The sequence below is a fragment of the Labrus bergylta genome, chromosome 11 (assembly GCF_963930695.1).
Source record: "Labrus bergylta chromosome 11, fLabBer1.1, whole genome shotgun sequence".
Taxonomy (NCBI): domain Eukaryota; kingdom Metazoa; phylum Chordata; class Actinopteri; order Labriformes; family Labridae; genus Labrus; species Labrus bergylta.
Genome location: NC_089205.1, coordinates 25,540,973 through 25,612,820, shown reverse-complemented (window position 1 = coordinate 25,612,820; position 71,848 = coordinate 25,540,973). Strand labels below are relative to the sequence as shown.

The following is a 71,848-nucleotide window of genomic DNA, read 5'->3' as shown; positions in this document are numbered from 1 at the left end:
TCCCATGCCCAGCAGTTAAAACATTTCTTGGATGTTGTACTACCTTCCACTCGATGACATCATGTTGATCTGCCAACGTTGCAGCAAGATTTAAACTAAAGAGAAAGTGGACAAAGCATTCGGCAATAAATAGAGATTTACTTGAGTCATATCTCAAGTGAAATAATCTGCAAGAGATGCTGGTTTCGAAGTGTACCCAAGAGTCTGAGGCCACATTCACAATTTTTCCGAAAAGAACAAATAATTAAATTACTGCTGCAGAAATGTCAATGCCAGATGCATCAAGGTGTTGGCAGGACATACCTTTGGTTTTGTAGGACGGGGATGTTTTACCCATTTCCCATGTCCCATTTCAATTCATGTGGCCTTGCTGATATTAAATTGAAAATACACATTGAAATGGCAGGACACACACAGGTTGCAAATATTTCAAAAACATCAACAAATGGAAAAAACATTCAACAGCATAAATCTCTGTATCCAGAAGTCCAGTCCATTGGGTGGCCCTTGCTCAGGGGGTGGCCCACCATGGCATGTTATGAATGTTGATTGTATACAACACTGTGAGTATATATTGTAACACCTCTCCTCTGTTCGCCAAAGGGGGAAACATAGCTCCCTGCACCCCTCACCTCCCGGGACACAGAAGGTGAGCTGGAGAGCGGCCCAGATAAACCTGACGTCTGTTCCAGCTGTGGTTGTGTCAGGATCTCCCGGCCGGCAGCGGGGGACAGGCCCGTCTTTGTCCAACAGAAGCTGCGTGTGGTTCCGTATCTTAAGAGAGTCATAATCACATCGGTGATCGGGGTGTTAACAGGGCTCCCACAGCTGTCAGAGAGCAATGCACCCTGGGAATGCATGACGAAGGAACCGCTGGCTTTCGTTGTGGGGTTTGCAGTATGTGTTAATGTCTGTGCACACACACACACACACACACACAGCATGGGTATGTCATCTCGAGGGGTAATATGGGTGGATGCCTCATTTGTTGTCCAAACACACAAACAGCTATGGCAGCAAGTCAGCAGCTTAATGCTGTTTAATTAGAGGATCTTGAAGCCTCTGTGTGTGTGTCAAAACTTTGAGCGTTGTGGTGATAGATCTCTAAACAAATGCATAATCATAGTGAAGGACTGGATTCAAAAATAAGCACAACAACATGAAACAATTTAATTTCAGAAGCAAAGAAACCCACAAAACATCATCTGCCTCTAATCATACCGAAAAAAAACATTCTCTCCTTTTCTGCATAGACATTCTGCGATCTTTTGATGCGTGGAGGGAGAAGCAGAAATAGCCGCATGGTTAGGCAAGGGGATCTATAGGGCATCGCAGGGAACTCTGTTTCATGACCCACGCTCAAGTACCTCCTGTCCAGGGGCTGATTCATGAGCAGGGGGTCACTGCTTCAGAGTATATATCAGGTTCTCAGTTTGTTGCTTTTAGCAGCTGTTATTGCATTCAAAGTGACTGAGCTGCCTCTGCTGAATCACAGGCCAGAGAGGAGGGGAGGTGGGGAGGGGGGGTCTTTAGAAACACCAGCGTGCAGCCAGAAAAGGTAATGGTGCGATGGAATTGCACAGGCTTGGGTTTTGGTAACACCAGTGTATGCCACGCTGACTCCCCGGCTGGCAGGCACGTGCTAGGTGGTCTGTCCTTGTTTACCTCTTCAGCAGCACACGCAGCCTCCTTTAAACAAAGTGGGGGCCTTTCACAAGCGTCTCCTCAGCCCATAGACGTCATCGGACGGGCAAGTGTTGATGTGGCCATTTCCCAGGAGCAACCTGGGCTGTGTGCTCCAGAGAGCGAGATGCTGCCAGCTGCAGGACTCAAACCACAGCACCCTCTGTCCCAGTTGTTTGACCAGATAACTGCGAGCCAAAAACAGAACGGCATCAAATTCTTGGCTCTCCGGCAGCCCTGATTAACATTTGGATCCTGAAGTCGAAACCATCCAGCCAACGATTCAACATTCTTGCACTCTAAAGTGCTGCCAGCCCTGTCGGAGATCAATGTCTGCTCACCACCACCTGTTGCCTGCTTCCTACAGGTGATCCTCACTGAACGAGTGCTCGAGAGAACAGTTAACATAAGAACTACTCGGGAAAGCATGCCAAGCTCGATGATCATGAAGAAATTCAATAAACTGTATGCCAGCAACATAAACGAATACCCCTAGGTCCCAATAGAAGCAAATTCATAGTATCAATGCAGAGACTGTAAACTGAAAATGAAAAAAAAAAAAAATCATAATTGTTAAATGGTCTGAACCATTCTCAGCTACCTGGTTACAAACGTTTCACTGTTGTTGGATGTTAAACTAGGGATGCCTTGGGGACAATTTTCTAAGACGATTAAACACACAGACAATACAGATAACATTAATAATAATAATAATAATAATAATAATAATAATAATCTTTATGTTAAGAAGGGTTCAAACTTTAGGTACTATCACCATGGGGCATTGGGTCAGGATGCAGGAATCCAACAAGACTTGAGTTTATTTCTTCAAATTAGGTAATTCATAAGAGTATCAGAAGACACACATGGGATTGAACATCCATGCATTGCTGAACTGCCACTCTATGTGAGGATGAAAAACATGAGTGCAAGGGAATGCAGTTTTAAACAAGGAGTAGGCAGGTGAATTAAATCTAATTAATTAGTGACAGAGTGCAAACAATGACCAATCAAGGGGGAGAGGAGAGAATGAGAAACCAGGAAGTGTACTAAAGGAGGTGCAGTAAAAAAAGAGAGGAAGTGAAAGGAAACAAATAGTGATCTTTACTACACTTTATTTATAGAGCACTTTTCAAAAACAAGTGCTTTACACGGACAGCAAATATAATAACAGGCAGGTCATAGAATAATAAACAAGGCAAGATTAAGGAATAAAAATAAAGATATAAAATCCCTTTTAAAAGAAATTTAAATACATCAAATTCTTTGAAAGGAAGTGAAAATAGTAACAATTTAAAATCAACAAAAAATCAGGAAAGGCTCGCCGGAGAAGTGCAGGCAAAGAGGCAAAAGTGCAGAAGTGCATTAAGTACACAGATCCCAATCCGAAAATTGCACGAGCACAGGAGACGATGGGGGTCTGGAATAGACTGTCTTTGTTTGATGCCTCGTCAATGTTCAAGAAAATGTAACCCTTGAGAAAAGATTGCAGAGCCAATGATTTAACACACACACATGGGTAACAAAATTGAATAAAATGATGCAAATCAATAATTAACCTATACGTTTAAAAAAAAGTTGCTTGAATGTACTGGTATGTGTCCAGAGACAAATGGTCTAATCAGTAGAACCACATGACGTGGACTGTATCTCCAGCAAACAGGACTCTGCTAGCTGGTCACGCTGGAATCTTAACCACAGAACATCTCCTTATGGTGCACAACTGTCACTGATACCAGGCCACATCCATATCAGACACAAGCACTTGGAGGACTCATTAGTAGCTGCCATGAAGGCCACTTGGCTGCTCACTTTATCATTAATCAGAGCACTGTGTCCCTTAATGGCAGCTGATACAGTTTAACAAGCAGTGCTATCTGGGTGCTTTGATCGAGCATCAGCCTGTTCTCGATCACCCTGTTGGCCCCGGGTGGCCCTGGGTGGCCCTTTGTTGGCAGGCCCTGCTGGTCCATGGGGACAGGGCTTAGAGTAGGTGGCTATCTCAGATGTCCTCCCCTCCTCCACACCGTCCTTAAAGGTCCCCCCCCCCACCACCCTCATTTCTGCAGCACATGAAAGCTAACAGAGGGCACGCTGGTCTGATCCCGGCTGCTGACATGAATTTTTGATCAATGGCTGGTGCCTCTGAAGGGCCTTTCCAACACGGCTCCTATCGCCAGCCTCCCTGCCCCTGATGCCCCCCCCTCACCCCCACTCCTCCCCTTTCCTCTCACTCTAAAGCTTAGGCAACTCCAAATGTCAATGATGTTAGTTTAGCCATTGTACACGGCTGGCCGCATCTGAATGGGTGACTTGTCCCCAGGCCAGCCCCCTACAAGGGCCTCCTTTCTCACTCCGACTTGTTCTCAGCATTTTCCCCCTCCATGAAGAGAGGGCTCTCTCTCTCTGCCTCCCTTAGCTCTTTGGCTCGGCTGAAAATCCTGGAGCCTGGAGTTAAACTGGAAGAGAGGGAGCGGGCCATCGAGACAGAAAGACCAGAAAGAGAGAGAGCGAGAGAGGGTGTGAAGGAAGGATGGAGGTCGGGAGGTCAGGAGGGAGGTGGACCGTGACAGAGCAGTAAGCGGTTTTTATAACCAGAATTGTTACAGTGTGCTCTGCCAATAATTACCAGCATAGAGGAGCGGTGGTAAATCTGGCTTTCACAGACCGGCTAAGCTTGTTAGTGTGCTTAATCGGACAGGGAAAGAGTGTGTTGTAGCGCTGAAAGCTTTGGAGACTGAGAAAATGTGCACCCACTTTCCTAATGAGGAGTGACGAGAGGAGCTGTGTCGGGGGAGGAGGAGGCTGAGGGAGGGAAAAGAAAGTCTAACATGTATGGTGAATTTACCGGACAGGATGGGGTGAAATTCCTCATCTCTGAGAGAGACCACTGCTCCGAGCTGAAGGGCAGACAGGGTTATTGAGAAGGAAAAGCATAGAAGGTTGGATCGCTGACTCAGAAAAGCAAACCAAGATTTTTACCTGCTGAAGTTGTGTTACATTTGATGGCTTGATCACTTTTGAACTTCCAATTTGTCCCAAACTATTGATTTGAGGTGGTTGTCAAAATTCTATTTGCATAAATTAACCAAATAATGATACCATACTTACTGGATAGTTTATTCAAAGGTCTTTTGGTAAGAAAACGTGTGTGCAAGACTATTCTGTATTCTGTTTTTTTTCAATGGATACAATTTCAATTAATATTAATCTTTGAAAGCAATGAATCACTTTTATTCCTGTGGGTCCTGAGGGGGCTAAGCTTTTAATTTATATAAAAATTGGCAAGCATAACAGGTTGGGAACCCTTCAGTTTTGTAATCCAAGTTTCATTTTAGCTTCAAGTCTCAACTCATGAGCTCAAGTCCCCTCTGCATCCCCAAAAAAAAGAGTCTCCTTCTCCATCAAACCCTTTCGTCACTGCTTTCCTCAAGTCCGCTGAAGCACTCATTAAACACCGTCCCCTCGTTTCCCATGTGGAGCAGATTTATTTTAGCACGTTAAAAGAAAAACACAATGAATGCGATATTTTCTCAAACAGCTGCTGGCTGGGTGTGTGCCAGGTTTAGGAGAGGACACACTTTCAAACACACACACACACACAAAAACAACTTCACCCCACCTTTTCTCAACAAGGGTTTTATAGACACTGAACATCTGGAGCAGGAAAGGCAGTGATGTAAAGAGGAGGAACTGTAAAGAGGAGAAGTAACAAGTCACTTATTTTCACTGACTTTCTTTTCATGGGAATGAGGTCATTGCATGGATTGAATCATGATGAGCTAATCATCATATTTTGTATTATTTTTTGAAAGGAATCTTCTTTTATGCATTCTTGTATCGTACACTGTCATCATTTGCTTCCAAAGAAAAGTTCTCTGATTCATTTTGATATCACACAAATATTCAGTCACATGTGACAGCAAAGTATAAAGTATAGGAAGTTTTCTAAAGCCGATACAGGCTTCCTAAAACACAATAAATGTAACAGGAAATGGAAGCCCAAACATTTCACATGAAAGCTGCAGACACATTCGTTTTCTCACTCTGAGAGAAGTGCAAGTTCTCAAAGTTTCAAGTTTTGTGTGCTGCCATCTACTGATGCCTCTCTGAACTCACACTCTGGGGTCAGGTACGTCCACATCTGGAAGGCACATGGCGTTTGAGACAGATGTATGAGGGGTCAGGGATCACCCGGGCCCTTTAATGCAGATTAAAGAAGAAAAGTGAAGAACAACAGAGATGAACAAACCTCTGAAGTGGCTCCAAGGCCGGACAGCGCCGAGTGAGATCTGACCGGCATCACTCAGGTATGCATGCGATGGCAGGCTGGCTGATTGCACACACAAAAAAAACAGACGAGAAGAGGCTTCAGAAAATGTGCTGGAATGAAAAAGTTCTTCTATTAAACTTCATGAATATTTGATTTTATTGATTGCAGAGGGATTCAGTCTAACTTGTAAAAGCGCAGAGTCTATTGCTACACTTTGTTCTTTTCTCTCTTTTGCAGACAGTTGTTGTAACTTCTGTAAATCTCTTTAAATGTAGATGTGTTACGTGGCGTGCTGCTTGTGTCGAGTCTTTGTTCCCCCAGCTCCTCCTCTCCTCGCTCTGCTCAGACATGTTCCTCTCTCCCTCCCCTAAATTCCCGTCTTTCAGTGAGAGGTCAGAGGCCAGGGACTGTGACCTACCCTTGGGGTGGGTGAAGGTCTCCCCCTCCTTCCCTTCCCTCCCTTCCCTGAGAGATGGGCTGTTTCTTCCCATCTCTTTATTTTGTATACACCTGAGTCCCCTTTTCTCACTTGGATCATCTGACAGAGTGCAGAAAGAGCTGCTGTATCCAGTTTCCAGCTCCATTTTGGATTGTTGGTATCAATACGTGCTTCACAGCAGGTTGTATGGAGTCATTGTGCATGCAAAAAAAAAGAGGGAAACCTGTGAGATTCAGCTGAAAGTTTTGTTTAAGCATTTGAAAAATAAGGTTTACAAATCTGAAAATAAAGCAACAAGTTCACAAATTTATTTGGATATAATGGCAGCCTGTGTAGAACTGAAAAACGTCCATTTATGTGGTTTTATTTTCCTAATTATGTCCCCCCAGGCGTAATCATTTTGGGCGTCCCTCGTTCTACAAATGTGAAAAGAGGTTTTGCTGTTATTACCTGGTCTAAGGGAATTATTTCAGATGAAGTGATGTCTCAACAGTAACGACAGACAGTGTGTGACTGTTTCTTTCCTGACTCATACGTCCATGTGCGTAGATGTTGACCGACCTCCCCTCCTCCTCTGCCCCCCTGCCTCTCCCTGGCATCGCTCCTGCATGTGTGTGTGTTGGCTTAGAGGAATTTTCTGGAGCCTGTAGGAGAAACGAGTCTAATGCTCGCCGGGTCCACAGCAAAGTGTTGCATGGCCTTGTCTCTGCTTGTGCTTCTCGAAACACGTTAAAACAACTTGCCTCCTCTTCGCTCTTCATTCCAAATGTTTGACAAGCCAGACAAGCAAAGTGTTCGTGATGACGCTGGCCTCGTCTCAAGCTTGTGTCTCCTCAAGGTGCCTCCTCAAGTTGCCTCCAGTTATCTGGACATTTGAATAAATAAACTCCTGCTCCGTTCCCAGGAACTAAAATGTGCCTGAAGCCTGTTTTTGTATGCAAATTTCTTGTGATAACCCAATATTTTAATCTGTATCTAACATATACATAAATATTTTTTTAGTTTCCTTTGCTGTATAAAGATTGATTTTGTTGAAATTGTAACAGTTTATTGTTCTTTGTCTCTTCTATAAATGTCATTGTTACTACTCATGACATGCTTTTGTCATTTTTGTCATCTTCTCTTCCATGTTGTATAACTGAAGACAAAAACACACTGTTACTTCAAAGGCTTTCTAATTAATTTGATTAAAATAAATAAAACAGATCCAGGGCTAATGTAAAGTTTTCAGGTTTCGAGTCCCTATAAACTGATGTTTTCATACTTGGGTTTTGCGAGGTTTTAGGAGGGGGGATATGAGATTCTGCCCTTCAGCTGGTGGCATTCCTTCACTTCTAAAATGCAATTATCTTTTCCCGTTTGTCTGTTTTTGTTTTCCCCATCCTTCCCTCTTACACTCATTTCCTGTTTTGAGCTACACAAGGCTTTTAGCCCCCCCTTTGCCCCCCGTCCCATAAGTATGAGAGCATATCTGTTATTTACAGCCCCCGGGGGCTACCTGTCATTCTCATCGCTCCATTGTGATTGCCATGGTGACACCCAAATTCCACAGAGCACAGGTCCCGACCCCCACCCACTCCAACATAAAGCTGTGACCCCTGCCCTCCACACCTGGGGATGCAGGTCACAAAACGTATTGCTGTTGATCAGAGGCTGGAGGAGGAGATGGAGGCAGACAAACTGTGGAGCAGATAATGTTTCATAACAGTGTTTGTTTAGTTTCATGCTGACGTTGTGTTTCTCTGTGTTGTTATGGAAGATTCATAACACATAATAAGATATTAGATTATAATTAACAACATGATGTCCTATTGAGAACGTCCAAACCACATTATTTCTATCAGTCATTCATTTAACTATCTTTTTTTTTATTACCATGTTGGCCCTTCTAACCTTTTTAATAAAACATTAATAAAGTCACAGATTGTTTGTCACTTTTCAGCAACAACACAATTATACTTTGTGCAAAATTAAAGATGGAATAAATTAGGCTTGTCATGATACCAGATATCCAAACTTTAAAAAAATCTTGTAAAGATGGCTATCGATTTCTGTTTTGATGCCATGGCAACAAAATAAAAGTCCTAAGCACTTATTATGAGGTCGTTTCTTGTAATAAATTACTTTACAAATGCATGCAAACTCCTGCCCACTGTCTAAACTGCACATCAATGTAGGCAGTACATTGGTAGGCAACCAACATCTAGAATTGTGACTGCCTTAGAAGAGACCATTTAATTTCTTCATCCCTTAAAACTGAAAATCTAAATATAGAGACGGTCCTAACTGTCCTATCTGTAGCTCTGCAAACAGAAACATGATTAAAGTAATCAAAGGAACAATTTAAGAGATTGGCCTACTTTCTTTCTTTTTGTAATTTTTTTTTTTTTTAAAAAGCAGGCAATCTGTTTAAACTGTCTTTGAGCTAAGATTAGCAAACTGGCTGCGGATTTGAAGTTTTTGATCATCTCATTTAACCATCATTAAAGAGGTGATCAGGAGTATAACACTGTAGAAGTATTCCTTTATACCTTTAGATACTTCTCTATGTTTTTAACTGTTTGAAAACGGATTGAAGCCTTCCGCAGCACATTGCAGAACTTTGATGAAATGCTTACTCTGCGTTTCTTTAATATCTGAGGAGCTGTTTGATCCATGTTTCTGTTTCTCTCTGTGGTTTTGAGTTCATCACAGCGCCGCAGCCTGAATGTGTTCACACATGTCCCAACACTACCAAAGAAACTATAATAACCCTCTTTGCTCAAATTATGTGCATGTGAATGTGTGTCTCCAGTTCCCTATTGTAGACACGTTGCCATGGATACAGAGGTATCTTTAAGGAAAACGACACATCAGAAGGGGAGAGGTGTCTGATCTGAACTCCTGACCTTGTGTGGGAGGCGAGCGTACAGAGTTACACGCTGACGCTGAGTTTAATCTGTAAGAAAAAAATCACGGATATCATGTAATATCTCACATTTAGCACTGGAAAATCACACAGCAGGGGGGTTTCATTTTCTGACTCACGCTGCTACTGTTACTAGAAATGATGATATGTCTGACTGTTAATACAGAGAAAAAAAAAAAAAAAGCGCTGATCCCATTCACAGGCGCCGTGGAAGTCTGATGTATGAACGGAGCAGAGACCTGCACTCGTGCAACTGTTAACATTTAAAGTCGGGTGTATTAACTCTTCAGCCCCTCAGGCTGTATTAGACCATAATTACATGGTTTCATGTTTTTCCTTACTCATATTTAGCCATGTAATGGTTTACTCCTGCAAATATTTTTGGTCCAGCTGGCGCTATAGTGTAACCGTAGAAGCCGAGCGCTGTAGTGCAGAGCTGCTGGCTTGTCTACTCAGGAGTAGTGTAAGAGTTTTAGAGAAATCCAGGCAGACATAATAGAGAAATAGTAAGAGCACATCAGGGACAGAGAGAAGAAAACATGTCACATTCACTACGACAGCCAAAGAGAAAGATCCAACTGATCCGGGGTGTTGACTTTTACAACAGCCTGAGACACTTTCACTGCTGTCTCTGATATTTAGTGTGACGCAAAGTGTACTCTCTGATCAAACAGCACAACACATGTTTTGATTTATCAACTTTTCTTTTGTTTAAATCTTCCAGTTTCTTTTTTTCCTATGCACATTTTGATAACCTCAAAAAAACATTTCTACAGCTGTCATTACAGGAATACATTTCATAGTTTGTAACAGGTAAATATTTGAGCAAAGAGGTTAGTTTTTGCAAAAGAAAAGAGAAAATAACAGAAATAGACAGTTTACACAATGCAGACTTGGTGATACTAAAGGCAGGTTAACCCTCTCTAGATGATTCAGATTTATTATAATGTCATTTTCTCTGTGTCTCATCAGGGACTGCATCATTTGAAAGGAATATTTGGAAGACCCCTAACATCACAGCAGCATGTGAAAGCCTGTCCCATGTTGAAGGCTCTCTCAAATGTGGCCTCCGAATTTTTCCTGGGTCATGAAGGGTGCATCCAGCAAATCCCAAGATTAATTGGGACCCAATTCAAATGAGATGGAAAAACCTTTCAAGCGGGCGACGATCGCACTTTCAAATGTGAGTAACTGGTTTGAACTCAGCGCTTAGTAAAGTTGAAGGGGAGGAACACTTGGTGACACAGCAGGAAATCATCTGGTGACCAGACTGTCATATTTCTATTCTGCCTGTCCATGCACTTTTATGAAGGCTTGGTCCTTTAGTAGCCTCAGTCCCTCGAAGGATGCTGCCCCTGAAATGGGACACAGCTACAGTTCCATTTGGTAAACACCAAACTTGGTGGTGGTAAAACTGGTATTTTTTTAGGTTGCATAATTTTCCACAACTTAACTACAACTTAAAAAGTCTTAGACAAACTCCTTCCAACCTCAGTCTTGGTCACTCTTTCCTTTTCTCCTTGTGGCTTCCTCGTGGACTCCTTTTCACTCCCTTCACCTTTGCTATAATGTTGCTAATGAGACTGCAGGGCTACAAACGCTAACGGGATAAATTTTCCTCCAGGAATTTATGACAGAAAGCTTTGCCATAAAGCATTAGGGCAGTTTTTGCTGGATATCTGCGCACTCAAGCAGAGTTACACAGTTTAGGAACTGGTGGTCAGAGTGCAATAAAAAAAAGATATCTGCATTATTCTGTTTTTTACTTTTGCCCTATTTAATATCGAAGCATCATCAAAAATCGTTTTGAAGTTGACATTTAAAGGACGAATAGCTGCAGTGCTTCTGTTCAAAACAAGGAAGATGCACCGACAAAATAAGAATCTTGTAGTGTAGTTTAGTCGTATGTGATGAAAGTTTTCATATCCATGTAAAATAACAAGTTTCATATGTTATACAAATGTACCAACACAAAACAAAAATCATAATAACTGTGGAGTTGGCTGTTTTTCTTGTATAAAAAGGTAGGAGTAATAATGGTAGTGAAATGGCTGAGGTAGAGAAAATTCCATGCTGAGTTTGTCATCATCATAAAAAGTAACCGAAGCTCTCTTCCTTGTTATTTAACGGTGTGTGTTAACCCATCTGTTGCGTTTATAAACTTTACAGTCCTGACCAGCAGCGCTTCACGAGCTCTTTCCCCTCTGGAACAACTGGTCAGTCTCGTGGTCCAGATCTAATGAGGCAGACATTATTGTTGGCTGCGGACTCAAACATCGGTCTGACCGTCCGTGCCAAGATGCCACTCTGAATCCTCACGCTGCTGCTTTCCATCTGACTGCCAGTCTGGCCGCTCCGCACCGTGTGACGCCCACCTGTCCGTCACTGTTTGTTTGCCCGTCTTATGAGCTGTCCGCTATCGGGCCAAACCACACAACCATCTGCCCTGTGCCTGGCTCCTGGTCCTCTGAGACATGGATCATCAAAATGTTATTCCAGTGTAAACCTCAGCAGAACTCGAGGAACCCCGGCGCTCTGGCACACTCCCGTATTGTCTCGGAGACGACAGGAGAAAAAAGTTTTGAAGTCGGCTCTGTACTGTAACAGAGGTTTCCTCAGTGGGAGTCCTGAAGGCTTCAGAGGGAGCAGGATGTCAGGTCAGAGGGCCCAGATTCATCTGTTGTAGAAACACTGAGGACATGTGGTCGCACACCACAAGAACTCCTATAGCAACAGGCCGGAACGCTCATAATTGGTCGACAGTTTATCCTGTTTAGATTTGTTTGATTTGATTCACACTTTTTAAATGAAAATATTTTTGGAGCGCTAACTTCTTTGTTTTTGATTTGTCTAATTTCATTTTGCATTTGTTTGTATTTTTCTTGCTCTTAATTGGCGTTGCAGTTTTGACTAATTATTTAGTTTAGATAGTTTGAACAACTTCTTTTGATTCATAAATCAAAACTTTTTTCACATTATTTATCGATGTCGTCTGGAATTTGATACGATTGGAATTTAACACTGACTCTGCATTGCATATCAAGAGCATGTATATTCATCTACTAGATGTGGCACATGCTGATGCTTTCAAGTTGACTGTTTCCTCACACTCACATGAATGTGCGGTTTAGAGTGTTTGGTAAGCCCTTGCTAATCCTTGTAATATCTTACTAATTAAAATCACAACAACATTTAAGGTCCAAACTTTAGTGTAATGTGAAAAGTAAAAAAATACAAGAACACGTTTTCCAGCAAATGAAGATTGTAGTGAGGACTGTGGCATCACTTTTAATGCTGTCTGCCTGTTTAATATCGCTCTGCTTAACAAAATGATTCATCTGAGTAACTCTGGAGCCGAGTGTAAAGACAGATTCACTTCACTGAAGAACATCTCTAACCCTTTTTAACCTCAAAACCTCTCCATCACCCTCTTTTCACACACTCCTTTTTCTTTTCTTTTTTAAGAAGTGTCTGTGCTCTTCTCCTCTCTCTTCTCTTGTCTTTCTTTGAAAACAGCTTTCAATTTCCTGGGTAGCCGTCTTCAAAGGGAGCGGGCGGGGGGGCAAGAGGCCGAGTAGGATGCCAGAGGCACAGTGACAGCTGGGAGGCAGGAGTCTCTGAGAGCGAGATCAGAGGGTTCGAGTTTCTGCCCGCCACAGACACGCTGTCATTCTCTGAGCTCCTGCCCCTGCTGCTTTCACACACACACACACTCACTCACACTCGCAAACACATGGGCAGACAGAAGTACAGCTAAAGGCTAACACAAGTATGCACATAGATAAACAAAAATAAACAAAAACACAAATACTGCACACAAAGCATCATACAGATGGGTATGTAGGGTACTCTAAATACTTCAGTATACTCACACAACCTTATGAACGGGTACTCCCAGTGGCCCGCTATGTTTCCTGTGGTGTGTTGCTCATCAGTCGTGTGTCTGTAGGACAGCAGTCTTTAAATCCCAGCTCTAAATGAAATGACAAATGATGGAAACCCAAACGGTGCTGCTGTTCTGCACAACTCCGCTGCTCTTTCCTGATGCATCAAGTGGACATTGGTCGTTCAAGCCTCCATCAAATGCCATCATCTAGCGGGAATGGGAGCGTGACTCTAGTCACATTTTGGTTATTAGCTTGTTAATCTTCTCCACTCCGGTATCATCACAATGACGTGTGCAAACAGGGTTAGCAAATGATGGGGAGTTAAACTCTGTCTCTGCTGGTTTCTCCTTGTTATTTGAGCCCATGTGGTTGATATGGTTAACTTAAGTTAAACAAAGCGGAAGCCGTAGATAGAGAAGTTACACCTTTGTGTACCGTTCATTACTAAGTATATTCAGTTAGGCAAACCAAAAATGCTAACTAAGTTAAGCTATTGTGGCCTACAACAATCTGAGCGCAGCTGCAGACTTTACTTCAATAATTACGTCATTGAGGAAGAGAACTCGAGGAACTCCACTACTCGTACCCCATCTCTAATCCATAAGCTCACAGTTACTGTTCCCACCTGTCGTACACACAAACTGTTAAACGACCATGTCCTTTACTAGGTTACCATATTTTTTGCAGAAGTATTGTTCTCATAGTATACAGTCAGTTATTCAAAATAGGTCAAAATACTTGAGTGAAAAAGTTTCCCAGAAGCACCTGCCCTGACTTGGCGCCCTCCATCCCAGCACCAGGGGTCTTGTGAGGCTGCAGCGCGTGTTGCAACATCGAGTTTTTATTCCCAGGTGATGATGTAAGTGTTGAGGGAAGAGCGAAAAATAATCTTATTCAATTTACATAATGTGTTGACTTTGGAACCGATACGCTTCTGCTGGAAGGAACGCAGGACCTTTTCATTGGCAGCTCTCTCGCTCAACACATTTTAGTGATTAATGCGCTCAAACCCGACTTGAAACATCTGTCCTACTTTTCTCATCTCAGCCGTCTTCTGGTGCTGCAGTTGGCTCACAGTCTCAGTATGGGTTTCTGCACGTCTGCTGTGCTGCGGCTTGGTATTGCCTTCAAAGCCAGGCCAGGTAATGGCACTTTGGCTTTTGTGATGCTGCCACGAGCTCAAAAACTATGAAGAGCTTTTGAAGATTTTGCCGCAGCATTACAACAGTATCTCTTCTGTTTTTATCATACCATCCCAATGGCTTTGGGAGCTCACTGACAGTGGAGCAAATTATGCTCTGATAGCATTGGGTAAAGTGATGCGGTTGTTTTGAAGCCGCCTGACGTGTGGCCTGGCAACCCCGTTCAACCCCCAGGAGTAAAGTGACATCAGCGACCACAAGGCTCCCGTTTGCTTTGCAAAGTGTGCAGGGGGGCTGGGATAAACAGAGGATCTGTTTAGGAAGGCTCAGTGACGCTTTACTAAGTCTCACCTCAAAAACCAGAGTGTTGACTGCTCTCGTATTCCCAGTGCATCTCACACTCTCAAGGAAAAATATGCAGGAGTGGCGCAAGAAAGCCTGAGATGGAGAATGAAAGGGAGAGTGGAAGAAAATGAGACAGTGGGGACTCCAGCTAAAAGGGGGAGAGGGGGGGGGCAGAGTGAAGGAGAAAGAGACGGGGGGTTGGGGGGGAGGTTGCTCTTTGTTAATCCCTCCACATCTGGCTTCTATTAGTATGTGGGGGCCGCTAAAATAATGTTTTTCACCCTACAAGCCTTTCTGTGCTATAAATTACCCACCAGCCACTGTGCCTTCCTCTGACTGAAACTCTTTCAGAGAGCCAGTGTTCGTTTCTCATGCAGTCCACTCAACTCCCCCCCCCCCCCACCCTCCCGCTCTGGTGCCTTTCAGCATTTCAATTTTCAAAACTCCCTCTCTAGTGCAGCTGCAGTTAAATCAGGCATTGCTTCCTGTCAGCCCTCTTCACATCCTGTCTGTACTAACTATGACAGATCTAACATTTAAATATCTCCCTCTGCATGCCTTATGAGTCAATGCATTGTGGCTCATACATAGGCAAGCCCAAGTCAATGAGACTGGCAACAAAACTAATGATTCCACCTAAAGATTGTGCGAGGATAAAACATGTGAGTAATGTACAGAGATCACAGATGGGGCTAATCCTGGCTCAACTTCTGCAGCAGCGGCTTCCAACGTCATCTGGGAGTGAACCTACAAATCAAATGCACATACCAGGCCGGATCTCTTGTAGCTTGTAGTGTACTATAGTGTATGTTAATTCCACTATTTGCCTTCTGAGAGCTGAGCATGAGCATGTTTGTCCTGCCATTATAGCTTTCCATAACTTTGTATAACTCTGTCTAGAGCTGTATGAACTACAGTGTCTTAGCATCAACCACGGCTTCAAATTATACTTTTTTTTTTTGTTGTTTGAATTTCTTTCTTGACCTATCGCAGAGGCCAGATCCGTGGCCCCCTTTCAGTCCCTCGGCGGTGAGACGGTCAGCCACATTTGATCTGTCAGAGGCTCGCCACAACCAGGGGTTAGGCAGAGTTCAATGTGCAGAGGTGCATAAAAGTAAAGTGCATGTATGGAGCTGGAGACATGAGGTCTAATGGCCGGTGAGAGGGCCGGGCCAGGGTCTCAAGGAGGAGGGAGGGAGGGAGGGAGGCTGGTAGAAGGGTTGAAGGGGCGGCAGGTCAGTGCCTCTTCACCAGTAATACCAATTAGATAAATAAGAAGTGACAGCCTGAGGGATGAAAGGGAGAGGATTGACTAATGTGCAAATTCAAGTGGTAACGATGAACTGGGCGAACCTGATTTTATAGCCATTAGGCACCTGTTTCTGGAGGGCATCTGGTCCTGCTGGGAGGGCCAAGACTAACCCAGGTGATCCTGATACCCGGGCACATCTGCTCGGGAAACCAGAGCCATACGGGCTGTATCTCCCTTTGATGGAAGCCTCATCATGAGAGAGATCAAACGAAGTACAGTAAACCAGAAATCTTGCACATCGGCGGGTCACTATAGTATTCACTCTGTTTACTTTTCATGCTGTAGGCCTTCATCAGGTTAGATTAAGATTTTGAGTCTGGGAGATTTATCATTACTTCTCAGTTTGCAGGGATCAAATGGACATCGGACCTGAAGGGCTCTCACGCCTCTCCTCTGCTTGATGAAAATCACCACCTTGAGCTCTGAAACTGGCACCTAACAGGTGCTCTGTGGGCATCACCAGGAGAAAAAACTCTCAGAAGGAGAGAAGCTGAGGTATCATATATCCACTGAGCATGATTAATGTACTGCAATGTGGTAGCGTTTGGCAGCGTCGACTCCACTTTTGATTGTTTGAAGTCGTCCTGAGAAACAACAGGATCATGTGATCCTATAGAGAGGAACGTACTGAAACATTTCAGCAGGGCGAAATTCAAGCTGGTCACGGCCTATCATCTGGACGGAGCGCATGTCATCTCTGTGCGGGTACCCATTGTGTCAACGGGCCCTCTGCCACATACTTCCATGTGCCCCCCTGTCTCTTCCGTCTGTCTCTCCATTACTCCATCCCATAATTACCTTCTGCACTTCACTCAGTGAACCCAATCCCTCCTTTGCCTGTCTGCCAATTCCTCAGATGTTCAGAGAGAGCCATGTCATTAGCCCGCTGAGAAGGGCTGGCCAGAGGATTCACTGTCTGGACTGTTCTTACAGAGCCGTCTGGTTCGGTCCCACAGCCTGAGTGTCTGTTTTCACAAATCAAATTTAACACTGGCCTCCAAAACAACTTTCTGACTTTCTGATTTATTATGCATGGGTTACATTTCTGTGGTCTGATTATCTCACATTGGAAAACTGCCGTTGCTAAGGCTGTCTGCTTCCACGATGCCTGCTCATCCTCAGGCTCTTTGGTTTATCTCGGCTTAGCGCGAGAATGTCGAGATAAGAGATGAGTAACCAGATAGACAGTGCGACTGCTGAGGTTGCAAATGAGAGCTGTCTCTGCAGGGAGGGAGCCTTGAATTCCAGCATGGGAACATCCCAATCTATCCTGTAAAAAGGTGATGAAAGAACAGAGACAAACATCCTTTCAAAGAAAAAGTTCTATGTATGTCAACAAAGCTCAGGATACTAAAAGCAGCGTCATTTTTCTGTCATGATCCATGGGATTATTTGTATGGAGGTGGGGTGTTTCGGGGGGTATGAACAGGGGAGACTATTCCTCCATGCAGGGGTCTAAAATATCAAAGCCAGAGGGCCGTGGGGAGGATGGAGAGGGTGGATGCAGCAGGAGGGTTTCAGGGTTGGTGGGGGTTGGCTTTTGTTCCAACCCCTCCACCAGGATCCCCTGAAAAGATCACCGAGCAGGCTGATTTGTCACGGCTCCGAGCTCTCCCCTCTGATTGGTTACGGCGGCCCAGCAGATGTTGGAGCTGCAGCAGGGGGTTCGAATGATTCCAGATCCTCGCTCTCACACCGCGGGACGGTCTCACAGCACCAGCAGCTCCCCACACACACAACCTGCTGAAGTTGGGGCCCACGGACTCACAACAAACACCACTCGCTCGGGTGACTCTCAATGACTGACACACTCTCACCGATGTTCACTTCAGCTCCTTTACATCGAGGATGAACAGAAATGCTTCCCTCTGAACTATGTTTGCTTCTGAAATTCATTCTTATTGTTAAATGACCGTGTGTGAATCCACTTTGAGGTGCTATTGACAAACTTAACATCTAGTCATGGGGTCACAGCTTTACTCAAGTGCTTACAGAGCTACTGCTTCTTTTTTTTTTTTTTTTTTTTACTTTTATTCACCAAAACGTGCATAAATATACTCACAATAAAAAAAAGAGATATGAACAAGAGGGGAACTGTGGTACGATACAGTTTTGCAAGCAGATTTAGACAAAAACAAACAAAACAAAAGGAAAAGGGTCAGTAAATAAAATGAATGAATTAGAAAGAGGGACAAAATAAGCAAATGAGCAAACAGGACAAAGAAAAACATGGGGACAGTATAGTAACAAAATGATGTAAAATAAAACTGGTGGGATAGATTGTACACATGGTGACGATTTTTGGTGTTTTTGTTTTGTTTTCCACTTTGTATGGGTGCTAACATGATGATTGCCAAATACAGACTGTTTGTAAATTATATTAAAATTGTTGTGCTAATTTCCTCTATCCTCCTCGTTTCCCTGCCTGGTTCTGCTGTGGCATCAACTCAGTAGCAGAGCTACTGTTTCTGATATTAACCGACTTGTTTCTCCAAACTTAACTAGAATTGATTAATTAGAAATAAGATGTGACACGTGTTGTTCATGTCAGAAACTCTTGTGATCTAATGTAAAGAGTTAAACTTCTTTACCCCCAAATAAAGTTTCATTATCACAACCATCTTTTCAGTCTGGTTCAGGTCTGCTTGAATATTTTCCACTACCAGAGCTAACTGCCCGAGATAAAAGGAAAAGGATGCCTCAAGCTTAATATTCCATCAACCCCCTTTAAGTGAACTAATTAGCGTGATCAGTGGGATTACTCGTCTGCGTGTCATTTGAGTGATTCTGTTTCCCGTCCTGATAGCTCTGCAGCTCTTTATCCCTATCTTTAGCTCCTCTGCTTCAGCAGATAAGAGCACAGCGTGTCCACATTGGTCTTGTGATGCAGAGTCCAACCTACTGAAGCTTCAGCATGGAAAAAGGCAATGGGCTCGGCAATTTGGTCAGGAATTGTAATTGCTCTCTGCTCTGCATCAACGGGCTGATGCTAGCCGGAGGGTCTGGGTCCAATACAAATCCTTTCTGGCAGAGTTGAAGCGGCAGATATGCTATCTGGAAAAATCTGCCGGGTCTGGAGCTGAAAACAGTTCCCATACTGTCCCTCCTCGGCTTGGCCGGGGCTGCAGAGTAAACGGCCATTTGGATCGTATTCTGCCTTTCCCTTGTCTCTTCCCGACATGTGTTTTTATACACAACAACAACAAACACAAAAAAGATCAGAATAAAGATTTAAAACAATGGCAACGCTGACAATAAAGCAACAAAAATTTAATTCAATTTGTGATATATTGACCTGGAACAAATCTAAAACAAACTTGAATCATCAGTCCTAGGTTAAATCAGGCCATGTCTTACAAATCTCTACAAAACTCTTTTCATTTCTTTTTCCGGATGTCTAATAAAAAGATCAGATTTAGTTTCTGGTTTCATCAACTAGGATACACGTTTACAGTTCTGGCAGGGGCTCATAAGTAAGAGTGAGCATGTCAGGGTGCGCGTGGTTCACACACAACAGAAATCAGAACATTTGGAAAGCAAAGAGACAATGTTTAAAAGAAGAAGAAAAAAAGAGATTCATGGGTCAATTTAAATCATTGCATTTCCTTATACAGACATAAAACAGATGTAAGGCGATCCTGATGGCAAAGGTTTTACTGACAATAAGGCCAGGCAAGCTGAAAACCTTTGAGCCTGAGTCTGGACAACTGCCATCCAAAATGAAGAGCAGCAGTACAGTTTGGCAGGATATTCTCATGACTACACAAGGTGTGTTCATCAGAACCAAACAGCAACATCCCAGAGGCCCCCCCCCCCCCCCAGATCCGGGGCCTTATATGAGTTTAAGGTTGATTTAAGATATGAAGTTTGTTTTGTGTTATTTCTCTGCATGGCATATTTGCTGCTTTACTTACTTGGATCAAAACGTCTCTGTGTTTCTTCCACATTATGCTGCATGGTTTTAATTTCCCTGCTGTTATACAAGCCCTGCAGAGACCAGCGGTTAATGCTGAGTGACTTCAAGCAGAAGGTGCACACAGGAAGGACTTTCTGATTGATTGAAATAATGAACAGTTCAGATTGTCAATGTTAAAGCCAACGGGTCAAAGGGCAATGCTTCTCCCTCAACAGACAGGAGTTGTCTTATCCTCTCGGAATCAGCTCACCGCGGCTCCGATGCGTGTGCAAGCTTCCTCTCTTTGAAGCTCGGTGCTCCCGTAGGTAAAGCATGGCGTGACTCAAGTCGAACAGGGTGAGGAGACCTATGGGGGGGGGGGATGTTCTGGTTGTGGTTATCGGAGCGCTATGCTGGCATCCAGGCAGCACAGCATGTTAGAGAGATAACAGGCCTTCAAGAGGGGGAGCGGCAGAGAAAAAAAAGAGTCAGACCATCCACCTTTTAATACAATGTGACCGGGCCTCCACCCCGGGTCGCGGACAATTGAAGTCTGAGCCAGTAATGCACATCTGTGCCTTATTTTATTGCTGTTCCATTTTGCTTTGGTATGTGCAGCGGGCAACAAACAAAGCACAGTTCCACCTTGTTCCCATATCCCTGACTGCCCCCCCCCCTCCCCCCTCCCCTCCCTCCACTGCCTTCCTCTCTCCCCCCATGTGGAGACCCATTTGGACACACATAGGCATGCATTACAGAGAATGCAAAGGTACAGATCTTATATTGAAGCAGCATTCCAGCGAAGCCCCCACAGGGTAGATGACAGGGTTTTACTTAAAAGAAAAAAGGCATGCAGGGGGAGACTTCAAGTCTGAAGAGGATATTAGAAAAATACATTGGAAAAAGTCGCCCCTGGCAATTTTTTTTTTCACTTTCAGAAACAATTTTGTACCTTTCCTTCAGAGGGAAAAGTGTGTTCAGTGTAGAGGGGGCAGGAGGAAGGGAGGGATGCTGTTTTTTTTTTTTGCGTAGGTCTGAAGTGCAAAGGACGTAATGAAAACCAACTGGCAGGCCGTCACTATCTATCTATCCTGCTGCAGGAGTGCATTGACATGGAGAGGAAAAACAGGCCCTTTCCTAATCCAGCCAGGCCTGCACTTCTCTTTTTCTTTCCCCCCTTTTCCTCTCTCTCATTGTATTTCATTTTCAAGACAGAAAACAGCTCTCCAACTCAGATAATGTTTTCACAAAACAAGAGAACGACTCACAAACTGGAAGATGAAACGCACTGATGTCCAACTTTCCTCAGGTTATGATTGTCTTTGTCTGAGACTAAACTTTTTACTGAATATTCACTGAAAATTTTCAACTTTTATCTAATCTGATCTCTATCTAAGTATGAGCTCTAATCCCCCATACAAAATGTAGATGTCTTGAATCCTCCTTTTTGATTTTGCTTTTTTTTTTTAAATGCATTTGAAGCAGGTTGGCTATGTGGCCCTGAATGCAGAGAATCAGTAAAACATAAACCAGCCCCGCAGTTTTGCTGCGTCCCACCTGGCTGCATAGTGAAAGCGTTCTTTGGTTGGAATTCAAAGGTTTTCCTGCAGCGGGGGGTTCAGTCTGCAGGTTGATAACACGCTGAAGGGAGCTCTTTCACACTCAAACTGCTTCCTAATCCACACTGCGCCAGCCAAACCAACAAACCCAATATTAGTTTTCCTGCAGCTGGCGGGTCAGAGTCATAAATGTGGGCATGTTTGATTGATTGTGAGGATGCCTCTTTATCTGTGGACTTTAAAAAAAAAAAAAACTGTGACTCAGAGTTTATATTTGGAAAAGCCATAAAGTTTATTTTGGAGAAGGATAATAATAAGTCCTAATTATTTCAATTAGTGATTAAAAAGTAGTTCAATGTATTATTTTGTCTTCAATAAAGCAAAAAGCTGGTTAAAGCAGCCATGGGGGACTGGAGTGATATCAGCAAATGATTTCAACTTCTGCTAGCTAGCAGCTGGCTGTCAGGTGTACAGTAGCTAACTTCAGCCCGAGCACACACAGCACATGACAGTAGTAGCTTCTTTTTAGCTCATGATGCTAACTTAAACTTTAAATATGGCTCATAACAAACTGTCCTCTGTATCATCCACTTTAGCGCCATCATTATCAAACATCTGTGCCAACACATTGTCTCTACCACCAATAGCAATTAGCATTCATGCTAGAAGTACTGTTCCAACATAGTTCAAAAATCTTTGCTATTTGAACCAGCTGACTAGAAAAAACATCTTGTATTTCACATAAATAATATCACACTTGTATCAACGCCATAAGACTACAAACCGTTAATGCATGCTAATGTTGTCCCATAAATGTAATTAGACACAAGCAAAAATACAAAGTAATAATTTAAATCATACAATTAACAGCAGAGGCCGTCTTTAACCGCATCAATAGAACATCATATTTAGTTTTTCATTAGTATGAATATGACAGTAAGAACATTTATTTATAAGGTTATTGAACTGAGATGTTGGATTGTGAATTTGCAAAGTCTGCAAAAGCCAAAATTGATTTTAAAACATCTGAGCCACTGTAAAGCTTCAACGCTCCACAAACTTCAATCAACATGATATTTAAACTCTTCGTTTTTTATGATTAATAATAATTATGAAAACATCAGAAAAGGTACTTGATGCAGTGAGAGGAAGCACAGAGGAGCCTGTGGTTGTTATGAAACGTTTATGGCTGCTGCTCTGCAGTTAAACGTTTGTTAACACCCCATCTACCCTTACCCTAATCATCAGTCATTAGTAAAGTGCAACAGGCTCCTCTCATTAAGCTGCCCAGGCTGACAGGTAGAGAGAGCCTTTCATTCTCTGCCCGTTTATTATTGCCTTCTTTAATGAGCACTTAGGCCCATCACCTCCACTCGGTGATTTATAGCGTTTTCAGCAGAGATCAGAAGCGCGGGCCTGTTGCGCGCCTCTGAAGCCGGCAGTCTTTCCTGACACCCCAGGCCCGGCCTGGGCAGCGGGGAGACACAGCTGGGCCCAACATGGCAAGAGGTGTGAACTCCCCGGGCTTAATGAGCTGATGGGAGAGGTGGATTACAGACGGGGTCAGAGGTGACGGGACCTAGGGATGCAGAGCCTGGTCTTAATATCCATGAGGCAGATTAAACCAGAAGAGATTTAGTCCACAGTCTCTGAGAAGTGCTCAAAACTAAAAACGTGGGACATGTTTAAAAGTGACCTGTGTGTATAAATCTCTGCAAACATCTGCAAACATCTACAATGACCTCTGCAGGATTCTAATGTGCATCATATTGTTGTTGGGACTGTAAATGGATTCCTCGCCCCAAAAAGAAAACTCATTCATTTCCTCCCTGACCTTCATTTCCATAATGCATAAACATTTTCCAAAATAATTTCTCTAAACAAACAAGCAGCATAATCGATGTCCTCTGCAGTGAAAGGATTGCACTGTTGGGTTCGGGAAGGCCAGTGTTTATCTCATTATCTCCTAAGTTCCCCTGACTTGACAGCCCTCTGATTACGAACAGACTGTACAGTAGCAGAAGAGCCTCTCATTAGAGTAAATATATGTGTGCAGCCGCAGCGTAATCAGCGAGCAGAGCATGGGGCAGTTATTAAAAGTTCATATTATGCGGAGCAGGCTGCTAGGAGAAAGTCGAACACAAGTTTGTTTGTTTGTTTTAAGATGATCTTGGTGTGATTTATTCTTATTAAGTGGGAAGTATATTTGAGTTTAAGATGTGCTATTCTCAGTGAGGTCATGAAACAGAGTCTCTGTGTGTGCATGACAGCCACATAAAAACTGATGTAATGTGTCTTCTTAAACTAATACTGATACAAGAAGGCACATTATGGAATCTACACCTACATACCCAAACATCTATCATTTAAAAACTGTCTTCATTCATGACTGCTGTTAGCTACACTCCTCTCCTTTTAACATCAGAACAGTCAATGTCTAATCCTCATCACACACAGTCATCACATTCACAGCTGCACATTTACTAAAGATCAAACTTTAACACACTATATTCAGACATAACATGCAAGCATCGAAGCTCCACCTTAAAGACTTTCACTGTTCTTTTTTTTTGCAGATTAGGTGCATTGTAGTGAAAAGTATTTGAAGTTGTGATGTGATGCATAAAGAAAAGGAAGCTGCTCTGATTTAGCTCCAGCAATGACCAGAAGAATTACAAAAACAGATGGAAAATATTGCGTCTCAAAGTGAGTGAATGAGCTGGAGGCTGACCCATCAAACTGTGAATGTCACATGAAGCTTGTTCTGACAGAGATGGGGATGAAGGGGAAATGATTCCTGAGAGGTTCGGGTCACGACGCTCTTCTGCTGCGTTGAGCCTGACAGGAGATCTTTACCCATGAGCACCCTGGGCTGAGATCGTTCATTATTCACGGAGTCAGGAGGCTGGTACTCACTGTACTAGTGTCTGCATCAGAAATACCTCAATTGGTTCCATGATGATTCCCTCAATATTCACAGAGGTGAACCTGAGCTGCCTGACTGTTCCCTCTTGTGCCATTAATATCAACACAGGAGATTTCACCTGCTCTGTCTGGATTTCAGCCAATTTGTACTGGATGATCAATTTCATTCATCTTTATGGCGATACAGCAATGTTTACAAATGTCAAAAGTCTGAGAAAACTTTTCTTTGAGTTATTTTTCCCTCTCTCTCTCTCTGCAGGACTTAAATATCATCAAGAATGACAGCTGTTTGAACATTGGAAGATTTGTTTGGATCCGAAACGCAAGCTTCACCTCTGAACTAACCAGAACAATTACAAGAGATGAAATTTGACAAGTTGACCTCACAAATACCTCGTAGCAAAAAATAAACCAGAGATAAGCAAAAAAAAAAAAATTGTTCACCATTTGAACCACAAAAGAGTGGTTCAGCCTCAGTAATTCTGTCTTTGCAAACATTGGCGAGGTCTGCAGCAATTGAAGCCATATTCCATGCTTCAATTAGGTTAAGCCCCAAATGTTTCATGTGTGGACTTACTCACCACATCTAATTTAGCCAATTCACTGCACTCCATTTCATTTTGAGTATACACCTCTGCAGTGACCTCGGTTCATCGGGCCATGGAGGCAGAACGAGAGGAGGAAGTCCAGCGAGCTCATGCTGCGCTGGGACATTAACTCTTAGAGCACACAGGCCATGAAATATATGCCTCTTTAGAGAGGGCTTTATATTTGCCTTTAACAGGGCTGTAAACTGCCTCTCAGTGCCCCTGATCAGGAGACCACAGGCACAGTGACACCCGCTTCATCAGCTGTAACACACCATGGCTCACCTTCCATTGTCCATCACACTGCTGAACAAACGGGATACAGGAAGTAGATATGAAAACTCAAAAAGTCCCCACAATTCTGCGGTTGTGGAGGACTTTTGTCCATGCAAGCCTAATTTGAAACAGGGGGCCGTTTCAGACAGCTCTATCGGGCTCCCACTTGTCTTTCCAGCTGTCCCCTGAGAGCTGCGATTTATGGAGCAGAGAGGGGAGCGCTGCCTGCAGGATGGAGCAGATTGTTCACGGATCTAACTTGTCTCTCTGGCATGAGGGGGAAGACAGGCAGAGCCGGGTGAGATAGCATGAAAAAAAACAGATCGTTATGAAGACATCAGTGTCTTCAGCTCACATCTGCCCAAGATTTCCCAGCAGCCTCTCCTGTTCCGGGAGTAAAAGTCTCTCTGTGCACACAAATGTACACACGCTGTCTTATGTTTACTCTTGCTACATTTTCCTGTGGCTCCATGGTGATTATCTGCCGATACTCTGCAGTGATTGTGTGCATGGACCCTGGTCGGGGCTGTAAGGCTCCACATTAAAAATCGGAAGAGAGATTTATGTTATCTTCCTAGGTGTGTTTGATCAATTCAAAGCACAGACATAAGTGATAGTTCTCTTGCAATGAGGGCATGGTCCCGGAAAAAAGGATGAGGGCAGCAGACACTCTCTATCACACCCTGACATCCCGGCTTCGGTTTCAAATTCTGTTTTGTCAAAATCTAATCTCTGCATCTCGCTCAAATCCCCGAAAACAAACAAAGCATGACAGCATGATGAAATATCCCCCAGAGGATTTTACTGTAGCACTTTGGCCCTCTGCTGATTCCAAAGTGCTCTGTTTGTGGATTATTTTGGCACCTGTGGGAATGCCAATAATCTCCAAAGGCCACAGAGAGATAAGTTTAAATATCCAAAAATGTTGTGCATGCGCTCTTCTCAAGGTTGACAAATGTGCTCTGCAAAAAGCTGCGTTCAGGAATGTCTGCTGACAGCTTCACGACCTTGTCTAAAACATACTGATGGATGGTGTCCTTCTTGTCAGTGCCAGCTGCTAGATGTTTGTGCATTTGCATTTTGACATCTATATCTAAAGGTCTGTGTGCGTGTCCATGTGTGTGTGCGCGCGCGTTTGTGTGTGTCTGTGTGTGTTAAGATGGGAGCATTACCAGATACCATGTCCTTGTCCCTGACCTCAAATATTTAATGCATTCCAAAAACCTGAACACATCCAAAGCTTTAAAGTGGACATATTTTTTCTCTCAGCTGTAAAAAAAGCATTTTATTACTTACACCCTGATGGAGGTACACATAGTTTGAACTTTAAAGTTTATATTTTGACCACTAACATGCCTTTCTAAATAAAGAACTTAAATACACCTTATTGTTTTAATATTTTTTTTATAGTTATCAGGATTTATCAATCATGCAGTTGTTTTTATATACACAAAAGAACCTTAAAGGAAAAGTTAAGACTTGTTTCATGTAGTTCTAAAAGCTTCTAATTAAGACCAATAAAAATGGGTGTATGCTTTATACTTGCAGACTTTGTCTTTGTTTTTCAACAAACTGTTTTTATTTGCCGAAAGGCATAGAACCCTAAAGCGGACATTCAGCCATGCATTTCGCTTAACTCCATTTTCCTGTGATTATGAATATTTTCTGGCAGTTTTCTTAAGATCCCGACTTATTTCTCTCTTTATCTCGAGGTATCAACACTGGTTGTCCCATGATTACAACTTAATTTCCAGAGGACTCAAGGAAACCACTAAAATGAACCCGTGATCAGGAGAATCCAGAATTGTGACGGAGAGAAATGAGTTGAGGTCTGCAGAATTAAAATGTTATTAACTTGTTATCACAGGTAATGCTGCTTGATTATGGCAAAAATCATAAAAAAAACTAATTCTTAACTTAATGCAGAGCAATTATTTTATCTCTTTGTTTGTAGCAAAGAAATGTCTTACAATGAACAGATCCACAGGTAAGTGTAAGTTATAGTGCATTGAGCATTAATGTAGATTAATTACATATGAAAGTGATGAGCGCTGGCTTCTTATATTTTTAAATACACTGTTTAATGATTTTGAAGACTAAAATTGATCCTAAATAACTTAAATAAAAGCTGCAAGTTAACCATTCAATCTTAGTCACATTCATGAATTTAAACAAACAAATGCATCATGGTTCATCTCATTGTATCAACCGTCATATTCAACTCTTACACACTGAATGGTGTCCCATGCAGATCATATAGTGACCTGAGTCTGCGCACAATAAAAGGAACCCCACATGCACTGCTTGCACCACAACACAATGAAGAGAGCTCATAGAAAAGTCGGTACAGAAGTTAGTTGGTAGAGAAAAAGAAACATGCTGAATGTGGGACTCTGTTCGTGTGTGTGGAGGTTATATGACCAGACGGGCTGCGAGTGAAAGAGAGTGTGGTGACCTGTAACAGCTCCATGACTCCAGTCTGGGGCTTTAAAATCCACACGCCGGGGTCCTGGATTGAACCCACAGCAGCCTCACTTCAGTATAGACGAGGGCCGCCCCCAATGGGAAACTGATTGTTTATTTAACTACTGTTTTATGGAATACCTAGTGACAGGAAGTCCTTAAAACAGCAGCAGTTACTATTTATATAGTCCCCTTTTTGGAGTAAACACACCCGCTCGCCCCTCCTCCCTCCAGCGGACACCCTGCCGTTGAGGAATGCACCTCATTCACAAGCTGGTGGCCATCTTGGAAGCTTGCCTCTCACTTCCTGTTTCCATGGATACACTCCAGTGCTACGGGAGATGATAAGCACTAGCAGTCCCCGGGTCCTAATCCTCTTCATCTAGCTCATTTTCTACATCACTTCATGCCATTCAGAACGAGCTGCAAGAGCCAGTTAGGTGCAACAAGCGACACATTTTTACGCACATAATCCCCGGAATCACAGACGCTTAAACAAAAGGAAAAAAAAAAGCTGATACGTTTCTTTTATTTTGATTTTCTTTTAGGTCCAGCAGCTAGGAAATCAATCAGTCCAAAGCTGCATTGACTTGAAAACAGACCATGACTCTCTGTGGCTAGGGTTAAGGCTGTGCATGAGTCTGGTATACACATGTTTGTGCGCAGCGATGGGGCAGCTGTATTCTGATCTGCTCCTCCAGCGCTACCTCATAAATCACAAGGTCACCCATGAGCCTGTGGGACCAGAGGAAACATCAGTGTTAAACAGGAATGATAGTTCACTTCAGTCTCTTCCTGCTCCACTAACTCCCCTGATACCCACTACAACCTCCTCCCGAATGCTTCAACATGACAGCTTCACGTCAGGGCCGATCTGCTTGCCGGGGATGAGAGCGGAACAACACGTCCGGACGATTTAGGGATCCATTTTAAAACGGAACTATATGGGGAAGTGATGTAGAGCAGGGACGGAGAGAGCAGGAGAAAAAAAAGCTGTCAAGGCCACGCATCAAGAAGACCCTTCAGAAAAAGGACTGTTGATAGATTTCCTCATATTCTTTTAGAAATATCTGGATTACAGATACTTTCTTTTTTTAGCAAATATTAAAAATACTAATGATGGCTTTTGAACAATAAAATGGAATTTGAAGTTTAGGCATCATTGTACTATTTTACTTTGTGCTTTATTTGGGCTCCTTTCCCTGTTTAACCTGACAGATCCCTTCATTGGTGTCTGAATCTCAAGAATCTTCAAATCAGAGCGGCAAGTCCTTTGATTATTACTCTTTATGTAACCCTAACATTATCCTTTGGTGCACATTGTCACATTTTATACCTTCATTCAGTGAATGAGAATTTGAAATCTTAAGGGTTGAAAAGATGGCATCATAAGTTTGTGTTTTTCTTGCCAGTTATAGAAATCAGAATCAGAATCAGATTTATTGGCCAGGTATGCTTACACACACTAGGAATTTACCTTCGGTGAACTGTGCTCTCTTATGTACAGGTACAACATTAAATAAAAATAAAAAAGCACGAACGCAGTCCCCCACTACCAGAAATTTTGCAGTCGAGATTCCCACATTTAGGGAATTCGCATAGGTCAGCCCTGCTGGAGTGCAATGGCCGGGCCTCGCCATGGGTGAACCACCTTTTTGATCATGGTATCTCCCCTGCCAGGTAAGTATTGAATGGAAAGGTTCTGCAAAATCTTACTGCTCAATGGTTTGCTTCCTGATCTTCCAATGGGGGAGCAGGGTTTATGTGAATTAAAATGTGTTTTTCAGCTGTGACAAACCGAGGCACACCAGTGACAGAGACAGTTGTGATGCGCTGTGCACTTCTCACAGAGGCGATGCTATGAGACAGCAGAAGCTTGAAAGATGGTCAGAGGATGCACAGGGTCACCGCAGAGTCAGGAGGGACACTCGGGATCGTTGTACATGCATGGTGAAGTCCGTGGAGACGTGTGAATAAGTGAGACGTTACAGACTGATGAAATTCCCAGAGAGCCCTCGACGGATAATGTGATCCCATCCCACCACGGTGATGCAGAAACCAGATGGAGAGAGGTGCCTTCAAATTTCTCATTCTCTCTCTCTCTTTTACACATCCATGAACACACACACACAAACGTGATACTTGAACCTACAGAAAGACACACACCCACATACACACTCATTGCACACACCTGTCCAACTATAAGATATACAGCCCTCCAAGGGGAAATCCATTTAGTCTATGTTGTAAAATATTGTGATTTTTCTCACCCTCGTATATATATCTTCGCCTGGACAAAGTTTTCCTTGTCTAATAAAAACTTGTCCTTTTTTTCAAGGTCCTTAGAAAAAGAATGTCCCACTTCATGCTCGAGCACACTGGAAAAATAAAGTTCCTAATCAGGGCACTTAAACCTCAAACTTTTACGTATTCCTTCTACTTACATGGGAAGTCGTTCAAATGCAGTTCCAGTCTGAGGCCTAACAAATAAGCTGTGGTATTCTGTGAATCCACAAACCCTCACTTTGTTCAAACAGAGGGATGGCACTCCTGTTATCTGAAAGTGTCTTTTAATAGCACTGGGAGTCAGGCGTCCCCTGGGCCCCTGCTGACAGAGTCAACACAACCCGGGGCTGCTTTGCAGGTCATAAACACTTTGTTGACAGTGGTCAGAGGCTTATTATCCTCAGAGCAAAGGACGTGAAGCCTGAGGTATACCAACTCCAAACAATCCCAGCCTGTTGATATGGAGTACAAAGCCCTTGTTAGCAGGTCTCCAGCACAATCAGGGCGTCACATATGGAAAGTCTGTGTATTAGAGATTGTGTATGTGTAAAGTGTAACGTCTTGATTTTGTTTTCAGCTTCCTCCAATAAATCACCTTTTATTGGCTAACTGTGTTGTTGTGATGTTTTAATATTTGATCAGGGCAGTTTATGACAAAGGACACAAGCTTCATATCAGTCCAATGTGGGCCAGAGGTCACTGCTGCTTTGTGTTGTTGCTGCTTCTGCTTCTCAGTGAAGCTGCTGCAGCTCAACACAGTGCAGCGCTGGCAGCTCCGCACAGATAAGTGAGTATGTACCCCAGGGGGCCAGAGACAGCCCAGCCCCTCAGTGGATGAGAAGTGTCTGTGCTGTCAGCTTTGGTTCCCAGCGTGGCCTCTCCTCCTCGGCCGCTCCTCCAAGCCCCCCACCCCCCACCCCCCGCTCCCTGGCCCTTTGTGTGTGGACCCTGCTCCCTGTGGACTCGCCGCTCTCCGGCCTTTCACATGCGACTGTGTCCAATCACCCCGCTCTCACCCCCCTCTGAACCCGCAGCCTCTGTCTCCATCTCCAACCAGCTCCTGACCCTGACAACACAAACGGCCATCACTTAAGATGAGGGAAAGTGGATCTCTTGTATTAAAAGGGAAAACGTGTCTGTCGTATGAGACAAAGTGTATGAGAAGTTTGTAAATCATTGGTGTTATCGTGGGCCGACATGCCATTGAGTTGGGTTGCAAGTCTGTGAAAAATTCCATTTGTCTTGTCAATATCCTCCTCCACTATCAGGCCTGCTGTTATTCATGTAAAGTGCATCATTAATAAAAGCTTCCTTCACCGCAATAATCCAATAAGTCTGCAGTTCAGGATGACTAAACCAACCAGTTTGGGTTGCATAGTCACTTTTGTAGAACTACAAGCGATCATAAGTGATTAAGTTTATTAGTTAAACCCTTAAGACTGTTATGATGTATAATATTAGGCCGAGGTGTGAAGGAGTGACTTGACAACGTGAAGAGGAAACAATGAAGAAAGGAAATCAGATGAAAGAAAGAAAAAAAACAGACAGCAACTCCTGAGAGGGAAAAACAGAGTTGAGCCATCCGTCCTTCATCAGTGCCGTCTTCACCGCCTCCTCCGTGTTGTTTTCGCCTCTCCTCCTGTGTCAGAGGTCTGCTGGTTTGTTGGTTTTGGCCCTGAGCGCCTTAAGGCCGGGTCTGGGTCGACCCGGCCTCGGGAGGATTGGATCACACCTTCCACAGCAGTCAGCTGTCAGATGCTGAGCTGCACCTGCTGTCTGAAGCTAGGGTGGGCCCACCGCCGCCGCCGCCGCCTCCTCCACCCGGGCCAACGCTGGAGCACATAATTACTGCCTGAAAGATGATTAGGCTGTTTACTCACGGCCATACGCACAACAGATGACTGTTAGCTCCCTCTGCCCCTCCTCTCTCTGGGATGATGAGGAAATAGCTGCAGCCAACCAACACGCAGACCATCCAACCAACAGGTCTGATGCCAGAAATGACCCATAGCTATTAGCTGTTCAAACATCCCCCCCCCCCCTCCCAAATAACTTTATTCTGTTCAATGGACCCAGTGAGAGCTGGTTTCATTTACTCCGGCACCCAGTGTTAAAAAAGGGAACTGTTTTTATGACTTTGAGGCAGTGTTGGGATTGAGACTGTTTGTGCAGATGAAACTACCACAGCCCGAGAGGGACACACAGAGGGAGATTTACTCTCTTCTATTATAACGTTACGAATAATAAATACAAAACAGGATTTTCATGCTGCCCAGAAATTCTTGAAGAAGTTCCAATATGCAAAATTCAGATGTAATGGCTTGTAAAATCAAAAGTCTGATAAATACAATTATTAAAAATTCATAATATAATACCACCATCAGTTTGTCAGATATGTTCTTATGACATGAATCATTCCTCCTAATGTCCAAATGATGTTTGTTATGTTGGTTAGAGTAGTGTGTTTCTGTAAGTTTAATAAGTGGTGTGTGTGCATGGTGTTAGTGAGCACCTGACGCCTCTAGTGCTCTTTCTTTTTTCATGATCTTCATTAGTTTTCAATAATAGAAATTGTCCTGGTTACCAAACCTGTGAGTGCTCCGATATGTTATCGCGTTATTCAGCGTAATCTGTATTTAAATAAATAATATTCGAGAACAAAACGAGCAGATATCTTGTTTGGTTTACCTTGATGAGCCCTCAACCTGCTGTGATTTAAATGTGCGTAATTAGAGTTCAGGTGGGTTTACCTTTACATCCTGATTCGTTCCTCAGGTGAGTTTGCGCAGAGTGGGAAGGAGGAAGTTTTTTTTTTCTCCCTCTCTCTCTCGTTAGATTGTAAAACTTGTTAATGCACAGTCTATATGGGTAACACCCCCCCCCCTCTCCTCTGTCTCCCTCCCTCCCTCCCTCCCCTCTCCAGGAGCCGTATTGAGCTGTGGGGCTGGGACATTCCTGGTTTTGACGACCCAGCTCGGCCGCTGCCATGATTTGCTGAGCAACTCGACACTGGCTTCAAAAAGATGCGTGTGTGGAGGAGGCAGCAGTAACAGAGACGGAGAGCGAGAAGTTACAATAACGGAGAGAGAGAGAGAGAGAGAGAGAGAGAGAGAGAGAGTGTGTACGCGCTTCACCACACAGGGACGTAACAAAAAAAAAGAAAAAAAAAAAGCTTTCAAACAAAAACACGAGGACTTGAAAACTTCCGAGGAGCAACACTCTTTACCACCTCCACTCGAGTTCAGACCAGAGGTCGGGGAGGGGGGAGAGTTGTCGCACCTTGGCCCCGAAAGTCTGCGCCGCTGCTCGGCTCTAGAAGAACTCTCCTTTTCCAAACCTCCGGCTGAGTTCATGTTCCTCCCGTCGCCTCGCACTTTGAGCCCGGGTTTAATGGAGGGCCCCGTAAGGATTTGCCTCCAGAAGAATGCGTCTTGCTGCTGATTCACCCGACGGCTCGCAGCTTTTGCCCTCCTGTAAGAGAGGTAAGGAGGGACGGGAGGGAGGCACAGGGGAGTCCCGGCTGGCTGGCTGGCTGGCTGGCTGGGGAGCGGGTTTGTAGAGGCTTCGGTTTGAACACCAGGCCAGCTTGGTTTCTCCGGATATAACAAAGAAAAGTGACGTTAACAGTAGAGTAGAGCTCCTGGGTAGTTTCTCAAACATTGGCGTGTTTTCTTAACTTTGCGTTGTGGTGGAAGTGGAGAGCAGCAGCGATACACTCCGTGTGTGTGTGCAGGCTGCGAAACGGGGGGCGCCCGTGTGCACAGAATAATATAAAGTGTAGGCTATATTCATGAATGAACACTCAACATTACACACTTTATCTGCGAATGAATGAATATAACTCTACATCATAACTTTTATACTTTACACTTCCTTCCTGATGTCCAGCAGACTGATTCAAAACAAAAGATTAGAGATGAAGTTTCAGATAGAAGCATACTGTGATTTACTTTGGACTTTGTTGACTTCTGGCCTCATCTATAAAAATACATATAGGCTAATCATATTAGATTTCAGATTGATATAGCCTTGAACTCCTCATATAGCCTCACACCGGAAAGCGTCTTTGTTTTTGCAGAAAAAAACAGCCCAAACAATCAGATGATTCTTTAGTGTTTATGTGTCATCTTTGTGCATTCTGCCACAGCTCAGCTCCGTTGTCTTTTTAGGTGAAGGAGACACAGTGAAAGGCATAAATATTTGTTTGGTAAACAGCCCTGAAAGGCAGTGACTCTCCTCTGAACATCCCAGATGGCCTGCAGCAGCCTGCTTCTCTTCTGCTTTGAAAGATGAAAGAACATTTTTTTTTTTTTTTTAGAAGATGGTAAATACATCCCTCCTTTGACACACATGCCGTCCCAGTCATAAAAGGTGAAAATAATCTGGGGGAGGAAACTGAAACATGACTTTGTGCTAAAGTTATACGTTTTTATTATGGATCCGCTCCGGGGGCCAACTTTCTGCCACAGTCACCACTGTGCAGAAACATGGTAGCTTAAACTAATATTTGAAAATAGTTTTTTTTCTCTCCCTGTCTCTCTCAAGACAGAGAGCCTTTTATTGTTTTAGATCCATCCCCTGAGGGGGTCATAAACGTTGGTTTGGTAAAGCCATGTTAGCTCTTACATTTGGCAAGTGCACAAAATGACTGCAGAGCATAAAAAAATAACTCCTCGCTTGCTTGACTGAAGGTGTCTTTGTACTGATTGGAAATCTGATTTGAACTGATTATAAGTTCTGTTTAAAGTTAAGAGAGGGGGCGCAAATAATAAAAAAACACACCAGGCCTTTTAAAAACTGAGTAAAGAGAAAAGTACCAGATGTTGCAAACAGGTAGTCTGATCAAGATCATCAAACACATTTGGTTTTATTCTGAAAACAGCTCAATTTCACACTCTTTTATTTACTTCCCTCTGTGTAAAACACTACAAAGTCTCACAGAAATGTTTGATTTGTCTCTGGTAGTCCTCACTAACAGCTCAGGAGAGAGTTTGCGAGTGTGTGTCTGAACTTATCTCTCTCTGCTCATGCTGTGTTGTGATTTGCACTGCTGCACATCAGGAACTTTGAGGATGACAACTCAAGAAGTTGTGCTTTTTTTGAGTCATAAATCTTTTTTTTGTGGGTCATTTTAACATAAATCCACCTTTTTTATAGCTAAAATATATTATATATATGCTTATTATTTTGTATTTATCTGTTAAGTGCCCTATAGGGAGATTTAAACGATGTGTTGTAAATGAAAATATACAATCAGGGCTGGTTTGTTGGAGGCCGTGAGGGAACAAACACGACCGGGTAAAAGTGATAGTAATGACGCCGCTGCAGGGACAAGTTCCTCATGTAATTTCCTCTCTCTGCTCTTCACCCCTATCACCAGAGCCTCACAGCGACTTTTGTTACATAGGGGTAACCCTCACACAAGTGAACACTTAAAAGTTATCAGGAACAAAGTCCTGAGTCCCTGTCGAAGGCATGACATCCAGTCAGTGGGACACACATGGCTGCTCCCAGATAAAACACTTTTCAAGTTCAAACACTTGCTCGTGCATTGTTGTGTCGGCGGGGGGACAAGAAGACACTTCCGATGCCTTTCAGATCCTTTCAGTGCTCTTTAATATCGCCTGAGCTTTTTTGACACAAGCAGAGAGAGAGATTTGCTCTTTGTGTTCGTGGTGGGACACTGAAGGCAGAAATCCTCCCTCAGGTACTCATACTGAGGCTTTATGAGGAGGACTTTTTTTTTAAATGTATTTTTTTGCTGTTTCCTTTAAGCTGCCACATTTAATCTTAATTTCCTCCATGATGATGTCCCACATATCTTTGAATGACCTTTCTCCCTTACTCTGACTTTAACATTGTCTGCTTCATTTTGGTTTGTCCTGACATTGGTTAACTTTTGCTGCTGGAAATATGAAAACATTGCATCATTTTAATAACTGAAAACCTCAAGCTACATCCCCAATAAGGACCTGTGGAGTATTTTTTAGTTTGACTGAGTTGTTGTTACAGAGTGAGTAACTATGTGATTGAATCCGACAACGACAGAGCCGCAGAGTCATTCACTTTCTTCTCACAGCCTGTTTTTTGGGTCTCGTAAGGAAATTAATAAACCATTAGTGGCCGGGTCTCTTATCAGACGGCCCCGAACAAAGCACAAGTATGCCATTAAGCGAGCAGGAATAATGTTTGAGCCATTAGTGTGCAGGCTAATGATAAACACATGTTGCTGTAGGAGAAGTATGTTAAGTGGCCGGTGGGCAATTTGAACGTAAGCATGTGTAATGATAGCAGCCCTGCTCTCATAATAATGGCTCTCTTGATTTTTGTTCTGATGCAGTATGCGACAATCACACAATCAAGTTCCCTCCAACAATGACACATGATTACTGCAGCTGAACGATCACCTGCGTCTCCATGGTTACGCTGAGGTTTTAATAAAGGTAAAACCAGGAAGTGTGGGTTGTGTTGGAGTTTAAATCCTTCATTTTTTTTTGCATTAAAAGAAGACACTTGTTGTTTTTACAATTTGTAGAAACAAACAGACAGTGACTCTACAAAAAGTTAACAAAAAAAAAAAAACAGCAAGCTTTGGGTCATTAATTAAAATCTCCATATCCAGCCTAAAGTGTAAGAATATGCTGCCCTTGTCTGTATCATCGTTGGTATTAAATGTTCTGGTATTGAACTGTTGGTTAAAAAAAAAGTTAATTAGAGACATAACTTCAATTGACACGCTCACTTTTTTATCATCAAAATCAAGAAAAAACAAGATCCGATAAATAAATTAAAGGGTGAGGTATTCCATTTTTATCTCTTTTATATCCATAATATGATAGTGAGCGTCTGGTGTATGAATCAATATTTATTCTGGGCACCTCCCTCGTTAGTCTGGTATCAGGCCGTACGGTTTGGCAGCAAACCTCTACATCAGTCCCAGAAGTGAATAGAAGTGAATTAAAGACCTAAATCAAAACATAATGTTGCTGTTATCTAATATTAACTCTGTGATCTATCATTTTATTTCTCCAAAGGATCCACCAAATGCAGACTAACAACATAGATATTAGCTGGCACCTTATTTGTCATTCTAATCATAATATTTTGACAGGTGAAATGAAGTCGTTCTCATTTTCTAAATCTCGGCTGGCTAATCCATTTCAGCTTCTTACGTTTAATAAAGGAGAATTTAGTGACTGTTGTTTAGTTGACGTTTGACCCTCCAAGCATCTATTCCCAAACTCCAACCTGCTCATGTTCTGAACTCTTGACACACAGCACTCCTCTTTCTCTCTCATTGCTCGGGGATTGAGTCATGCTGCAGCGTTTTTTATTCTGCGAGCTTCAGCTTCCATTTGTCAAGGACGGAGCCGCGGCTCAGGCCTCATTAGATGGACAGAGGGGAGGTGTGGGCAGCATGCCAAAAGAGCCCCCATGTTCAAGGAGCCCGGGGTGGGGGGGGTGGGGGGGGGGGCGCTGCTGATTGACAACACCCAGCAGCCATGAGCAGGGGGTCGATGGTAAAGATGGGCAGGTCAGAGAAAAGAGTTTGAGTTCCTGTGACTGTTGGGTTAGTGTGTGCAACCTGCAGCTGCAGCGCTAACAGTTTTACTTTCCACCCAACGTTTCCCTCCCTGAAATGTATTTGAAGAGAAAGCTGTGAGAGGAACGAGATAAATCGAAGTCGTGTTGAAGTAGCCATGAAGGAAAGCGCAGTAGCTGAAGGTGTCACTTGTGTTTATGTGAAGCTGTCATTAGCAGCACGTCTTATCTGCTCTGAGCTCACACTGTCATTATTTTAACTACACAACCCATGTGTTTCCCACTGGGACCCCCCCCCCCCCCCCTTCCCTGCTCCTCTCTCCCTGCTTCTTCCATGCCCCCTCCCCTCCTCTGACAGATGATCCAAACAGTCCGGCCGCCGACTCGCTTTACTATGCAAGCATGTTACTCCAGCAGGTTACAGATAGGCCGCATGCTTCCTCCGCTACACCTCCTCGGAAAAGTCAAAAGGTGCAGCCGATGTGTAGCCCCCCGACGATGTGTACGGCAAGCTTTCAACACATGGTCGGATTGAGTTTCTGAAAAAGATTCAGAACCTTGAAGGACCTGAAACTGGATAATGACTTTCGAGAGATTTAAGAAATGAAAATGAGAAACATCAGGGGCGTAATTGTCAAGACAAACAAACAGTTTTTTGGAGCAGCAGAAACAGATGTTCAGCCAGCCACCGAAATGCAGCGAGACCAAACTGTACAGGCAAGGAAGATACGCGGGGCGGGGGCAGGGGGGGGGGGGGATAGGTCTGCTTCTTCTCTGGAGCTCGTTTTGTTTTCTGCTAATGTAATGGAAATACAGCCTTCGCCTAAATATATACGTCTGTGTTCTCGATATGATAAGGGGAATGTAAACCGATACCACACACGACGCTTTGAGGAGAAACACACTGTCGCCGCGACGGGTACAGTTAATGAAAATAGTCCTGCAGCAGATTGTGAAGAGCGGTATGTGTGAGGCGGAGGGACGCTTTGATGGAGACCGTGATGTTTTTACTGTAGGAAAAGAACGATGTCCTGCACGCTCAGATCAAATGTTTTTGGAAGGGTAAAGACTACGACCGACTGCAAAATACTTTGTTGGTCCTGAAGCGTTTGAAGAAAAGTCTGTCGCCTGATGTTTCAAAGTTTTCTTCTTTCTGTACATGCATTTTTACAACGTGCTCGTAATCATTTGAGGGAACTGCTTTTTGGCTCGTGCATCTCTGTATGTGCCTTTAACATTATATGCAGAACGAGAGAGAACATAAAGTTCCCCCAAGAGGCTCGGACGTGGCTTTTTTGTTTTTTTACAACAATACTCTCATCTCGCCAACAACAACAACAAAACCTTTCTCATAATTGTCAAGCGAACACACGATGAGACCCCATTGTTCCGCAGCCTGTCCGGTGTAAGTTTGATTCCTCAGCCCATGGGGGAAGATTTCAGAGACTGAACTTCTGAACCGAACCCCTTGCTGACAGCTCTCGCAGCAAAGCATTTCAGAACATTCGAAGGGATTTTTTTTTTTTTGCATCCTCAGCGTCTTCCTGTTTGCTAGATTCATTTTCTCTTTCCGCCTTCCTGAAACTGACCCTACTAAATATGCCTGACTTAGTGCCGTCGCCTCAGCGCAGGGCCCCAAGAGTTGTTTTTTTTTTCTTCTTGAATCTGCGAGCGACCGCAACTTTCTATTTCAAATGTTGAACCAATAAGTCACATCTGACACGGGTTTTCTGCGAAACCAGAATGTGTGTGTGTGTGTGTGTGTGTGTGTGTGTGCTGTTGAAAACGCCAGCACAGGGATCAGCAAGACTATATTAAGGCAGAACTAGTGGCTGGCACTCCCCTCTGGCTGACAAACAGGCTACTTGTTTGAAGGGGCTGTTTTCCTCCCAGATCAGAGTGTCAGGCTGTGCGGGTACTGCTGCTGGGGCCTGTGGGTTGTGGCTGCCATTTTGGGCCTTCTGTGCTCCCAAGATGTAGACTCTTTAGGGAGCATTGGAACCCTTCATTTATAAAAGATATTCAGAGTGAGGAGAGAAATGTGAGTCCGAGGAATAAAAACATGCATTATTCAGTGAATGAGAACAGTCATTGTGCTCACTGTGGGATGTTTATCTGCTCTGTAAAAGATGCTAACTCATCTCTTGACTTAATAAATCACTGCCACGTCCTTGTCGGGCTTTTTCCACACAGAAGCAAACACAAACAAACCAACACTAAGAGTGCAGCTACCATACGCATGCTTTCTGTATGTTGTGCTGTTGTCATGAGGTCGTCTTTTTCTTGGCGACCATCCGAGTGCTACGTCACGTGCCAAAAGCTTTTCTCACCTCCAATCGCTTCAGCAGCAGCGAGCGGCGAGCAGCCCGGGCTCCAAACGCTGCTGGAGAGAGGTTTTTGAACATTCTGACCACGAGCCAGAAGTGGAAAACTCAGATGTTCTGTATGTTGATGTATCACCACCCGAGTTTGTTTTGTGATCGCTCCCATCGCCTCACAACAAGCAGCGTGAGTGTTACACGGCGAGACAGATAAACATTTAGACAAACTAAAATAAAGCTTTTACACACTCTGTTTGGGGACTTGTGTGTTTATCTTTGGGTCCTCAGACCTCGTTCGTAGGGAGCCGGTTTGTTTGTTTGGGATTTCTTGCAAGAGATTTGTGGAAATCGGTGAAGAAGACTAATTCTGTTCTAACCGTTTTACATGTGTTTGTTTTGGTTCGGCTGGCTGGCTGGCTGGCTGTGGAAGCAAAAGCTCTCTCAGCCCCCTGGTAATACACCGCCATCGCTCCGTTTATAGGTCAATTTATCATCGTGAGAAATGAAAACACTCTTGTGTACTTTTCTTTCTCACGCCTCTCCGATGACAAACAAAAGGCAAAAGCAAACCTTCTGAAAGGAACACAGTTTAGTTTTTAAATAACGCTCCAGCTGAGCTCCTTGTTAAAACACCCGCTCCTTTTTTTTTTGTGTTACATGTTTGGAATTACATTATTGAACGTATGTTTTAGTTTGAAAGTACTTTTTGGTCGCCGGCCAGCGACCTATCAGAGAGAGAGACTGAACAGAAACTGTTGTCTTGCGTCTTCGGGCCGCTTGTTGCTGTAGAGACGCAGGCAGTGATGGAATCCAGGAGGGCTGGGGAAGGGATGAGAGACTGCAGCGAGGGGGAGAAGGGGGAGGGAACAGCTGAATCAGAGCTCTGCATGCCTGAAGTTTCACAGCCCCCACACAGCAGCATTTAAAAAAAATCACTGATAGTAGTTTGACTCCCAATTGGAGAAACTTATCAAGTTAACTTTTTTTTTTTTTTCCTGCTTCAGCTGCATCAACCTGTTTTCCCATCATCTCTCTAATCAGGCCTGATGTTTGGGAATGTGAATCTGCGGCCTCCTCCTCTTCCCTCGGTGCCACGGCGGCACAATCCCAGCTCCCCTCTCTCGGCTGGCGTGATGAATCAGACTCTTGGCACATGTTGGAGATCAGTGTTATAACACACACCCTTAGGGCAAAGACAGCCCTCTTGTGCATTCCTCCTTTCCATCAGAATTACCTTTGACGTCTGAGCAGACGTTCCCCCTGTGGGCTGAAAGGCCTGTGAAATCAGCCGGAAGGGCACCAGAGAGCTCCGACAATGGGGAAGGGGTTGTTAGTTACATGCGCTTTGCAAAAGGTCTAGAGGTGGCCTTGTATGGTGCCGATACCCGGGGATCTGTTTCCAGTGTCCGAGGGCCGCTATTGAGTTTCGCCCCTGTGGTTAATCCCGCTGTTCAGGAACCTTGGGAAACAGCCGTACCTCCCCACCCTCCTGTCCCACCCCCTCGCAGATTCCCAGGAAAAACAAGACATTGCAGAACAATCTCCAATTAAGATGGGTCTTACATACTGTACCATTCAGTCCCCACTCTCTGTCCCCTCTGTCTCAATCTTTTTACCTCCCTCCCTCTCTCTCTCTCTCCCTCCTCACAGCTCTCTGTTTGTGTCCTCGGCCAACCAGCCTGGGGGCAGAATTAGCGCTGTCTCCCAGGTCCCGGCCCTGGCACTTTGGGAGGGTCGGGCTTTGGGTGAAGGGAGATATTGGGAGGAGGGAGGAGCGGGGGGGTGATGTGTGTCCTTGGTAAACAGGGCTTTGTGGGATGTGACTGTCTGATCCCCGAGGGCCTCTCCTTTCATTCCTCCTCTCGTCTGATCCCACAGCACGGCCGTGTCGTCAAGGGGCTGCGGCGTCGCCGGGGTTCTGGGACCCGCTTGGCCCCGCGGTCACCCCGCACCTCCCGGATTGCTTACGCTCTGTCCTCCTGCTGACACACACTCGGAGAGACATGGCGGTGTGTGAGAAGCGGACTGTCCTTGAAAAATGCACCCTCGTTCATCTTTGCACTCACACTTCCTTTTTAAATGATTTATGGAGGAGGCGTGCATTAACTCTCTGCAGCATGTCAGCTCAGACAAGCGTAGTCACTTTATTATCGATCGACTAAACCCTTGAATGTGATTCTGTCCTTACTTCTCATCGTAAAACAAAAAAGGACCCCTCTTTTTTTTTTCCCTCCCTCCTAATTCCCTGATTTGATTCCTAATCATGTCTGTCTTTCTTTCTCTTTCCCCTCGCGTCCTCTAGCTCCCTCCCTCCCCTCTCTCTCTCTAAGTCTGTCCCACTTTTAATAACTTCTCAGTCTTTAATCAGACAGAGTTAGACCATACCAGAGGCCCAGTGTTTCCACTCATTAGTTTCCTCTGTGGCCCCGGGGCTGCCTCAGTGGGCTCACCCAGACCAATAGAAGAAGCCCATAATGGTCCCCTAGAGTCTCTTCTCTCTCGGGAGGCTCTTCCCCAACTTTTTCTGGGTCGAGCTGAATGCAGTTAGGCTGAATCATCGTCAGCTTTGGCAGTGGTTGGATGCGCGCTCAGCCATTATCTGTACGTCTTTATCTTCCAGCCAAATAAAAGAGGGAGGAGAAAATAAATCTGAGCTTGGCAACTTTTCACCTCCCAGTGAATGTTTCACCTCTTTTTACCCTCCTCTCATTTTACTCTTCTCCCAGAGAGCTCCTCTTTCAAATTTTCCCTCCTATGCTTCTCCTCCATCGCCTCTCATCTTCTTGTTTTGGATTCTATCTCCCATCTCCTCTGTTCTGTTCTGTGTGTGTGTGAGTGTGTGTGTGTGTGTGTGTGTGTGTGTGTGCTTCTTTGTCTTATGTGTCTTTCTGTGTGTCCGTCGCTCTCTCTCTTTCTCTCTGAGGAATGTGTGTGCTGCAGATCCTCTGTCCATGGGATGTGGGGGCGAGTGCAGACAGGTTTGGGGTATAGCATGTGAATCAGCTTCAGTGCACAGGTCAGATTAGACCATCATACCAGAAAGAGCTCACTCTTTCTCTAACACACACCACTTGCTCTCGTGTTCTTAACATCTTTATCTCTCACTACGGACTTTGTCAGCTTCAGGCATTTGTTACACTTTCTCTCTCTCTCTCTGTCTTTTATTTAAAGATAAACCTTTGATTTATTAGACTTGTGGCGCTCTGGTTTTGAGTCATGATATCCAATCAGTGTTGGAGTTGCTTCATGATGTCTGCCGCTGACTTTCATTCAGCTGTGCAGTCTTGTGAAGCAAAGAGGCCTACCCCCCCCCCCCCCCCCCCCCGCCCCCGCCTCAGTCAGCAGCACCAGTTGTGACCTGTTCTTCCTCTGCCCTCCAGGTCTTTGATGCTCCGCCGCGTTGCTTTTGTCCCTGTTTACCCAATATGACAGGGATATGGGCCAGCCCCACATGCGGGCAGATGGGGCTTTAAGTAGTTCCTGCAGAGAGGAGGCCAAAAAAGAAGTGCAGGTGCTAACCCCCCCATCAGAACTCAAACCCCCTTTTCCCTTCCCTGAGGGCCGCCTGTCAGTGTGTTTATTTTCCTCTGTGTCATCACCAGGGATCCCTCTTGTCCTACCAGGGGATATATGGTGCTACTCCTGTGTCTGAGTTATGTTTCACTCCCAGGATGGATTCATACAAGTGCTGCCTTTACACAGGGAATCTGGATTCCTCTGGAAGGGATCTTGACAGACAAAATCCCCCAAAATATAAACAACAAAACAGAGCTGCAAAGATAAAGCAGGGACACACACTGTTTCAGAAGACCGCTTTTTTTTTTCTCTTACCTTCACACTTAATCCAGGTGTCAGTCAAAAATGTCCCAAACATACATAGGTCATCCCCCCACACACACCTGAAAACAGGAACTTTTCCACTTGAACTCACTGACACTAAGCTCATTTATTTTCATAAACTGTCCCCGTGTCTGTATATCAGCTTTCAACGGCAAAGTCTGTTTTTTTTTAAATTTTTACTCAGGATGTCTCTTCAATTTATAGCCGCTCATCCCGTATCGAGTTTGGCCATGCATCTCCAACGTAAGTGCAAAAGCAGAGAGTAACACAAGATCAGATTTGGGATAGGAAGAGGAAATCTGGAACATACTTTTTAGTCGTAAAGTCTGGAGTTTTAAGAAGGCGAGCAAGAGGAGTGAGGGAGTGGGCTTACTGTAGATCAACATATGACCAGAGGAGACGGACGACTCCCGAGTGATCAGACTCTCAGTTAACGTGGGACTTTCCCTTTCGTCAAAGGGGCCACTTCAGCTTTGTCTCGGTGTCTGCTGAGGAGGAAGCAGGACTTGTCCTTCCATGCATCCAGCGCTGCCAGCATCAGGACGTTCTCTCTGTGATGTGATGGGGGATACAAGATATCCCCGCAGTGTCTGTCTCCACTGAGGCAGCTTCATGGTGGCGGATGTCAGAGGAAAGCCAAACAGATAAGGAGCAGGAATGATGCCCCTGTGTTTCCTTGTTGTGGCAGATTGATGGGTGAGATAGGAAGCTGTGTGTGTGTTTACACAAGAGCACCCAGTCAGGGCTGTGGTGCCCGGCTGCTACGCCCACTCTGAGGAAGTGACTGGTTTAGAGGAGAAAGCAAAAAGAAAGGCGGATACAGAGACAAAGTTACACATTCAGCTCCAGTTTCTCACTCCATGCACCAATGTGCCTGCGCTCGGTTTATGCATTTGTATAGAGCCGTTGTTATTATTGTAATTATATATCATTATTCCGGCAGAAAGAGAAAAGATAGTTTCCACTGATGACATGGGGGCAGCGTGCAGGGCCTGTTGCAACTCGTGTGGGATGGAGAAACGCTAGCTTGCATGATGTGGGTTTGATCTGCCCGAATGAGCATACTCAACACACAAACTGGAGCCTGAAATGCAAAGTGTGCGCATGCATGATGTCGGATGTTACATCTGAGTGTGCAAATTACAAACGGTTGTTACAAATCATTTAGGATGAAAGTCTGAAATGTGAACTATTCAGAAAGTAGCCATGTTGTTGTGCAACACTTCTTCTAAGTGTGAAACTGTAAAGATGTGTGAGTGTGATTCGGGGGTTATGGTTGTCCAAATTTCCAAAACTTTTTTTAATATCACACGTTTTGGAAATGATACACTCTCCGTTATTTCAATGCTTGACCCTATTGAAAGCTTTAAAAAAAAAAAAACGTGTTAAATGGGGTGAAACCTGCAGTGTAGTTCAGGCAGACATCTCAAGCAACACTGATTTCTTTGATAAATGTCATTTTCACAATCACCTATCAACGTGTCCTTTCAATTTTGGGGGTCTATTTAAGCTGCAAGATTTCCACTCTTACTATCTGCTCTGTCATTGGCATTGCTGCTCTGAAACGTTCAGCTCCACCACCACCCCAGCATCCACCTGCAAGATATTAACTCATCACTCTTCAATTCTGCATGTAACATTATTCCGCATGGAGTGATGAGGTCGGAGCCTAGACGCCAAACACAAACAATGTTCTGCTTCTGCTGTAAACATTTCAAACATTTCAAACTTTACAAACGTGAGTTGTTCTGAAATGTCGACAGTGTTCAGGAGTTTGTCTGCATTTCTTTCGGAATATAAAAAGAAGAACTTACACAATATTGGGTGCCTGGGACTTGATGATATCAAACAGGTACATCTATTGTGTGAGTATCAAAGTAAAACAATCTGGTATTGTGACAAGCCTATTAGGGGTTGAAACAGAGCGAGCTGGAGGTGACCTCTGGGGGCTGGTCCAGGGCCACCAGACACCCGCTGGTTCAACCCTCTCTCTCTCTGCTCTTCCCGGACCTTTAACCCCAGGGTGAGAAGGGGGCGTGAGCCAGGAGCTGAGAGAGTTTATTATTTCCTGCCTCCGCTCTCCTCCTCCTCCTCTCAGGATGCCGACTTAAAGAGAGAAAGAGACAAAGACAGTTAGAATGAGAACACAATATCAAGTTTGTATCTCAGGAGTGTTCATCAGTAATGATGATAATCGTTTCCTGCAGCGGTAGAAATTGAGGCTCTGCACATTTTCTTACCTTGGAGGCTAAACAGATTGACCTGCTTCATTGTCGAGCAGATGGAACAATGTTCAGGTTGAAACATGAGGGTAAGAAACCTGTTCAGCTTCACTGATCCCCACCCAGACCTCACCCCTTTTTAATATGACCCACCCTTTCGGCCCCGGTCGGCCCTTCCGCTATAACGTCTGCAAGACACCGAAGCGCCGGTGTGAATATCACAGCTGGACTGCCCCTATTGTCCCTCCCGGCCGCAGCCTCGAACCGTGGTTACCAAACCAGGAACCCGGGATCAAAGCCTGCCGGATTACTCTTAGAGAAAAGGAGGAGGAGGAGGTGCCGCAGTCGGAGGGGTCGGGTTTGAAAAGGATGGAGGAATGCTCCTAATTACGTGCCCTCCAGTGTGTCTGGGATTGCACTTCAGGCTACAGTGAACCTGTGAGGAAGCAACACAGTGTGACAAGAGAGTGATATTAAGAGTGAGGGGACAGTCTCTCCACAGCCACTCCATTAGCGGGAGATCTCAGCAGCCCAGTGGGAGAGAGGAGCAAGGGGGGGGGAGAGGCTGGACATTCCTGCCTCCGTGGAGACCCTGGAGTGGGTGAGCAGAGAGGTCAGAGGAGAGGGGGAGATCAAGGAGTGTGTAAAGAGGATGTGTCGTGAAGATTAGAGGGATTGTCATACAGGATTCATTTGGGGACCTGATAGATTTTTTCCCACCTCTGAAATCCGCCTCCTGCTTTTTTTTTTTTTTTTGCCGTTTATTTCAGTCTCGCGTCATCATCTTCTGCTCATGCTGATGTTTGTCCATGCAGAGTCCTGTTCTCATGTGTTTTTTTCTTCTCTTCTCTCCTCTGTGTGTTACAGGTTTGACGACCAGTCCAGGGTGTGTGTGTCGGGCAACACGGCTGCTGGCAGGGGTCAAAGTGCACCATGGACAGTGGCCTAAGGGTCCTCCTGTCCACTGTGCTGTGTCTCAGCCAGTCCCTGCTCATCAGCTGCTCATGTAAGACGTTCTCCTCACCTCAGACTTAAAGAGATGTCAAAGTGATAGGAAACTGCAAACTGTTGTTATTCTATCATCAGTGGAAGTAAATAAAAGAAAAATCTTTTATAACAATGTGCTGAACAAAGTTATAACCTATATGATATGCAGCCCTGTAGATTGTAGTCTTCATGCATGCTTTCATCTGTTTCTATTAGCATCATGTCAGCTGTTTATTGCACATTGCCACTAGGTATTACTCATAATAGAACATTTGTATTTGTATGACAAAAACAACAGCTAACATACTCCTGTAGTTTGTTATCCTTGAGATTGCAGCTCATGTTTTTTTTTAAACACCTTCATTGAATTTTTGAGCCAAAAACAGAATATTTGATTTATAATTTGGGTTTACCAATAATCATTAAAGTCTTTATGTGATTTTTCACACTTAAATATAATAGAAAGTATATCCTCTGAAAATAACTCTGTGAGTCATGACTGTCTACAATGGGTGTAACACCCGAGTCCCACTGTCTGTGATGTTTTCAGAGTTTTCAGAGTCCTATCTTCAGTTTGTTTACATCGCCCGGACGGCCGGCTGACTCCTCCCCTCGTGTATAAAAGTTGTTTAATTGAGGGACTAGAGAAAAGAAGAATAACATACTGTACTCACTGCTTAACTGTGTTTCTAGATCACGCTCATTTCAGGTAAATTTACATGCAGTGTGAAGATACGAGCAGAATAAAGATCGCTAGCATTAGCATGCTAACACAACAATGCAGCGCGAGTTGTTTTGGTTTCATGCTGGTGCTCAAGGGCGACATCTGCTGGATCAAAACATCGCATACAAAGCCTTTAAAGAAGTAAACTGATTAAAATATTGAACCTGTGTTTTTCTATCTCTTGTCTCCTCACCAGCTCACTACCCTTCTTTCCTCTCTGAGCCGTCCTCTTTGGTTCAGAGTCAAGGCTCTGTCGCTCGTCTACGCTGCTCGGTGACTCCTTCATCGGCGGTCATTTCCTGGCGTTTTCAAGGTCTCCCCCTGGGCCGGGACACCCTGCCCGGTTTGGAGCTCGACCAGGGCTCTCTCACCATCTCCTCCCTGAAGCCCGGCCATGTCGGCGCGTATCAGTGTGTGGCGCGCTTCGACCGCCATGGACCTGCCGTCGCCAGCCGCCTCGCGCGCGTGGCTATAGCAGGTACGGATACAGAGAATTACTCCTCTGTGCATCCTTGAGCTCATTTCAAAGCCGAGGGTGGGGGGGGGAGGAAGTTGCCTTGAAAAAGAGGAAGGGCCATTTTGTGAGTGTTGAACACTTGAAGAATGGCCGTCCTCGGCTGCCTGCTGCCGAGTGGCTGACGGGAAGGAAGCAGTAGGAGTTTTTTAGTCGGGCACACGGCCAAATGCCTCTTGACCGGTATCCTTAATGAGCCTCGGGCCTTCCTGAGCAGTTTGTTATGTTCCTGCTGTGATGCTGCTCGCTGTTGGACAGTGCTCTGAAGGGGGGCGACCCTGATCTGGAACTGTATCAGGCATGAATTGAATCACTTACAGCAACAATAAACAAACCCAGTGATCCAACACAAACAGCTCAACTCGAGTAGCGCTGTTTGCCTTCATTCATGACTGTGATACTCAGCACATGTTGAACGGACCAGTATTCTGTGCAGAAAGTGGTTTCTGATGAATAAGATCTCTTGTTTCCCCTCTCTCTCTCTCTCTCTGCAGAAATATCAGAATATGAAGATGGCCGACGGCGGTCATTATCAGTGCAGGAAGGCAGCACAGTTCTTATAGAGTGTCCTCTACCGCACAGCGTTCCCCCAGCCCTGCCCCGACTGAGAGCACGAGGGGAGCGGATAGAAGTGTCAACAGGTCGGTTGTAAAACATTTGCAATCCTACTCATTACCGCTGCCCTATAATTGCAAATGAATCGTGACAGCATTATAAACAGTTTCACTACATGCTGTGAAAGTCCTCAGTGCTGTTACTGAACCGTCTGTTTCCTTCTCTTCTCAGATGACTTTTTAGTTCTTCCGTCTGGAAACCTCCAGATTATCTCCGTTTCAGCCCAGCATCAGGGCATGTACAAGTGTGGTGCATTCAACCCTGTTACCGGGGAAACCGTCATGAGGTCTCATGGTACTAAGCTGTCGGTGAAACGTAAGTCTGATGACATCTCATCCCGTTTTACGACTCAGCTTTGTTTTCTGTTATTGTCTTCTGACACGTTTTTTTTTTTGTTTTGTTTGTTTGTTTAGATTCAGACTCTACCTCCCAGGTGAGGATTATTTACCCTACTGCTCCTGTGAACGTGTCGGTGCAGCTGTCTCAGCCGCTGACGCTGGAGTGCGTCGTGTCTGGTAGTCCTGCAGCCAAGTGGTTTAAAAACGGTGAAGAGGTCACACCGGGACCTTCTCTCCAACTACAGCACAACAACCTGGCCTTTGCGACGCCGACGAGGAGTGATGAAGGAAGTTACACCTGTGCTGCTGAGACCGAGCAGGGGACTGTGACCAGCGCTAAATACACTGTGAATGTTCTTGGTAAGAGAATGAGATGCTGGTTGGGTTGTGACTGTGAGGATGTTTGCAGCTGGAGATGTTAAACCGATGGGGGGTTTTTCTCGCCTACAGAGCCGGTGTCGATCACAGAAGGCCTGACCGACCAGCTCGTCTCTCCTGGCTCCTCTGCTCGGTTCACCTGCCTGTCTAGAGGAAACCCCTCCCCGAACATCACCTGGCTGTTCAACGCCGAGCCCGTCGTCCCATCACGTCGCTTTCAGATGTCTGGATCCTCACTTGTTGTTACAGACGTGACGAAACAGGATGAGGGCGTGTTTCAGTGTCTCCTGGACAACGGCATCAGCTCGGCACAGTCATGTGGAGCGCTAACAACTCAGTCAGGTGTGTGTTAGTTATCTACTATTTTTTACTTCTTTAATTTGAAACTATATAAACCCAGCTTGAGTTAGTGATAATCACATCCCATGACTCACTCAGTTCTAAAAAAGTAAATAAAAAAATAAATGTGCAGAATAATTTGAAGCAAGAAGTGCTGAGTCATCTCGATTGTTGTTGAATGACTCATTCAAATTTTTGGCTTTTTTCTTGAGAAGATGAAAAAAATGATGATCTGAATTGTTGCAGATTGTTCTTCAGTTAAGTTATGAATCTGACTTTTTGCGAAAGTCCTCGTTCAGAACCCCTGAGGTGAGATAAAACCAGTGCTGCAATGCCACTGGGCACCAGTTTAGTGTCACAACGAACTTCACAAACCTGAGTGTGTACGCGCTCACTGCAGAGTTTCAGAGTTTACATAGAAGAGAGAGCAGTATGAGAAAGTGCCACATATGTTTGTAAAGGGTTAAGGTGTCCCACCAGGCAGGGTCTCTGTGTGCCTGCACATACAGTATCCGCAGGGAGTCCTTCTCCTTGAGTGTGAATGTGCGTTTTTTTTTTTTTTTTTTTGAGGGTCTGGTAGGAGAGGCTTAGCCAAGGCCGCCCTCCTCCTGAGCCTTGAACTGAGCCTGAGCGTGAGAGTGAGCTTTGTGCACGCCGTCGGGGATAAGCCCCCGGAACCCTGGAATGTAAGGAGTAGCCGTGGAGGGTTATGACGAGGACCAGACCACCCAGCTGTCAACATCATACACAACTGCCTTTTATTTATTAACACATCACGGCCCTCCGCCTCCTCCTCCTCCATTACTCCCCCCCCACGCCCCCCCCACCTCCTCAAAGCTTCCCCCTCTTCTGCTCCCCTAGCCGCTCTACGCCATGGCCCCATTCCTCAGCTCGGCCCGCTATCTGTACGATGATTAATACGGCTACACGAGGTACACAGGGAGTACAGATCAGACGAGTTCACTGCAAAACATTTGTTCCCCCTCTCACGGGAAGAAGAACAAGATTTAATATCTCTTGCTGCAGACTCGGTTGATATGTAGAAACAGAATTTGAAGCTGATAAGCGGGATATGCCAGCAGAGGTAAACACTCCGAGGTGGGTTTGTTGGGTGTGTTATTTTTTTTTTCTTCTTTCTGGACACACCACAGGAGCTTATCGCTTGCCCTTTTGCATTCAGAGTAAACAGTGTCATTGATGGGTGCTGTTATAATTCATCACAGAAGACTAATCTGAATTATCTCTTAGTTTTCTGTTTGGTACGGTTGCTCCCGTCACCGTGACAACCAGCTGCTTTCATCCTTTTAAGTGGGATGTACTCACAGGGGGACATGTGGTGTCCTTATTCTGTCATGCCATTGGCTGTTTCCACCCTGTCATTCTCAATCAACACACACACTGTGCTCCTCTGTTCTTAATTTTTTTTTATTTTTTTTTTAAACTGCTGCTGAACTCTGCCCAAACTCTCGTCCCTGCTGGTGATCCTTCATGATTCACCTTCACATTCACTCCCAGGTGTTTCTCTCTAATGGACTGACCTTTTTTCTGGGAAGGACCTGGCAGGAAAAATCTGTCCAGGTGTATCGGTGCTTACTCTGAAAAACATCCCTCCCCTCCTTCAGGATGGCGAGGAAGCTGTGGCCTTAATTGCCTCCTCTTGTGTCAGTGTGTTGGGGGAGGAGCCTCTGTGGTGAGGCTGTGTGAGTCAGAGTGGTTGAAGGGCAGCGGGGAGAGAACGAACAGGAGAGTGTGTATGACTGGATGTATCGCTGGGCTCTGATTCGCTCCGGTATTTTAATGGTTGGCGTATGGAATGTGTGGCAGCTGGCCGCAGTCCCAGGATCAGGTCTAGTGTTACCAACTCCGGGGCCTGTTTGTTTAAGTGAACCGGTGCCGCACACAAAACAGCACAAAACCTCAGGACTCAGGACCACGCAGAGGTCCTCTGTGGCAAACCTCAGAGCTCTAAACTCCTTAACTTTAGGTTTTAATATTGAATCACGGTGCTCTCTGACCTCAGTGGTGTGGCTCAGAATCGGGCGCGCTCTCTCTCTCTCCCTCGTATTGGCTGAGCTCAGTGTCCTCCAAACGTCTGTGAAAAAATTCCACCCGGGCTCTGCCAAGCTGGTGTCAGCCGTAATAAGGCTTCCAGCCTGCAGGATTTGCCCAGGTGGACCGTGTTGGCTCTGGCTCAGGTTTAATGAAATGAACAAACAAAGCTTGATTATGTAGTGCAGCAGAGGACCCAGCTTTTTTTCTTGTTATTTTATGTAGATTAAAAAAAGCTTGTTCCAAAAGTCAAACTTTCCAGCAGTGCTTGTCCCCTGTTGACATGCTGGGCCACCTCTGCACGCTGCATCACTGAGTTTCATTGTTGCCATTGCTTCAGCTTTTTATTAGTGGACTTTCTCCAGATGTCCATAACTCAGCACAACTTAATATTCACATTAAAAAAAATCTAAAAATCAAAACACACACATTCAAGCAGTTACCTCATGTTGGCAGTAAAGTTGGTTAATAAGACTCTTTATCCTGCAGTGAACTTTACGTCCAGATGCCAGATTTTAAACTTTGTAAACTTAGTAAAAATCAGAAATAACTATCATTACCTGTTTCAATACAAAGGAACAAAATTCAAGTCCTAGTCACCAAATACCGGGGGATTTCCTGTTTTTTATTACTATAAGTTGCTGCTCAACACCTGCACTCTGTCTAAATTAAACAAATATGTTGGCAACATTTCTGTATGGTGACATTGCCAACGTTTTTGTGCAATTCAGTCTTTTTTTTTTTGCTACGGTCTTCAAAATAACGGAAATTGGAGATTGATTTTTTTTTTTTAAAGCTGGAACAAAAAGGAAGTTTTCCACGGTTTTTATCTTTTGTAAGCTTCACTGCGGCGCTGCCATCCAACTTTCACTTCCATTCCCACTAAAATAACCTTTGATTATTCTTCCCCCTGACAGATCCACAGCCGAGCTCGTCTGCCTCGCCATCGCTGCACCCCATGCAGAGCGACGAGGGTCACGAGCGCTTCCTGACCGAGGAGGAGGGCGACGTGCACAGCCTGCCGGCGGAGCGGAGCAGTGACCGTCCGACTCCTGAGGCGCCCATCATCATCAGCCCACCCCAAACTCACAAACCTGATATTTACGACCTCGAGTGGAAGGCGGGACGGGATGGAGGGACGCCAATCAACGCTTACTTTGTCAAATACCGCAAGGTGAGGGAAAAATACAAGCAGCCTATTTTCACTTATTTTTTTTACTTTTGTCTTAGAAACAGATTTTTACAGAAAAACAAAACCTTTGCCTGAAGTGTTTTTCCTCAAACTAACTGAAAACCGGACGATATAATTTGCTCATTAAATACAGAAAGTAAATCTAGGACCTGTACTTGTGGAAAGCTTGGTCATTTTCCTGTGTTTGCTTAAGTAACGGGCTCTCTCTGACTATAAAGCTGCAGCGATACGAGTTAAGACTTTGCTGGCAGCTGGACTCTGTTTAGCTGGAGTCGGAAATTGTGACAGAAATCTCCCAGGGATTGTTTTCTGAGGCTGTTCTCTGTTGTTATTTATGCTCGGAGAGAGAGAGAGAGAGAGACCCACAGATGATTCTGTTTTTCTGACTGTCATATTTAGTCATGTGTTTGTATTTGTCTGTGTGTGTGGCCGTCTGTGTGTGTGTCTGTGTGTGTGTGTCAGGTTGATGAAATGGGAACTGTGGTCGGGAACTGGCACACAGTTCGTGTCCCTGGCAGTGAGAAGACGCTCCGGCTGTCAGAGCTGGAGTCCTCCAGTCTCTACGAGGTGCTGATGGTGGCTCGAAGCACAGCAGGCGAGGGACAGCCGGCCATGCTCACCTTCCGCACGGGCAAGGGTTAGTCCACCCTGTCTTTGTCTTACACATATTGTGGAAACAACAACAACAACCAGAGGAGCCCCTTTAATAACCGTGTGTGTGGGTCAGGCTGTTTGCTGTTTCCCACCGTATCCCTGAGAATATTTCACTCAGAGATGACAAAACTGAACCGTGTTTTTTCAACAAAGACGCCATAGAAAGAGGAAACTTTTCAGCTGGCTAAAACATCAACAATAAATGTCAGGTTTTCAATGTCAGACTCTTTGAGTTAAAGAGCATCTGGACTTGAAGTTCAGCAGACATTCAGGAAGAAATTGATCAGAGTAGAAACATGCATCAAAAGCTGTCTCATGAGAGCAGAAAAAATGCAAAACCCCCTTTACATTTCTGTTTCAGGAAGTAACAAATATCCCCCCCTCAAGTTGTAGTTTCATTTCTGTCTGTGCCTTCAGTACACATCCAGATACAGACATCATGTTTGTGACTTATGGAAGAGCACAAGTGTTTTTAAACTAAGCTAAGGTTGATAACTGTGTAGAAACATGTGAAAATGACCTAGATGATTAAATACCTACTCTGTTCACTCTTATACTGGATCCTTTTTAAAAGACCACCCCCCCCCCCCCCCATGCGGATCAGACCTGTGCCTCCTTTTACTGCATGTCATTCTCTGCTCTCTCTCTCTACCTGTTTCTGACTCGATCCACTGTCCTGTCTCTACAAATGAAGACATAGAAAGCCCCAAAAAAGTCCTTTAAAAAAAGACAACTTGTTGATTCACACTCTTAAGAATAATCACGTAAGGATCAGTATCACAATCATAGTGACAGACTCTGTTCAGAAAGTTTTTTTTTGTGTTTGTGAGAAAAATAAGAATACAAAGAATAGAAAATTACAAAATGCTAAAATGCCGTACCACAGCAGGCTGGGAAATGTTTTGCTGGTCAGAAATATGTACCATACTGTCCAAACCCACAGATGTGATTATATATCCCAGGAGTGGTTCTTTGAGAAAATACCAACCAGTCCAAAGCCGGGGTCTTTAGTCCAGATGTGACAAACTCTGTGAAGAAATACTTCACTAATTCTCATTTTGTATTTCTCACTTTACTGTTCAAGAATCTCATCTAAAAAAAACAAAAAACAATCTTTTGAGAATGCTTTTTTTAAAAGCTCTACCACAGAACTTGACTGTATAAATATAATTCTTGGTAGAATTGTTTGGAAGTGTTTAATCGAACACATATTCACATTCACACAATCATCCAGGCAACAACACAGCTAAGTGTAACTGCAGCGTTGTCAAGTGGAAATCTGAAACCCACCCTGATAAAGCCTGAACCAGCTCAGGAAGCCAGGAGGAAATTTTAGATTTCAGAGCCAACATCCGGAGCTGTTCCATGTGCGTTTGCTGGAACTGATAGCCCTGGAGACCTTTTGGACCTTGTGTTTTTTTTTTTTTGTTGTTTTCTTATTCCCAGCTTTTCCTTTTTCCGCCCTCAGAGAAGAGCACCACCTCCAACAAGAACCCGTCCAAGCCTCCCGTCATCTCCATGGCACCCAAAGCCCCGGAGGACAAAACCCCCAACACACACTTTGGTGTGGTCATACACGACAGAGGTAGGTGCCGACACAAGCGTCTTCTTGTCTTTGCAGAGTGTTTGGACCCTGCCGCAGCTGCTGGACTGTGTGCAAGACGATGATTGTGGGATGTTTCCGAGGAGATAATGTTGCTTTCTGTCGTGAAGATATTTACTGTGGAGTTCATGACCGGACTGTGCTGAATAGTTCTCAGAGCTTTCACTGTTTTGATGTGGTCTGCTTTGCCTCTCTCTCTGCCTCGGAGTGCAAAGCAGTGAGACGATAGTTGACACCCTGTAATGACTCTGTGGATGAGAGATGCTGTAAGCAGAACACACTTTACATGTGTGTATGTGTGTGTGCGTCTGTGCGTGTGTGCGCATGTTTTACTCCCATTACGAGCAGGCCAACTTTACAGAAACCACATTGGTCTTTCCACTAACCCCCTCTCTCTCTCTCTCTCTCTCTCTCTCTCTCTCTCTCTCTCTTACTCTCTCCTGCCCTCTCTAACTCTGTGGCTAAGAGCCCAGGCAGTAAGTACACATTACTCACGGCATGCCGCTTCACTCTGATGTGTTTTCTTCTTCTTTTTTTTTCCTGTCTGTTGACGTCTACTATCCGTACATGATTTAGGATGCACTGATGAACTTAACCAGCTCTGTGTGTATGTGTGTGTGTGTGTGTGTGTGTGTGTGTGTGTATGTTTTAATTGAATTCACAGTCATGTTTACGCGACTTAAGTTTATTCTGTGTTTTGTTTCAGTACCCGAGGCTCCCGATCGCCCGACCATCTCCATGGCGACTGAAAGTTCGGTGTATGTCACCTGGATTCCCAGAGCCAACGGCGGCTCTCCGATCACAGCTTTCCGCGTGGAGTACAAACGCGGGCGTAGCGCCGAGTGGGTCGTGGCTGCGGATAATATCTCACCTCTCAAACTGTCTGTGGAAGTCCGCAACCTAGAGCCTGGTGAGACTTCAAAAATCTGACAAGCATGACATGAAGCGTCTGACCGGATACTTATTATTTATATATTGATGGACAGCTTTCTGAGTTTCTAAAGCATGCAGTCATGTTTATGGTGTAGTGAGAAACGCATGTTTTGATGTTTCTCTGACACAGTTCAAGTCAAAATGTATAGAATAATACTCAAATATACATTTAGATTTCAGTCCTTTTTAAGCTGGATGTGATGAGGTATGGTTAGAAACAGACATCAGGCTGTCTTTAATAAACTCGACTCGGGTACTCTGCTGCATGTGTAACATTGTGTTTCATTCTCAGGCTCCAGCTACAGGTTCCGCGTGATGGCAGTGAACATGTACGGCGAGAGTCCTCACAGCATCACCTCCAAGCTGTACCAGGTCCCTCAGGCCAGCCCGCGCATCGCAGACCGGCCCGTGGTGGGACCTCACATCTCATCCACAGACGCCATCAGTGACACTCAGATCATGCTGCGCTGGACTGTGAGTACTGTGAGGACCAATTTTTTTTTATTTTACACCATTCCTTTTCAGTTGTTTTTACATCACGTTTGACTCAACAAGTGAATTATTCTGTTCTTGAATAAAAGCAGCGTCTTTAAAAAAAAGAAGGACAAAACATCCAGAGCAGTCAAATGAATACAGACTTTGAGAGCATGAGAAGAAATGGGCACACCTTTAACTGGCTGTGTTCAGCTCCGACTGACTGTGTTTGTAGTTCTTGTTTGCACACAGATTTCCTTTATGACGAGGGATTATTAAAGACGCTCTGGCTGCACGTACATCTATGTTCACCTGCAGATATACTTCTCTGTGGAAAACAAAATAATGGATGACTTTTGGCCTGCTGACGACTGTCTTTGATGTTTTTGTTGTTTTGTTCTGGGCTTTCTAAAGGTCAGAACTCTGGCTTGAACTGGTTTTGAAATCAAAACCTCCTGGTCTAGTGTTTTCTGATTTTTGAGCCGGACTCAAATCCAAGTCTTAAACGTCCAAGTTAACAACCAGCAGGAGAAGAAGTGCCTGCATGAAATGGAAATAACTATAAAAAAACAGTTAATGCTATTAAGAAGAGTACTTGACTTTATAAGCTGTTACTTCTTGCCACCAGCGTACGGCCATCCAGTGACACAATAACTTGAGTGATCCAGAGTCTCTGTCCAGCTGGCTCACCTGTGTTTAAAGCTGCTGGTGGCTCTCTGAGAACCAATCAGACCTGTGCTGATTAGAGCTCTACTTGCACAGCGATTAAGAGGCTCTGTCCGTCTGCAGTTTGATTCAGCTCTCTTCAAAGCTGTTTGTCCTCCTCACTGCAGTTTGGGCTGCAGATGGATGCAGATAGTTCCCCACATTTACTTAACCTCAGACACTCTCATTACTTCCTCTACTTCAGACGGACAGCGCAATCACAGTCCTGCTCTCAGTCCATCTGCTGATAACAACCCGGGCCATTAGTTGCTGGAAAATTTCCCCTCTTTGTATAATAATTGCTCTCCAGATTGCAGTGGTCTAATGTAATCTTTTTTTTTTCCATCCCCATGCAGTACAGTCCCTCGAGTAACAACAACACCCCGATCCAAGGCTTCTACATCTACTACCGGCCCACAGACAGCGACAACGACAGCGACTACAAAAGAGACGTGGTGGAAGGTGGGTGGAAATAAGATTATGAATGTTTGTGTGTCTGTTTCCACTGCAGATTGAGTGTGGAGCTGGTGCAGATTGTTTGTCGACAGTTCGCTCACTCTGCAGATAAACTGGGAGTTTGGAGGGTAATGGATACCGAGCGTCCAGAGTGTGCTTTTTGTGAAGAGGGGGGCATGTGTTGTGTTGTGATTTATAGAGAGTGCTGTCCCTGGGCAGCGGTGCTCTCTGAAATCTGTTTTTAATAAATGGTTGCCAGAGCTGAAATATGAGCCGGAACAGAGGAGAGGGGCTCAGGTTGCTGGGAGGAATGCTAACAGTGGAGCCTGGTAGAGGAAGGGGAGGAGGGTCTTTCCTCCGCCCAGCTCTTTAACATGTGGACGTCTAGTTTTCCACAAAGTCCTCCTCGCCGTCAGGGACAAATGTCTGCAGACCAGGCTACAAGTGAGCACTGATTTGGTACGGATCAAAAGATTTAGGGTTAAAAAGCGTTCAATGGAAAATGATACATATGACTTTTTCGGTCAATCAATCAATCAATCTTTATCTGTAAACTACCAATTCATAACAAATTTTATCTCAAGATATTTGTTATGAATAGGCACTTCACATGACAAGAAAATAACTGCCCCTAAGAGGCAGAACCAGACTCATGATGAACAGACATTAGTGAGACAAACAAAGACAGAAACAAGAACAATGATTAACACATATCTATAAATACAAAACCAGTAAGAAGAGTAAGAGTGTGTGTGTTATTAGCAGGAACAGCAAAGTAGGATAATCAACTGATCGCTCTGATATTCACATGAACAACGAGGACTCATAATAGTGAATATGCCAGTTTGACTCTTTCAGCTGTAAGATTCATATTGACAATATTAGTATAGACAACGAACAATTATATTAATAATAAACATATGATAATAGACATTCAGTGTTTGTATCTGATAAAGACATCGAGATAGTTTTTAACCAATCAAGTGTCAGAACTACTCAGTGAAATTTTATAATTAACATCATCATACATGTGCACAAGAAAAGGCTGATTTTCTTCAGAAATTTACGATGAAATAAGATTTAGAAAAAATCAGATTTTTCCTTGAAATCACTAAATATGTCCTAACTCTATTTTAAAAAATATTGTTACATGATAAAATGTAAACATTTTAAGTGAAAAAAACATTTATTTTTCAAACTTACTTTAAGTAAATGTTAAATATTCTTCAAGACAATTGTTTTAATTCCTACATTAAAAAAACATTTTATCTCTTCACAGATAAGAGACAGCTTGAATCTTTTAAACTACTCAATTAAAAAAACATGTATCTGGTACTTTGTTCCTCTGGTCAGGCTGCTCACTATGTGTGCTAAGGTTCAGTACTCTGCTCTGCTGCCTGCTGACACGTTCCCTCCAGATTATCCTCTTTGGTCTCGTTTCAAACTGCATGTCTGAAATCTCTGATTAAGCACAAACTCATATTTACTGTGTTTAAAACTTGATTCTCATTTACAGCACTGAGCAGAATTAGCCTTTTATATTATTAGTTCTTAAAATAAATGAAACAACCTCTGGGCTGGTAGCACATGTGCACTGATTTATTGTACTTCATATCGAACAAAACACAAGAACAACAACAGCTTCTTTCTGCCTCATTTGTTGGAAATGTAGCATTTCTGTGTCAGAGATTGTTGTTTCATCTGTGATTTCAGAGCACGTAGTGGTGTGATTGTGTGCTGCAGTGGTGTGTGTGTGTGTTTGTGAGAATATTGGAGGCGAGCCAGGACAAACATGAAGCTGCCATATATGGAGTTGGTCTAGAGTAAAGCAACTGTCTGGGCCCTCTTGGGACTGACAGAGTAAGAGAGAAGTGTGTGTGTGTTTGGGGGGGGGGGGGGGGGGGGGGGGGGGAGTGGGGGTGTGAATGAGAGAGAGCATAAAAAAACATGACCTCCATGAAAGTGTGAGACATAAAGAGCTGATGGAAAGGATGCACGATCTGATCATGACTTTACACAGTTTGTGAGTCAACAGTCCAGGAAGTGATTTCTCACCTTTGCCTCCCTTTTTCTCCTCCCCCCTCCTCTCCCCCGCTCCCTCCGCCTCCTCAGGTGTAAAACACTGGCACATGATTGGCCACCTCCAGCCTGAGACCTCTTACGATATCAAGATGCAGTGCTTTAATGGCGGGGGAGAGAGCGACTACAGCAACGTCATGATCTGTGAGACCAGAGGTAAGAAACACACGAGGAATGACTCACACTTCTTCCATCTTCTCTGAAGTCGGGGCATGTTCCTGCAAAGGCTGTAACTTTAATAACGGGTATGATGGCCATAATTACACAACATAAATGCACACAGGTTTTACGAGACCAACAACAATGGTCTGCATTTTATAGTTCGGTACTGTGTTATTTTTTTTCTCTCTTGTTGCTGGAGGGTAAAAAAAATAAATAAAAAAAGCTGACGTCCCCTCCTCCTCCTCTTCTTCTCTCTCTGTGCTGCAGCACGTCAGTCCCCGGGGTCGCCCAGCCAGCACCCCATCACCCCACCGGGCCCCCACCCACAGGAGCCACCCAGCCCACCGGGAGGCCTGCTGTACCTGATTGTCGGCTGCGTTCTGGGAGTGATGGTGCTCATCCTGCTGGCTTTTATCGCCATGTGCCTGTGGAGGAATCGGCAACAGAACAACATGCTGAGTGAGTACAAAAAGACATGAACACAAAGCTAGCATCAAAGAAGCACTCTGACATTTTTGGATGACAAAGAGAGTTCTGTAATCCATTCTTTCAAAATGAGTTTGCAACACTCAAACACACTAAAAGAAGTCAACACGTTTCAGTTGTTTCCTACTTAAAGACGGCTCATGCAGCGTGCTCAAACCGTGCTCAGTGCTTTTCATTGATCCCACAGAGCTTGCAAAAGTGTTTGCCATTGTTGGATGGACTCTTTAACAGTCCTGTTGGATCTGTAAACATTTGGGGCTTTGCGGCTTAAAGATTTAGGCACAAAGTTCGAGTTGTGTCACAGGTGCTCACTTTATATGTGAAAGTTAAGTTCCATAACATCCAAGGAAGTAATACATGATGATATTTGATATTTTAGACTAGTGGAAAAGGTCTGTTTCAGTAACCTGGTTTGGCAAATATATTCACAGTTTTAGTTCACTTAATAGGTAGGTAATTGGGCAACTAGCAACAGTCAAATTAGCTTCCCTCTGTTCTTTCATTCTGAGCTGTGGATGCATTATTTCCTGTAAAGAAGTTGTTGGTTAAATAATAACAGAGCTGATAATGAATCACTAGTTTGTCCTGATGGATTTCTCCTTAAATAAAACTCACTCTGACGGTCAGACTCGTTATCTAACCCCCCCGCCCCTCCCCCTCCTGTAGAGTATGACCCTCCTGGCTACCTGTACCAGCAAGCGGAGATGAACGGCCACGTTCTGGAGTACACCACGCTGCCCGGCTCCAGCCGCATCAACGGAGGCGTCCACGGGGGCTACGGGCACAGCGGTCCCATGTTACCCCAAGGGTGCCATCACCTCCACCACAAACTCCCCAACGGTTTGGCTCTGCTCAACGGCTCAGGCAGCCTCTTCTCACCGGGCCACCCACACGGCCACGACGGCACCCTGCCTCACAGCACGCGGGACTGCGAGCACTCGCACCCGCACCATCACCATAATGTGAGTGAGAGATGTCACCGTGATTTACAGATATGAATGAGCAGAGGTGATGTTTGTAGATCAGCAGGTTCACTTTCAGTTTGTGTTTTCTAAATGTTGTTTCCTGTTTTCAGGGTGGAGGCATGTACACGGCGCTCCCACAGACAGAGTCGTCTGATTGTATGAGCTGTCAGAACCTCTGCAACAATAACAGGTAAGACAGAAGTCATTAAGGATTGTGTTCATGGAGATATTTTACATGACCTTAAAAATATGGAAGATTTATTTTAATCTAATAATGAAAGACAGATTGTTGATGAACCAAAGACAGGACATTGATCTTCACTCCCTGTCCAAAGCGATTGTTCTGCTGAATCTGAGTTGCCTTTTTTTGTAAGAGCACCTCATTGAAACAACAAAGATACGTGTATTAACTTGTAAAATGTTTTAAAGTGCATTCTTAGTGAAACTTTTTTATTAAATGGGTGCTGAAATATCCCAGAAAGCTGAAACAGAAGTGCCTAGCATTTCATAATATTAAGCAGAGTGAATGTACACACACACACACACACACACACACATATGGACACACACTCGTTCCCCCTCCTGCTTGTCCTGTTTATGTACTTAAGGGTCCCCAGCATCACAGTTTACCCAGTGTGCACCCAGCCAGCAGACCTAATGAGCCCTGTGTTTATTTACCTCCGGCTTGCTGGGAAAAGAGGGGGGTGTGGTCACCGTCCAATCATGAACTAGATAGAAGGGAAGCCGAGTTCAGGAGAAACGTAGTGAAGCACGCAGCGGGCAACTGTCTGAGTTGCGGGAAAACTTCACCGAAGAGTAAAAACCACAACGTGTCACAGTTGTTTAAAGGCAGTTAGACTGGAGCTTTCATCTCCCAGTTCAACTGTTGAAAATGTTTTTTTGTTTTTTTTTTACAGCTGTGTGAGCGAGCTCCAGTTGTGTTAGAGCTGTCATTGTTTTACACTCTGTGAGGAGTATTAACACAAGGGGTTTCTGTGTCTGGTAGAAAAGCCACAAGTATCTGCAGAGAGGAAGAGACGTCAGTGTCAGTGGGTGAGCATCCTTCTAAACAACTTTGTCCCTCTTTTCTCCCCGTCTCCACGTGTCTCCGAGCAGATGTTACAACAAGGCCAATGGCACGTTCTCCAGCGGCACTCTGCCTTTAATGCACCGCGTGGCGCCGTGCCAGCAGGACGGGCTGGAGATGGTTCCTCTGGGACAGGTCTCGTCGCCGTGCCACGGCCCCGACGGTCAGATGCACTGTAGTGAGCAGGGGGCAGACGCAGGGTGCCATCCAGACGAGCACAGGGAGTCCTCGCCCTCGCAGCATTCCTGCTGTCTGGTCGGAAACAATGAAAACTGTCCAGCAGACAACACTGGTGAGACACATTTCTGTACCAAATACCAGAAAAGATATTTCCCTTTCCTGGTGTTTTGTCATTTCAGAGTCATATGAAGGAATAGATTCTGTATTCATTGAGATAGATAGATGGGTGGATGGTCATGTTTAATGTAGGAACAGTGTAAAATATCAAAGCTACTTTCAGATTGACCAATAGGCTTACAGTATCCACTATGAGTTTACTTCTTATCAGTTTCATGGCTCATTATATCTTTAAACTTCGACAGCTACAGGAAGGGTACTTTCTGGTTCTTCTCCAGATTATTAGAAGAAGTCCACTTTTATATCTGTTTAAAGAAAGATGAAAATACAGTAACACAAATTGATGTTTAGCAAACAGTTTTCAACTTTGGACCGAACCAGGTAAACCGTTTCCTGCCTTGTTGCTACTCTATGCTAAAGCTCCATATTCAGTGTACAGAGTGGTATCAATCTTTGTTTCTAACACTTGGAAAAGAAAGCAAACCTGTTTATTGAATTACATTTAAGTATGAAATATGAATAGTCTCTATCCCCATGGTTAGTCAGTTCTTCTTCTTCAGGCTTTTCTTGTATGTTTGTATATCATTACCCATCATATTATTGTATGCAGGCAGACAAACTCTGCAGAGTCACCGCAAATTACATTGTGGGCCTCTGCAGAAAATGTCCCTGTCTTTCTTAATATGAAGCCTAAACCAAACTCTCTCTCTCTCTTTCTCTGCGTGTGTGCAGCCGAGGAGGAGCTGGAGTGCGTGGACATGGAGGGGCCTGTGGTGTGCTGGGAGAGTCTCGGCCTGCCAGACTTGGACTGTGACGAAAAGCCCGGGTGGATCTCCAGCAGCAGCCTGGCAGGAGAGTTGATCCAGCCCGGCCCACAGGAGGTCTGAACGCAGCCCACACACGCTCACTCTCTCCTGCAGCGAGGAGATTGGTGCAAATTGGACTGGACAAAAAGAAAAGTGGAGATATCACAAGCGACGGGAAAGTCAGAGACACTGCATGTCACGGTGACAAGAACACAAAATGTGGACGGACTGAGCCGAGATGAGCAACGTGGGGAAAAAGAAAAAAAGAGAGCGAAGCCAGATGGAGAGACGCAAAGACAGACACTACATCCCGCTGGGGGAAAGACTCTCATGAAAGATGAAAAACTCTCTAGATGACTTATTTATTTTTTGTAGTAGTAAAATATTATTTCATATGAATGTATCTGTTTTAAAGGAAAAAAGTTTGTCTTTTATATTATTTATGCCTTTTGGATGAGAAATACTTTTTATTTTTGGTTGTTTTTGTCCCTTTTGTGTTCCACCCCAGTGTGGAGATTAGCATTTGTCTGTGTAAAGTTTTGTAATAATATAAAGAGAAGATATGGAAGAGTAAACAACAAACTATTTTCGATGTCTTTCCTCGACTCCTCCGTGTGCAGCGCCCAGTGAATGATTGCCACAGTGAATTTTCCCGGCCCGGGTCCAAACCCATCGATATTTCTGGCAGGCCTTTGATGCGGTCTGTGATGGGCTGTTCCACTGCAGTGACCCCTGAACGGGGTGAACACTCCCTTCACTGTTCAGATTAAGGCTGCTGAGCTTTGCTTCAGTGAATACTTGATAGCTCATCACTTTAGGTAAAACGCACTGTCGCTTTGGGAGCACCGTTGACCTACTCGCCCTAATCTGAAAGAGAAGACGAGTAGTTACATTCAAACTGTTTTTTTAATGGAAGCATGCTGAAACTACACTGCTGCTATTAAAAATTGTATTATATTTTACCAGGTGAAATTTGGGTGTCAGGTGCTAAAAAACTCTGCAAATTGTGCAGGAAAAAAATCAAACCGAGTCGAAGATTAGAGCAAAAACTCCATCTAGAGAAAACATATTCTTCTCTCTTCATATAAAGCAGATAGCACCCTTTGATGCCACTGGCAGATGAATAGGCATGGGTGTCAAGATGTGAGGATTGTCATATTTTTTGGGGAAGGTTTTCAACACGGCCCAACATTTCCAACAACTTGTTTGTCAAGTCTGAAGGAAGAAATCTGTGAAACTAAAACTTTAATATATAGTGGCAAAGATGTATTTTTGTAATCTGGGTGAGCTAACTCACAAAACCGGGGAAAGTTGTTAAAACAGGGCCATCTGTCTCAGTTTAATGACATTACAATCCAGGATTTCTGGGAACGGCGGGTTGAGTTGCCATCTGGTTTCAAGCACAAATTCAAGTTATGTTAGAAATAGAAGTGGAAGTAAGTCTGTGTGTGTGTGTGTGTGATGCTCCTGATGTGTGAGAATACTGCAGATAACTCATTCATAAAAACGATGTAATACACGCCTCTCGGGGTTTCAGCCAAACCCATTTTTCGGAAAGGCTTAAAAACCCTCTAGTCGGTTTTAAAATAATCTCTGTGCTGTGCGGGCTGATTGGAGTTGATGGGATTGCAGGCGGGCGGATGACAGGGCTGGCTGAGCTTCACTGAGGATGACTGTGGTGCAGGCTTTTCCATGCTTGGTGCCTGTCTGCCTGTGCTTGTGCCAGAGTCGGCTGCCAGTCCTCAGGCCCCGGCTCGCCTGGCATCCCTCCTCCCACTGATGCTAAACGGGATATTCCTGGCACCCGGATTTACTCGCCTGCTGCTGAGGCGTGGCACGGCCTCTTCCGGCTGGTATTTTTAGTGTTGAGACGGGCGGCATTTTGTTCAGTTGACTTGACTTCAACTCTCAAGAACTGTCTGCCTAAGATTTCAAGCACTCGAACCCTCAGAGGTTTTTGCTTCAATTCTTTGTTCCCTGTTGCAAATCCCAAACGAATAGTAAGCCTTTGAGCATTCTCTCCACAGTCTTATAAATCCCCTCTCATCTTTTCCACCCAGTAGCTCATTTTAGAGTCCATTATGATCCCCCCTCTCTGCCATGAGGACGAAAGAGGGAGCGAAACAATGGGTAGGAAATGAAGCTGGAAACGAAAGAGAAAATGGTCTGAGGGAGGGAGAGGGGATGCTGACAGACGCTGGCTCGGCCGATGAGGAGAAAGATAAGAGCAGGGTTGTCTCTAAATGAGCTGCTTCTCCATCTCCCACGTCTATCAGTCGGCACCCTGCCTCAGCCCTGCCCTGCACCCTCTACCCACACAGCTACACCCCTTCATTAAGGAGCCCATGGGAACAAGAACGCTCATTGTCCGCCTTGGAATTTCTGCCCCCTTGCTGCAGAGCCGACCTGTTAACGCTGGTCCCTCTTTCCCCTCCGCCCACCATTCTTCCTATCCCTCTCTCTCTCTCTCTCTCTCTCTCCCCTCTCTCCAGAACACCCTGAATGAATGCAATTCTTATGAATCGGGCAGTGTGTTGTTAACTCGCTTGATTCGGCCCCGGGCTGGTTTCATCCTTGAGATGTCATAAACCGCAAGTGAAGCATGTTGTGGTTGGATGAACTCCAATGGCATTCCTCTGGGTCCTTGCAAAGGATGAGCTCACATGTGAGACAATAATAATCTATACGTTCCTCTAAAGGATGTCCACTTTTTGTTTGCTATCTGGCTCAAATCTTGGATGTTCAGTTTGGTTTCATTGCTGATCTAGCGGGACACTTGTAGCTGCACCTGTTGGACACAACTACGGGCAAAAAAACAACAAACAGAATCACTGTCTCATCTTTATCCCGGCTGCATTTATTTAACTTTCACATAAGCGAGTTGGACCTGATGACATGAGCCGACTTTGAGAACGAGTTAAAATCACCTGAGTCAGAAGACATTCAGAGAGCCACACTTGCCGAAAATAATTTCGCTATGCAGTCATTTTTATTCAACACCCACTGGAGGATCTTTGCACAGATTATGAGTAATGATATCTTTATTTTATGTGCATGAGTTGTTGAAGAGAACACGTGTTTCATGTGCGAGGCTTCTGTCAAAGTATCTGTCATTTCAAAGGAGCTCAAAATGTTCCCCCGAAACTATTCAGGAATGAGAACTCACAGCCCTCCAGAGGTTTGTCTTTGTGCTCTTGATGTGACACAGTCTCTCGCTCTACTTAAAGTGACAACACACACGCACGCACACACACACACACACACACGCACACACACACTGTCTGTTAATAATGAACACAGGGTAACACACTTAAATGAAGACAAACAACACAGCAGGTCAGTGATTAAAACAAAGCAGAAACCGTGATGAGCAATATAAACTTCAACAAAGACAAACTCAAATAGTCTTCTTAATGAACCAGCTGACCAGATGGTTTTAATAATCAACACAACACCAAACTGGTGAAGCACTTGAAATAGAAACCACAACCTCAGGTCCACACGGTGTCACGCTCTGTAAGTTTATATGGCTACAAAGATGGCAGGAGACAAAAAGCTCAGTCTTCCACTGATCAAAGTGTTTCAGTGTGTCCCACAGTCCAGTCTGCCGCTAAAACGCCTGCTGTCCACAGGGACAAAAAAAACCATCTCTCACTTTACTCTCTTTCCCCCCTAAGTTTTGGAATAATTTGTTTCTGAGATGTTTACATTTTCCCTCCAAGATAGAGTGATTGCATTTTAATATGTAGTACACCTTTTATGTTTGTCCAGAAGCTGCTTACTTACTTACTTTTCTGCATATAGAGTGACCAAGTCTTTTTTTTACTTCCACAAATCCTGATGGACTGATAATAAAGTTGGAAACTGGCAAGAGGCGTTTAAAAATTAAATCAGTGCAACAGAAGGTGAGACATTCTGTTTTTGTTTTTTGTTTGGGTGTAGCTGCAGAAATTCCTACACTTCCCATAATGCATCTCATCAGCCATATTGGCAGAATTAGAAAACTTGAATTTCTATCCAATCGCCAGCATGGATTTTATTGTGAAAAACGTATTTCTATGCACAAGTCAAGTCAACCCCTTGAAGACTTTACTTGAGTTCTCTCAGACACAACTGTTTGACAGAGTGGAGTTAAAATGGTGGTGTTTCATTTAAAAGTACCAGTGTGTAAAGTGTAGGGGGCTGTGCTGGCAGAAATGGAATATCCAGATAATCCTTATAAAAAAGGAAATGCTTGTGTTTCATTGCCCTCAAATAAGCACTTGAGAAGTCATTCACAGAGTCTGCCATGTTTCTACAGCAGCGCAGAACAGACCATCAAACAGTGGCTGCAGAGAGGGCAATTGTTGTTCTGCAATTCTACAATTCACCTAGCAGACGCTTTTATCCAAAGCGACGTACATCAGAGAGTAAGAACAACACAAGCAAGGATCTAGATAAAAAGGGAACAATGTCAGTAAGAGCAAACGATCAGCTTTGAGTCTGATTGGACACACAGGTGCTGACAGGAAGTGACCAGAGGCAAAGCACAACATTGAGGGCAGTTCTTGAGAGCTCTAATCAGTATAGAAACCATCTTATAAGTCGTCGTTATCAAAGAAAAACCATCGTCATTACCATCATCATCATCAATAATATGGAGACCATCATCATTAAGTTAGTAGGTATTCATGAAAGAGCTGGGTCTTTAGCTTTTTCTTAAAGGTGCAGAGGGACTCTGCAGATCGAATGGAGTTTGGAAGTTGTTGTTTGCATATTTGCGATGATCATAGTTTCTAGATGCACTACGAGGGGTGATGTGAGTTGATCTGTTACAATTTGCAAAACAGAAAAATTCCACCAAATGTTTAAAATACTTAATAACTCCGACACCTGAGCGTGCCACTATAGATACAGTTCGTATATGAATAAGCCACCTCTTTATAACAGATGGTTTAAGCTCACACACATACACACAGTGGCTGTGGATCTTTAAAGTAGGTAGTAACACATCACAGCGTAAAAGTGACAGGACTGATGTAAACAAAGGAAAACATGTGAGTTAACATCAGTCATCCTCCACGTCCAGCCGCGTGAAGTAGAAAGTGATCCTGGTCCCGTCGTCGGTGTCATACAGAGCCTGACAGGTGTACATCCCCTCTGCCTCCCTCTGCAGCTCCTCTATGACTAAAGCCGACGTGTTTACAGGAACCTGAATGTGGCCCAGGCTGCTGGACTGAGTCTGCAGCTTCGGACCCTGTCCATAGTTATAAGCCAGAGCTACGTTATTCTCAGTTCCTGGTTTGGTGAAGCCCCAGATGAAGATGGCGGGCACGGTGGAACCACAGTCCAATGTGACCGAGCCTCCCACTGACGCTGTAGTGTGAGACCGAATGTACTCCACCTCCTCGGGATCCAGTATCTCCAGACCTGAAATACGAGACATCAGGAGTCAGTTACAACAACCGCAAGGGAAAGAAAAACTGGTGTTGTTTTCTGCACAACAACACGAGCAGCCTCTACACGCTCGGTATTGACAGATGTTTATTAGTCTGTGTCTTCTGAAAACTTTTTACAAGACCTCACAGCTTGTTGGGAATGGTCTGCATCAGCTCGAGAGGATGAACAACACATAATTAAACACACTATTTATTTGCCCTCGGCCTGTTTGATGGAGCACATTTTATGGCCTGTGCCCTCTGGCTGCGCTCAGTGATTTGATATAATAATGACAGCAGTTTGTAATAATAAAAAAAAAAGCCTACTTGCCCTGACGTGTCTCCATCTTTGGTTTTAAAGTAAGAAAGATTGGTTTACCTTGCAGAGGAAGAGTGAGCCAGCAGAGGAGGAGGCAGACATAAGGAATCATCTTCAGACTCCCTGCAGTAACACAAAGCTTCAGCTGGAAAATCCAAAGTCAGGAGGATATTTAAAGCCTATCACAGATGTGAGTATATCTCCTCACCAGTCCACACCGCTCCTCACACTGAGAGCGACTGAGCGAGCCTGCAGTACCAGACAGTGAGAATACTTTCAAACTAACACTGGATTCACTTTAAATTATTCATCAATGCTTCCACCTCCCCAGTGTGGCTCCATTCTGCCCGTCTCTCCAGCTATCATGACCGAGCTAATGGCAGCAACCTGCGAGTGAAAGGTGTAGGGTGTCGGGGTGATGCCATCGCTTCATATATTATTGAATAAACCGATGGAGATAGCCTTTTTAGAAATTCCATCACTCCCAATGCGAAATGAAAAACCAGGGCCTGGCAATGTCGGAGGCTCCCACGCAAACACCTGCCAGTTATTATTGACTCTATGAGAGGCATGCAGTCAGAATGGAATCACAGCTGATTCATGTCATCTGCTCATAACTGGGTTTCTCATGACTCAGAGGAAAGCATTGTGTGTTGTTTGTAATGCACACAGAAAATCATGAATGCTAAGTTTTTACACTATTCCTGTATGGATGTTAGCTCGACCGCATCCTTAAATGCTTCTTTAAGAGGGACACCTGTGCAAGTTTCTCTGTTGTAATAAAAAAAAGTATCCGCTGAGACTGGATGGAGAAGGAGAAAAACAGTGAGCATCATAAGTGGCTGCCAGTAAAAACTCTGTTTCCCACAGCCTGCCTGATGTTTGGGCCTGCGAGCTGCAGCAGAAGAAGCTGAAGCTGAGTTGAGCTGCCCATAAAGCTGCTCTGACTGGAGGCAGCCCCAGACTGAGGAGAAGGCTCTAATTAGTAAGGACTTAGTGTTCAGATTTCTTTTTTTTTTTTTTGGGGGGGGGGGGGGGAGGAGGAAGAGGAGGACTATATTTAGAAAGCTGCTGGAAGGCAGACAGATGTAATAAAATGTGATATAAAACAACATGGTTTCTGAGGGCAGAGTGGACTGGCAGATGACGTTCAAAGAAAAACACTGACAAGCTAGTAAACACTTAACATGAGGATGTTTTTAGAATAAAACTGCCAAGGAGTATATTGCAATGACATACTAAGTTGGAATTACAGTCATGGGAGGAAGCTGTCAATGTTATAAAGTGAGCAGCAGCAAGAGAAGAAGTCAGCACAGAGAGTCAGGAGGCGCCTTAATGTTCAAAACGAGTTTCTACATTCAAAGCGTGAGCAGCATGTCTTTTGAGGAACTTTATGAGGAGTAACACATTAGATGTTTGAAGTTAAAGTTCAAAGTTATTTGTGCTCCACTGGCCTGTACCCCAGGATAAAACAAGAGGCCCGGCTCACTGTACATGTCAATAACTTTTACTAACAGCATGAGGTACCCGAGCCCTCAGTCTGCCAGAGATCCAATAAAAGCTTCAAAAAAACAAGAATTTGTTTCTCTGAGAGCCAAATAGTTATATTTTAATATTATTGTTCTACTTTTAGGGCTGCACAGTGGTGCAGTGGTTAGCGCTGTTGCCTCACAGCGAGGAGGTTTCTGGTTTGAATCGCTGTCAGACAGGGTGTCTCTGGCTCTGTGTGGAGTTTGCATATTCTCCATGTGCATGGGCAGGTTCTCTGTGGGTACTCTGGCTTCCTCCACAGTCCAAAGACGTGCTCGTTAGGTTACCTGGTGACTCGAAATTGCTGTTGGTGTGAATATGAGTGTGGCTGCTTGTCTGTCTCTTCGTAAATCAGCCCTGTGATTGACTGGCCACCACTCCAAGGTGCTTCTCGCCCTATGACAGCTGGGATCGGCTCCAGCCCCCTGCTACCCCAAACGGGAAAAGCGCTATGGATGGATGGATAGATGTTGTATTTTTCAACTGACATTGGTTTACCATTAAAACTGTAATAAAACAGCTTGATTTCACACCACAACCATCTATTAGCATGAATACCTTCTCTGAAAGGAGCTGTAGGATTTGATTGAGAGCTCTGGAAATATTTAATTATGTAACAAAAGTTTACAACTTCAGAAAATTACAAAACTGATGTGAATGAGGCCTAAAATAAGAACTAAAACAATTATCCTTAATACAATACAAAGATTTTGTACACTGTGAAGTTGGAGCTCATTTCCGTTCAGCTTAACCAGCAGTGACATCACCGTCTTGCAGCTGCTGCACCAGAGCGAACTTTGATGTCCACGCGGTGACAAAGGAGAGCAGAAGTGC

General features: G+C 44.3%; 1 protein-coding gene and 1 non-coding gene across 4 annotated transcripts; one reads left to right on the top strand and one right to left on the bottom strand.

The window, feature by feature from the left end:
• Nucleotides 1-29,218: 29,218 nt before the first annotated feature.
• On the bottom strand, nt 29,219-29,382 carry LOC114921060 (U1 spliceosomal RNA). Its single transcript, XR_003809364.2, has one exon. It is a non-coding gene; the product is annotated as a U1 spliceosomal RNA (small nuclear RNA).
• A 3,560-nt stretch (nt 29,383-32,942) lies between these two features.
• Nucleotides 32,943-64,344, top strand: cdon (cell adhesion associated, oncogene regulated). 3 transcript variants are annotated; one of them, XM_020649233.3, is made up of 19 exons: nt 32,943-33,462; nt 46,773-46,911; nt 47,813-48,094; nt 48,625-48,771; nt 48,917-49,060; nt 49,159-49,443; nt 49,534-49,803; nt 52,767-53,023; nt 53,504-53,678; nt 55,164-55,280; nt 56,005-56,208; nt 56,524-56,705; nt 57,767-57,872; nt 59,979-60,101; nt 60,375-60,566; nt 61,260-61,555; nt 61,669-61,748; nt 62,675-62,937; nt 63,675-64,344. In XM_020649233.3, exons 2-19 carry the CDS (start codon nt 46,839-46,841, stop codon nt 63,827-63,829), a joined length of 3,351 nt encoding a protein of 1,116 aa, XP_020504889.2. In that variant the 5' UTR covers nt 32,943-33,462; nt 46,773-46,838; the 3' UTR covers nt 63,830-64,344. The 3 variants fall into 3 exon arrangements, with proteins under 3 accessions (XP_020504889.2, XP_065816402.1, XP_065816403.1); XM_065960330.1 differs by having other exon boundaries at nt 56,524-56,714; XM_065960331.1 differs by lacking the exon at nt 32,943-33,462 and adding an exon at nt 41,714-41,852 and having other exon boundaries at nt 56,524-56,714.
• The last annotated feature ends 7,504 nt before the right edge of the window (nt 64,345-71,848 follow it).

Bases quoted from the DNA above. Each gene is read 5' to 3' on its own strand.
- cdon (XM_065960330.1), top strand. From the start codon at position 46,839: ATGGACAGTGGCCTAAGGGTCCTCCTGTCCACTGTGCTGTGTCTCAGC. The intron at 55,281-56,004 runs GTAGGTGCCGAC...GTTTTGTTTCAG, and splicing joins TGTGGTCATACACGACAGAG to TACCCGAGGCTCCCGATCGC. The intron at 57,873-59,978 runs GTGGGTGGAAAT...CCGCCTCCTCAG, and splicing joins CAAAAGAGACGTGGTGGAAG to GTGTAAAACACTGGCACATG.